Consider the following 72089-nt stretch of genomic DNA (forward strand, 5'->3'; position numbering starts at 1 on the left):
TAATGGAAAATGAAGAAAATGTGGGAAACAATCAGGGAAACATCTATGTGGGCATAAGGTAGGTATTGTAAACTTATTCATAAGAAATTTAGACATAAACACAAAAGAATATTCTATAGTATCATACAATTAGCAAAAATATAAAGAATGATGAGACAAATCCTATTCATCATCTTCCTTTACCCTCAACTTTCTCCTTGTATCTATACCATTTCAGTAAATGGCATTACCCAGAAGTACAAGCCAAGAACTGGGATATAATCCTTTAATCTATTTTTCAAACTTGATTTTTTTCCTCCCAAACACTGATCCAGTGCCACCTTTGCCATCTCTACCACCTCTGTTTTAGGTTCTGGCTTTCATTTTCTCTGGTCTGCACTACCAGACTGCTTCCAGTTCATTCTCTTCAAACCATGCTTAGCTTGTGTGTGATCTGAGGGTAACTTTGATTAAGTCATTAAGCTGCTTAATGTCCTTTGATCACTCCCTACTGCCCCAAAATACAAACCCTTTAACAAGGCCTTTTCTCTGATCTCCTGCTCAGTTTTTCCAGCTTCCAGTTCCCCAAAAGCTGCTGCTGCAGTCACACCAGAATACTTTCTGTTTCCTACACATAACAAGCAATTTTTACCCCATTTTTGCATTTGTGCATATGACTGTCTTGGAAACTTCCCCATAATTACACAAAACTTTCTGCTCACCCCATGAATCTGCAGTAAAACATCACTTTCTCTGTGAGGTTTCCCTGCCCTCCTGCTTGGCAGAGTCAAGGAATTATTTCTTTTACTTTCTCAATACTTTGTGCAAACCTCTACTAGAGAACTTTTATAATTATATATGTGTACATCTATTGAGGACAAATAAATTCACTGGTACCTTTTGCATCTAGCAGAGGGCTTAACTCCAAGTGCTCAATATTTAATGTAGACTAAGATTTAATTATTTTTAAAATAGTTCAATGCCACTGTTGTTTCTTTAGTGGAGCTATTCAGGTCAGACTGCAGAGTGTTTTTTATTTATTTTTATAGGTGCTATGTTAGGTTTTGTCTTCCAAGTTAAATTTGTTTTGTTTAAAATTTTTGCTATGTTCTGAGAAAATATTTTTTAAAATCTTTGTTATAACAGCTTGGCATCACCAGCATGCCATGGATGTCCACGTCCCTCAAATAGCGAATCAAAATATTTCACAGGACAGGGTCAAGACCTTGAGGCCTATCAGCTAAGTTATATTCCAAAATGGGTTCACACCAATTTTTATCTCTTGGGCAAAACCATCTACTTTTTGGGGTGATAAACTCAGGGGTACTCAACCAATGAACCACATCCCCAGCCCTATTTTGTATTTTATTTAGAGACAGGGTCTCACTGAGTTGCTTAATGCCTCATTTTTGCTGTGGCTGGCTGTGAATTCAAGATCCCCCTGCCTCACCCTCCCGAGCTGCTGGGATTACAGGTGTGTACCACCAAGTCCGACCAAAACCATCTACTTTTTATATCAGCAAACTTAAATCCTTTTAGAACAGGTTGGGTATAAAAAATACAATTATATGTACTATCACCTGAAACATATCTCTTTAATGTGCAAAAAGAATTTCATGAAAGAGTTTGCCAAGTGCCTTAATGAAATGCAGATAAACCATAAACACTGAGATCTAATGTGGCCTTTTTGGTCATCCCCATCTCCCCCGTGGTTATAATTAATTACTCTGTGCTATTCATTGTAGCATTTTGAAATACCTTTATCACAATGGCTTAATATCATAATTATATTCACAAATGTGTCTTTTCTTGCAACACTCCTTGGAAACACAAATCATAATTATATCCATGTTACATTGCCTAATACTTGATAACTAATGACAAATGCTTGTAGGATTACTAATTAACTTTTTTGTTTTTTGGTGCTGGGATTGAAACCAGGGATGGTTAACCACTGAACCACTTCTCAGTCCTTTTTATTTCTTCATTTTGAGACAGGGTCTCTTTAAGTTGCTTAGGGCCTCACTAAATTGCTGAAGCTGCCTGGAATTTGCCATCCTCCTATATTAGCCTCCTGAGTTGCTGGGATTACAGGCTTGTGCCACTATGCCTGGCTCAACAGTTATTTTAATGACATTTCTTAATTGGTCTACCTATTTTTGCTATTTGTAAAAATAATTATGATACAAAAACTATTGTTACAAGGTATTTTAAAATGCAATGATGAACAGGACAGAGTAATTAATTATACCCATGTGGCGGGTGGGGAAGATCAAAAAGTCCTCTGGAGGAAACTGACATTAGATCTCCATGTTGATATGATTTATGTACATTTCACTAAGGCATTTGGTGAATTCTTTCATGAGATTGTTGTTGCTACATTAAAATGTCTTAAAATGTTAATTAGGTTTCTTGTCATGAAATTCTTAGTGAATTCATGATGGGTTAAAGTAATCACTAATTTTTAAGTGTTTATTAAAAAAAGATCTTTTAAACAATGTTTTAAGTTATTGTCTGGTAGGAAAGATGGAAATAAATGTAGAATTGTATGACACTATGCAAACTTAAATTTTTATTGTCATAATTATTATTTTTTGATGTTTCTATAGTTCAGAAAAATTCTAAAGCCTTCTGAAAAAGTGATGTTGGATAAATATGAAACAATGTAATAAAGTGTAGCATAGACCTATGACAGCTGAAACTGGAGAAAAACTACAAGCACAACAGGGTTTAAGAATTTTTTAAGGTCAGACAATAAGATGAATCTAGTTAGACATTGGTCAACATATTATAAAAGGCTTAGAAGAAAAAAAAAGTTCTCAGATCAAAGATCCAGAAAGTATCAGAATATCACTGTCACTGTAAAATCAACTAATAAAGTTGAGGGAACTTTCATATGACTAATAGTGGTTTTCTGACTTTCCAAGCAGAAAGTGATATTTTACAGGGAATGGTAATTTTTAAATTCAATGAGGATTTGGACTTAAGGAAGAGGCAGGGGCTCAGAACTTCATTTGCCTGACTTGCTTTACTTCTTTGCCATGAAATAGCCCCTCATGCATCTCCTGAAGGCCTGAGGGTTGCAAAAAACACGCTGTGAAACCTGATTCAGGACTTTGCATCTGCCTCCTTTCCATAGAGTTTAATAATGTATTTTCCATCCTATTTGTCTTGATATCTCTTTAATCTTACCTTTCATATTTTCTTCTTTTGAATTATCTTTTCCTCTCTCTTCCATATCTTTCATAGTTCTCTACTGTTTCTAATTTTCTTTGTTTTTCCCCTACTGAGAGGTGAAGTTACTGGGAAGATTTTGAAGAACTGACTTTTCTCTAACTGCATGAATGTAGTTATGGTTGTAAGAACGTTCTCAGTGTAGCACAATTCAGGTACTGTTCTACCTAAGTTCTTGTGCAGCAGAATTTTTGATAATCGTGGTTTAACTGTAGTCATCAGACAGGGAGAAAGAATGCTAGGGAAGGGGAAAGTTATTGGGTAACAGTTGAGGTTACCCAGTCAGCTACATCTCTGTTCAGAGTGTTCCCTTCTAGGCACAATATCTGGAGATTCTGTGTTTTGTTTCAATAAAGAAGAACAGATAATTTATTTAAGAGAACTCTTTGAAACTACTGCATAAACAATCATTTGAGACCACACAACTATAATGGCAAGGACTCTGGTGTCATGAGCTCACAGTTAAAGTTCTGGACGTTAGTTTTTTAATCTGTGAGACACTTTACTGAAATAACCTTTTTAAAATTATGGTTTTCTCAATTGTAAAATGTTAGTTATAATAAATGCCCTCCCTAACTGATAGGGTGATTTATGAGAGTGAAATGAGGTAATATATATGTACTCACTCAAATATATATTACTCACTCAAAGTGAGTAATCTAGAGCATAGTGTGTGTGTGTGGTGTGTGTGTGTATGCATATATATATACACACACACACATTGGTTCTATCCTTCCCCAGTTTCCCTGGTTTGTTAAGTCTTATAAGACTCCATGTCCTTTTCATGAAGCCTCTGATGACTTCCCATGTCTCTCAGAAATGTGTCAGAGAGAATATACTTTTGTGGTGAGCCATTCTCTTTACAAGAGGTATCAAGTCTATGCCCCTTTACTCACCTCCTGCAGGTGACATCTATGTAAATTCCAGAGAAGTCCTGGTCTGTGTCAGTCCCTCTAAAGCAGCCTTGGAAAATTTCTGAATGAGTGACTCCAGGGGAGTCCTAAATTATGGCTTTTCTGTGCAAGCCATTCCAGAGAAGTCCTTGACTGTGTCTTTGTCAGTCATTTCAGAGACCCTCTGGGTTTGGCCCGCCTCAGTCTGCATTGCTGTGGATTCTGAGTAGTGTCTTTGTCATATTCTCCAAAAAACTTTGTCACAGGGCTGTGCCAGTCGCCCCAGGTAAATCCTATGCTGTGACTGGGTTAGTCCTATAAAGAAGCTTTGAGTTGTACAGTGTTTGTCACTCCAGAGATGATCTGGGTTGGGCCCGCATCAACCACTCTAGAGGATTCCAGCCTGGGTCTCAGGACTATTTCATTCCCTGCTGTTTACTATAGGGAAGTGATTCCCCCAATGTTTCTCCTTCCTCAGGTGAAGTCATAGATTTAATTTCTGACAGTGTGAGTTTTGGAGAATTCCCAGGAGTCCAAAAATTCATGAAGATTCTGCATTCCTATAATTGGAGGAATTATTTCTTTATTTCAGCTCCAACTTTTCCTGTACATGTGAGGTCACAAGAGCAGAGGGACAAAACTCAGTGGTCTGTTCACCATCCAGGGTGTGGACTCCAGAGAGACTAAAGGAACCTGCTGACATTCTTTTATATATCCCCTCAATTTTGATCCTCACTGACTGTTTCTCAAGAGTGTTTTTGACCTGAACTCAGGAGTTTTCAGGCATAAGGAAGACAATCAATTAATCATTGTTTAAACCAAATGGAAAATATTAACAAAAACAATAATCAGTTGAGGAGGTTACTAACTCTAGGTTAAGACAAGGAAAGAAAGTGATTGTAGAGTGAAACAGACATTATTACCTCATGTACATGTATGACAGCATGAACGATGTGATCCTGCAATATGTATAATCAGAAAAATGAAAGATTACACTCCATTTATGTATGATCTATCAAAGTGTATAAATACATTCTACTGTCTTGTACAACTTATTAGAATAAATAAAATTTTAAAAAATGAAAAAAAAGAAAATCTGAGTCACAAGGTTATGATCTGAACCCTTTTGGAACAGGAATTGAAGTCAAGAGAGTAAGGTATGGTCAGTGTTTGGGATACAATTTCCTCCAGAAGATTATAGGCTCAAGTGGTTCATTATAGGCTCAAGTGGATATCTGAACATTTCTCACAATGCTTTTGAAATAGTTGTTTGCATGTTTCTTACTGAAAGCAGTAACTGCATCTGACTTATTCATTTTTACTTGCTTGTTATCTAGCACAGTGTCTAAACACATTTGCTTTAAAATTTCCACAAGTCATAGTCAACATAATTTTTGTCTCACTCCCATTTAAAAAGTCTGCTATAGTTTGTTATGATTAAAATGGCACTTTCAAATTATGCTTTGTTCTACAAAATACTCCTAGCATTTGCAGGAGAAGCAATTGTAACATAGATTCCAATGGCAAAAAAATGCATGAGAATCACTTTGAATGTTTTTTGCTTATTCAAAAAAAAATTCATTGGGTGCCTAACAAGTACCAGGCACTATTGCCTAATGGAATATAAAATTTAAAAAGAAAAACAAACATCAAAGAATCATAATAAAATTTAAAATTACTGCTGCAATGAATATGTAACTTGAAGACAAGAGTGTAGCTATAAAAATTCAGTGCTATTATCCTTTTTTCTAGACATGTATTTGGACATGAGGGACCTAGGTAATAATGTTATTATGAGTAGCGACCTCAAAGCTTCAGACTTGTATTTAGATGAACAGGACAGAAGCCTTTAAGAGGTAAATTAACGAGTTGTTTTCTGAGTCCTAGAAATCTCAAAGGGGGCTACTATTTAAGTAGGAGATGAAGAACTATCACTGCCCTATATAATGATGTGTCATTCTTGAGTCTATTGTGAAAAACAAAGATGCTTTGAAGATGATGTATTCACTATGTTAGATTGCATCGTTTCTGGTGATTAATGCATATTCTTGAGGGAGGGCTTGAATATTTGTGTTCAAGTCAAATTACTCATGAAAGGATCTGGAGAAAAATCTGAGGATGGAATCTTAGAAAGGGGTATCATTTGCTTTGTGCAGTTTTTGGTCCTTGGAAAGTGGTACGGACTCCCATGACAACCTATGGGCTACCCCTCTGGTTCAGACTGTCACATTCATCTGCGTCATCTTAGTACCAAACACTATTATTCTAATTAAAGCACTGCTGATATTTTCATTATTTGATTATTATGCATGTTAAATATCTACTGTGGCAAACTTCAGCCTCACTGAGCTGTCTGCCTGGTCAGTCTCTGTCGTCTCCTTAGGTACCAATTGTTTCTGGTACTACTCTGGTTTCAAAGATGCATATATTTTGAGTCTGACCCTAACTGTTACTCTATTTCATCATAATATTTTTAGTGTAAAGATCTGTAAAACATAAAGTATTCAGGATTGTTTATGTTATTTTAAAATAGAAACACTTGTGCAGGTCTCACTTTTAAAGTACTCTAGTGGACAATGAATGTGAAAATATATACATAAAAGTAAACAAAATTTAAATTTTCTATTGATAAACTTAGAATTGATGCACATAGGAGAGAGTAATTCATGCTGTGGGGAGAGTGAATGAGTCTTGGTCATTGGCTGATCCTGTGGTATAGGCAAAAGCCAAGCTTAGGAAACATCCTTTGCCAAAAGATAAGGATGTGAACAGCCTTGGTACTCTGCTCTGCTGCTAATAGTTATCAGATGTTCCAGTACAGTGGGTTTTCTGGGCAAAGCAGGATGGTGGCAGGATGTTCTGAACACTATCACAGCAGGTAGTTACAGAAATGTTTCTAGTTCTGTAACATTTTAGTGCACAAAGAATTCTCTTGAAAACTCACAAGCCTTGAACAATTTACAATGCCTCTATAGTCAAACTTTCTGATTATGAGACCCTATAAAATAAACTGTGGAGCTAGTTCTGGGTTACTGTTCCTCCATCGAAGAGCAGTGCCCCACCTGACCTAAGCTTTGCTTACAAAGGTCTCTGTGTTTTTCTTTGTCTCTGTGGTTTTCTCCAGTTGCCCCTACTTGAGATCCTTTTTTGGTTGAGGCTCAATTACAGGTGAACTTAAAAAAGAAGAATCAGATGAGGAGATGCTTCTGAAAGACGTGAGTATACAATTTTGAGATCCTGACCAAAGAAGAGGTCACTGTGTAGAATAGCAAAATTTTGAGGTGACAAAAGAAGGTACTATCAGTAGCTGGGTGTAAAACATGGGAAATTCAGGTTCTCAAGAGAGGACCTTTTATGTGCAAATGCTTAGAGTAGTGCTTAAAGCTCAAGGTTGTCCCATTAAAAGTCATCAACTCGCTGAATTTTTAAATTTTGTCAATGAAACTTGCCCCTGGTTCCTAGAGGAGGGCATTTTAAATTTAGATTCTTGGGAGAAGGTAGGAAAGCAGCTGTGTGCTCGCTATACTAGTGAGGGTCCAGATAAAATTCCCATACCAACTTTTACCTTGTGGTCATTAATTAGGGACTGTTTAAATCCCACCCGAAAGGAATTAAGATTACCCTCTTCTACCCTGGCAACAGATCTGAAACAAATGTTGGATGGGTGTCAGACTCTAAAGTCTTGTCTGCCCTCTGCACCACCTCCTCCTCCACTGGTTGTGGTGGTAAGCTCAGGTAATAAATCATTGCCCTTGCAATACGAACAAGAATTAAAATTCAAGGTGAATCGAGATCAACGTCAGTGGGCAAAGAGAGATGTTTCTGATAGTAACAAAGGAATGACTAAACACTTTGCTTCTTTGACTTTAACTGGGCCTCCAGTGCCCTCTACTTTGGTTGCCAAATCAAGAATGTCAACTGTTTCCTGGCCGCTGGCTTTGTCCCCACTCCAGTTGAGCTTACGAGAGGCTAGACAGGCTGGGGAAGATATTTCAGGCTTTCGAATTTTTCCTGTAATAGAAAGGGCTAATTCCAATAATCCTGGCCGAATGTTACATATGTGTGAGCCTATTCCTTTTAAGACCTTAAAAGATCTACAAACAGCTTCTAGCACATATGGACCAACTTCCCCATTTGTCATTAGCTTGCTTGATACTATCTCTAATGAAGCCCTGACTCCCAATGATTGGCAGGTTCTGGCTAAGGCATGTTTGAGTCCTGGAGATTACCTAATGTGGAAGTCAGACTGGGTGGAAGCCAGTGGTGAACAGGCAGTTCGAAATCAGACACATGGGGTAAACATTACTACAGAGATGTTAACAGGGACTGGAGCCTTTCAGGATTTACAAAATCAGCTAAGTTATACACTACGAGCTTATCAGCAAATAAATATATGTGCAAGAAAAGCGTGGAGGGGTTTGCCAACAAAAGGAGAAAAAACAACAGATATCAGTAAAATTAGACAAGGACCAGATGAGCTTTATGCTGATTTTGTGGCTCGCTTGTGTCAGGCTACAAGTGGAATTATTGCGGATCCTGATGCTGGAAATATTTTGGTAAAACAATTGGCATTTGAAAATGCAAATAAGACTTGCCAAGATGCATTGCGCCCTTATCGAAAGAAGGGTACTGTGAGTGACTTTATTCATATATGTGCAGACATTGGGCCATCATATATTCCAGGGGTGGCTTTTGCCACAGCATTAAAAGAGGTTTTTCATCCAGACAAGCAAAAAGATAAGCTCAAGGGACTTCCTTTCCATGGTGGCAAGTCTGGGCATTATGCCAAAAATTATAAATATTGCTCTGTTCCTGTAAAGGTTAGTGGGAGTCAGGGCTCTCCACGACCACTAGAGATATGCCCTCAATGCCAGCGGGGTAATCATTGGGTAAATGAATGTAAATCATGCACAGACATACATGGACATCCTTTAATCCCTCTGCAGGGAAACTGCCCACTGGGCCCACCCCAGCCCCGACAGACAGGGGGGAAGCTGTCACTTACCCCACCACAGCTGTATAGGCCACGGCAACCTGCAAACCCACAATCAGGGACCTCTACCATGCTAACTTTCAGAAGCACGGGATTGGACCTCTGTCCCACCTCCAGATTTGTACTGACCCCAGAGATGGGCCCCCAGGCTATTCCTACAGGAGTTTATGGTCCCCTGCCACAAGGTGTTATAGGACTTATTTTGGGAAGAAGTAGTCTAACCATGAAAGGTTTCCAAGTGTTACCAGGAGTCATAGATCCTGACTATGAAGGAGAAATTAAGGTCATGACACAAACAATTAATACTGTTGTTCAAATTCTTCCCAAGACTAGGATAGCACAAATGGTTCTTTTGCCTTATGGACTGACTGGTAAAATTCTTTCTTTTGAACCTAGAAAAGAAAGAGGTTTTGGCTCCTCTGATCAGGTGTACTGGTCACATATGATTAAACAGGGGCATCCAGAACTTGAATTAAAATTAAATGGAAAATCTTTTCAAGGTGTGATAGAGACTGGGGCTGATGTCTCTGTTATTGCCCTGAGGCATTGGCCAAAGTCTTGGTCCCTGAAGATGGCCTCCGCAGACTTACAAGGTGTTGGTCAGGTTTCCCTGCCCCAACAAAGTGCTCAGCAACTTCGATGGGAGGATCCTAAAGGTAATACTGGATTGGTTAAGCCTTATGTCCTGGATCATCTTCCTGTTAATCTCTGGGGAAGAGATGTACTAACTGAGGTGGGTGTTTTATTATTCAGTCCCAACTCAGTGGTCACCTCTCAAATGTTAAACCCAGGTTTGAACCCTACTAAAGAATTAGGTAAAATGCAACAAGGTAGACTGCTTCCAATTCCTGCCTCTCACCAACAGGGGCAAATACAACTAGGCCATAATGATTCCTTACCTTTTCACTAGGGGCTTTCATCATCAATCCCACCCAAAAAACAGCAGCCCAGATCATTTGGCTTTCTGATGATCCTTTTTTGGGTCAATCAATGGTCCCTAACAGGAGAGAAGCTTCAAGCAACTAAACTATTAGTAAAAAAACAGCTTCAGGCTGGTCATATTAAATTTACTTTTAGTTCTTAGAATACTCCTATTTTGTGATTAAGAAAAAAATCTGGAAGTTGGAGACTACTGTAGGACCTTAGGGCAGTCAGCAATACTATGGGGGCTATGGGCCCTCTAGAGCCTGGACTGCCATCCCCTACTGCGATTCCTTTGTCCTATCACTTATTTGCACCCCAGGGATCATAAATGCTTTACATTTAGTGTCCCTACAAGTAAATTTTAAAGAGACAGTAAAATGTTATTGCTGGAAAGTGTTGCCACAGGGAATGGCTAACAGCTCTACTTTATGCCAACACTTTGTAGATCAAGCTGTCTCCTCATTTGTATAAAATATCCCAATGCATATGTTACCCATTACATGGATGACATCTGAATTACTGATGCAGAATTGTTAGTGCTCCAGGAAGTCTTTATGACTTGCATACTTCTCTTATTGCACATGGGTTATGTATAGCTCCAGAAAAGGTTCAAAAGTTTTCTCCCTTTCAATATCTTAGAAGTTTAATTGAAGGGCACATGGTTCATCCCCAGCAGCTGTGAATTAGGAGAGACACTTCACATATTCTCAATGACTTCCAAAAACTCCTACGTGACATTACTTTTTTATGGTCTTCTTTTAAAAATTAACTACATCAGACCCAGGACCTTTGTTCAATATCCTCAGAGGAGATCCCTCTCTGTCTTCTCCCCAGCAACTTACTCCTGAAGCTAAAGACTGGAGCTGACTCAGGTTGAGTCTATTCTTCAAGTGGCCCAACTTACTAGGGTTGACCTAAATAATCTATTCAGGTACCAATTTTTCCTACAACTCATACCCCTATGGGAATCCTTTTGAAAAATCCAGGAATTATAGAATGGCTTAACCTGCCACATCCAAATTTTTAAACCCTTTTCATGATGTAGTCACTCAACTAATTGCAGAAGCTCCATATCAAGTGCATAGAACCTTCTCTTACTGTAGTCTCTTTTACTACTGCACAACAAAATTGGCTTTGGCAGTATTCCACAATTTGGCAGATCATACTTGCTAATTTTTCTGGCAAATAGATAGCCATTATCCTGTTAATAAAATTTTACAGTTTGCTTTCATGACCACTTTTGTTTTCCCTAAAATTGTTTCCACTAAACCAATTTCCCAGGCTCTAACACTTTTTACTGATGGATCCAGCTCAGGGAGGGCTGGAATTTATAACAAAAAAGAGTCTAAGGTTTTTCAGAAAAAAAGTTTTCTTCTGCATAGCATGCTGTAATATGAGCCATAGTTTTTGCCCTGCAACAATTAAAAAAAAATTGTTCAATTAGTTATACGTGACAGTAGAATGCATTTTGGCACATCATATATAGATGGAGTACAATTTTTCATTCTTCTGGTTGTATGTGATGTAGAGTTACACAGGAAATGTAATTGTATATGCACATAGGGTAATAATGTACAAATTGTTCTATTATAATTCCTACCCACATACTTCCTCCCTTCCTTCACTCCCATCTGTCTAATCCAAAGTACCACTATTCTTCCCAAGCCACCCCCCTCTTATTGTGAATTAGCATCTGAGTATCAGAGAAAACATTCGGCCTTTGTTTTTTTGGGATTGACTTATTTCACTTAGCATGATATTCTCCAGTTCCATCCATTTACAAGCAAATGCCATAATTTCATTTTTCTTTAAGGTTGAGTAATATTCCACTGTGTATGTATACTACATTTTCTTTATCCATTAATCTTTTGAAGAGCACCTAGTTTGTTTTCCCAGTTTGGCTATTGTGAATTGAACTGCTATAAACATTGATGTAGCTACATCACTATTGTATGCTTATTTTAAGTCCTTTAGGCATAAACCACTAATGGTGCTCAAATGGTGGTTCCATTCCAGGTTTTCCAAGGAATCTCCATATTGCTTTCCTTAATGGTTCCCTTGAAATAACTTTCATTAAAATCTGTTAATATTTATAGTGATAGTGCTTATGCAATGGGTACACCCCTGGTGACGATTGAAACAGCCCCCACTGTAAGGCCAAGGGGCAAAAGGACAATCAGTGTAGGTAAGAAATGATTGGGTTGGGTTGGCAAGATGGAAGCTGATTTAAGAGAATGGAATATTAATACCTCCCCCTCCTCCACCTGTTGCCAAGGTTACCTGCCTCCAGGGTATTGTTCCTCCCTATATGGAGTGAATGAGCAGACAGACCCTCTGTGGCTCCCTTATTGCCTGCACCTTGGGTGGCTTCATTCCCACCCTTGGATCACTCTATCTTTTGGGTCACATAGGCAGGATGGGAGGAGAGAGCATGAGAACAAAGGAAATCTAAAATGTATAAAAGGGCAGGACATTTCCACCTCCAGCTCTGGGGCCCCAATCTTTTGGAGAAATCTGTGTTCTATCCTTTAAATAAAACTTGCTTTGTACGCTTGCCTTGGCATTTTTCGGATGTTCAACACTGGGGAGATGGGACCTGGCCCTGATTCTCATCAGGGGTATCATCTCTGGAGTTCCCACTGAGATTGTCACCAAGGTAAGCTCCTTCACACGCATCCCACATCTTTTCAAGGTGTGCCTTTCTCTTCTTTCTGGAAAACAATAATGGACACCTCTCTGCTAATTAAAAGCAGTTTAGTGCAAGTCACCATTCTACAAGACTCAGGTAACTGGATTCATGGCCTAGGTGGATCTTAGTCACCTGTCCAGCAGGTCAGGCATGTTTGGTTCTGCCAAAGGCATTTCTCACTACATGTCCAAGCTCAGAATGCTTCTGGCATGAGAACACAATGTCTCTAATCCCAGTCTGCCTTTGGATGCATGGAGACAGACAAAGGGTTGGAACAACTGTGAGATTGTGACGGGGGGAGGGGCACTCCCTCGTGAACCTCAAAGGTTTCTTCTCCTGAGTCCTCTCCTGATGGCTTTTTTGGGGTATCCTGTGGTAACTGGCGATTAAGTGGCACTGGTGAAAGCCTCAATAACAGGCCTCGGGATGAGCCATACTGCACTCTCCTGTGCTAGCTCCTCCTGACTACCCACCTCCCCTCGCCAATCAGACACCAGCCATTGAAATAGGGACATTTTACATGGAGTGATTTGAAAGGAAATGCCTGGGTTCATGTAGTAAGCCTTTGTAGGGATTCTTTCCATTGTTGCTTCTGTGCTCCAATGTGCTCCACAAGTTTGTTTGGCTGCAAAAGAGAGGCAGTTGCAATTCACCCCTTCAATAAACTCCTCCGAGAAAAGGGTGTTAAGCATCTAATGACACTAGATGTTTTCTTACCCTCTGGAGATTCCTTTAGCCCAGAGAACAGAGAAATGTTCCCCATCACAGACTTTTTTTTCTGTGGGTCATCACATGTGGAAGTTTATGATGGCAGGAGAAGGTCAGGCATGCCTCTAAGTCTGAATTCTCCTGGGTCTTTGGCATGGAGGGAACCAAGGTCCTAGCATTCTGCCAATTCAGCCAGCGATAGAATTGGCAGAACCATGAGGTGAGAAACAGATGTGCTGGACCATCAGAAGTTAATGGGAGATGTCCCTAGTGATGGGTAGTTTTCTCTGGCTTGGGCTTCTGAGGTCTTTCTTTTTTCTTATTCAGAGGGGAGATTTGTTCTCAACAGTTATGTCAGGTTCACCATTAGCCTGCATACTGAAAAATTGGGATAAGCTTGACCCACAGATGCTCAAGAAAAAGCATTTCATTTTCTTCTGCTGCCAGGGTGGGAAATGACCGAGTCATCTTTGGAAAAAAGAAATCTCATAATCATCTGCATCCAACCTGGCTTGTTTACCAACTGGGAGTAATGACTTCTTCCAGATCATTGTCCCTCTAAGGCTTGCATTTGAAATGTAAATTGCAGAGGCCTATAGGACTTGCTAGGCTTGCAGAGAACTGATTTGGAAATGAAGGGAAAACAGTGTCACTTTTAAATTCAAGCTGCTTGTGTGATTTGGATGGCTGGCTATCTTAGCACCCTGCTTTCTTAACAATTTTTTCCCGAAATACTACTGCACAGGGAGGGATGATGGAATTATCTCATATATACAAGTCTTCTTTACCTTGAGAATCTTTACCTGAGGCTGTCAGGACTCTTAAACTTTTCAGATATCTAAACTGACTCTAATCTGAGCCAAAAAGTGCATTCTGATCTGATAAAGATGTTCTGCATGCTTCTTTACTAGGGTAATTATGGCTGTGTCCTGGTTTCTTTTCTTCTTCTTTTTTTAATTCTATTTTTGAGCTCATGGGTTTACGGTGAATTCACGTTTGATCCAGTGTGCCTAAATTAATATATTTTTTCTGATCGGTCTTATTTTATCTAGTAATAGAGGTTTCTACACTCTGTCTTTATTCAGAGGCCAATTTTTCAAGGGTTAGCTCTCAAGTATATTGAGAAAAATCTCCTTTTACAAAATCCTAAGAAGGACATAGACATGGTGATGTTGGGAATAAATCTGATAGCCATCAAGGACAAGTGGCCACCTGAACCTTTGATTTCAGTGTCCAACATGGCTGTCAGACTTTGCACCTAGCATTTCCAACTGTACAGACCTGCCCTATATTTAAGTCATAATGTAAATGTCTGATAGACTCTATTTAAATTTCTAACAGGTCAAAGCTAATAGAGTCTTTAATAAACATCTATAGCATTGCCTCCTACTTGTGGAGATCTACCTACAAACAGATACGAGATCTCTGATTCTGTCTGTCTTATGTGTGTGTGCCGCCTGTGTATTGTACTGTTGTGTCTTACATATGTGCTTGTGTCCATATCATGTCCATGGTGTCAAAATTGGCATATAGATAAATGAGTACTCATAAATAAAATTTAAATGAGAAATGGATCCTTTTGGTTCACGTGACTTAAAAAGTTCAATTTAAATTACGCAAACGGATGAGAATAAAGATGTCTTTAAAATTACTAACTTGCAAGTTTTTCAATCTGGTCAGACATTTTAGAGTGTTGGTTTCTTTCTATAAACTGTCTAGACTGTAATATCCATTGTTTCTAGGTTTCTTCTTCAACAAGGAAGAGATGACTCATACTGTTAACTACACTTGGCTGATATCTTGGTTTGTATAGTTAAAAATGAGTAAATTAGATTTAACATCGATGGGATTAATCTTCATAAATGCATCTGTTAGAGGAGACATCAGATTAATTTACAAAATTAAAGTGCTAAGACATCAACTGCTAAATACAAAATTAAGTAGTCTTAACCTCTTAAATTCCATAAGGTAATATATTTAAACACTATATGTGTTTTCATAAATTGGCAAATGAAAAAGATTTGAGATTGCATTATTTCTGAATCTTCACTAAAAGAAGTTTGGTAAGAGTTAAGATTCTAACAGTTGTAATTTACACACAAATAGTAAAAGAGGTTTCAGTTGGGTTTCAATTAAAGTACTATAAAAACAAAAATATTTCATCTTATTAAAATGTAGTAATTTGTCTACAAAAATTTTATAAGGGTTATTTCAGAATGCGAATTTTTAAAAAGGGACCAAAAAGGGACCAACACCTAGAAAAGAGATATAAGAATGTTCTAGGTATGGAACTATATTTTAGTATGGAAAGAAGAAGGAAAAAAGTTTTGGATGAAAAAGTCTTTTGTGTGGTAACATAAAAAGTTATAGAAATGTCTAAGTGAGTTACTAAAGGTTTATGGAGGGAAAATTTCAAAAAGTTTGTGTAACTAAGTTGGTTATATATAAGCACAATCAGCTAAAGTTATTTAACATTTTTCCTAAGATCAAATATTAATGTAATGATATAAACCAAAGTTTAATCCTCTATGGGTTGAGGTAACAAAGATTTTTTTAAGCATTAATCTGCTCTTATCAAGATAATTTCTTGTGTCTGTTAAGTTTTATTATTTAGAGGAACTAGTCTTAAAGGAATTAGGTTTTTCACAACTCTGGTTAAATGCAACTGTTATTTTAGAGTATTGCACTATATTACTGAGTCTAAATTTTTCTTTAGAAGCTAAACTTGATTAATAAAAGAACATCAGTGTAATTGTGATGCTATTACTGGCTTTGTGGTATAACAAAAGTATTCATATCTTCCAAGTATACAAGTCTTTAAAGTATAAGGTTTAGAAGAACATTTTATCAAACTGGTGTTCTTCAAACTAAAGTTTAAAGTAAAGGTTTGTAATTATAAAAATTATGTTTCTTTGTTCATGGATATTATATGAACTAATTTTTTTTTTACTCTTGTTAATTTCATTTTATATTTTCCTTGTAAACTTTGTAACTATTGTTTGTTAGTGACTTATAGAAGTACAACTTCTAATATAACAGTGAATTAATTTAAGATAATAGGTTATCATCTATAGGACAAACAGGATGTAAGGCTGACTTCCAGTACTAATATTGACCTCAATTACATAGAAGGAGCAAAGTAACTGTAAAGTTATAGACATTAAAGGTAAAACCAAGTACTCTTATTTTAAGACTATTGAAACTGGTTTGCTGGATGTCTAAGACCAAAGCTTACTGACTAAAGTTAAGGAAGTAAAAGGGACAAGAAAAATGCTAATATTTGGCTCTTGCCCTCTGAGTCAGCTTAAACCCAGGGAACAAGGGAACTTCTCCAAGGGCTTTGCAACTCTGGGCCACATGACCTCCCGATCAGGGGGATCACTGAGACCCTGGAGAACAGAAAGCCAACCAATGTGCATGCTGCAAAGAGAAGGGTCATTGGACAGGGAGATGTCCCTGATGCTTCCAAGGAAGCCACATGGTCAAGGAGACCCTGACCCATCCTGGCAGATGGCACTGAAGGAGCTAAGAGGCTGCTCTCAGGTTCCCAAGAATGACCCCCTGTGGGTACTCAGCTGACACTTAACAATAGATAGAAACAAGGTCAATTTGATCAACTTGGTCTTAAACACCTAGCAAAACAAGTTTATACCCAAACAGAATCATACTTGGACATTTAAAAGGAAGGACAATTGTTCCTTTAATGTATATTTGTGTTAAGATGTATATTTGTGTTAGCCCCACCAAGAGCAAGTAAGACTGGAGGTTACAAAAAGGGATTCTTAGGAGTGCCTGATAACTATCAAAGGGGACTATAAGAGTCACAAGTTTTTTAATCAACAGCCAAGTTAAAGCCTACAAATCTTCCTAACCTCCTACACAGGTAGACTTGATCTGTGTTGGCTATATGATTATCTAGCCCTAAGTAACAGAAAAAAAGGGATCTCTACTAAACACAGAGGTTATGCCAATAAAGAGCTATTTACAAAAATCAGATGACATTAGATATCTTAAATACATCTTATGGGAACATCTGTGACATTATTAAAACTAAGTATTATGTTTACATTTCTGACAACTCTGGCAATTATGTTAAAGATTTATATTCCCAAATAGAGGCCATGTCCTCACCAGCCTTATTATGGGAACAACTTTTTAGTTCTTGCACTTTCTGGTGAGAGATTACTGGTTTCTATCATCATCATTATATTCAGTGACATGTCCCAGATGCTATGACATTTATTTTGTATTAATCTCATTCCAGTACTCAATCTTCTTGTTTCTCTCATAGAAGCACCCATCTCCCAGATGACTTTACAACCTGTTGTTTCCAAACAAGACTTTTACCATGGACCCCTCAACTGACCCACAACATTCCTAAAAGGGAAACCCAAACTGCTTGCCCCACATCGCCCATTCCCAGCTTGAAGCAGCCAGAGTGGTCATCACCCATTTTCCCTTTCAGCAGTAAGGGTTTCCTTCTTAGGGGTTTGGGAGATTGAGGCTGGAGGGGCTGAAGGACAGTCAGTGTAGGTAATGAATGATGGGGTTGGGTCAGGAAGATGGAAGCTGATTCAAGGGGAATGTACCTCCAGAGCAGTCCCTGCTCCTCCACCTGTTGCCAAGGTTACCTGCCTCCAGGGAATTTTTCCTCCCTATAAGGAGTGAATGAGCAGATAGACCCTGGGTAACTCCCTTCCTCTCTGTGCCCCTGAGTGGCTTCATTCCCACCCTTGGATCACTCCACCCTTTTGGTCACATAGGCAGGATGGGAGGAGAAAGCATGAGAACAAAGGATATCTAAAATGTAGAAATGGGGCAGGACACCTCCACTTCCTTGGACACCCATCTCTGGGCCCCCTTCTTTTGGGGAAGTTTGTCTTCTATCCTTTAAATAAAACTTGCTTTGTATGCTTGCCGTGGCATTTTTTGGATATTCGATCTTCAACACTGGGGAGATGGGACTTGGTCCTGACTCTCATCACTGGTATCAACTAGACATACAAACTCTGAGGAATTATTTCAGCTTATTTTTGCCGGGGGGGTTGTTCTGGTATCAAATCCAGGCATACTCAACCACTGAGCCACATCCCCAGCCCTATTTTGTATTTTATTTAAAAACAGGGTCTCACTGAATTGCTTAGGGCCTCACTTTTGCTGAGGCTGGCTTTGAACTTGTGATCCTCCTGTTTCAGCCTCCTGAGCCACTGGGGTGACGGGCTTTTTAAATCTTTACAAAACACTGTCCAACAGTGATATTACCCATTTTTTTTGGTCACATTCAATGCTCATTCAGGTCTTCTAGGACCCTTATTAGAACAATGTTTATAGATCACCTTGTTATATCAGTACACTGTGTATCACCTTATTCCTTAGCCCAAAATGCTTCCAGTTTATGCAAAGAATTTCAGCTTAATAGGGAACAGGCTCAGACCATAGTCAAACAATACTCCCAGTGTGTTATTCACCTCCCAGTCTTATCAACTGGGGTAAATCCTTGAGGACTTAAACCATATCACATTTGGCATATGGATGTTACTCATGTATAGGAGTTTGAAAGACAATGGTGGGTTCATATGTCTATTGACACCTATTCTCTTTCTCTCTCTCTCTCTCTCTCTCTCTCTCTCTCTCTCTCCCTCTCTCTCTCTCTCTCTCTCTCTTTTTTGCTATAGCACAAATTGGAGAAAGTGCTAAACATGTAATTAATCATTGCCTGGCCGCTTTTGCAGTCATGAGCAAACCCTGAAAATTCAAAACTGATAATGGTCTGGCTTATGCCAGCTTTTCTTTTCAAAACCTTTGTGCTGCTTATCATATTATTCATAAGAAAAAATTCCATACAATGCTCAAGGACAAGCAATAGTGGATTGTGCCAATAAAATGTTAAAGATTCAACTTCAAAAACCAAAAGGGGGAAGATAGGTATTTTCCATCTCCACAGAATCAATTACATCATGCTCTTTTTATTTAAAAAAAATTTTTTTTTAAACAAACAACCAAAGGAAGGCACACTAAGTACAGATCCCTCAACTTGGGGCCAGATCAAGAAACCTATGAATGCATGTGGTTGAGAGTCATGGGCCCTCTATAACACCAGCGACCATGTTTGCTGGCCATTGTAAGTTGCTAGGTATGTACGGTGACAGGAGAAAGATTCTGGATATATTTCCCAGCCCCTCCTGTAGTTAATCCTGCTTTCTGGGCAGGAGGGTCTATTCCAGTGTTTACAAATCACTCTGCTAAGGTGGTGGGTTAATCTGACTGTCATATTATTTTATTTCATTACTTTAACTATACTTATTCTGGGTGTAGTGCTGAGGCCCCTATTTATTTGTCAACAAACTGGGTGCTTACAAGTGTCCCAGGTATATAAGATGTCCTATGGTGGACTCATGTTGCCACCATTTCTGGTTCTTGGAATTTGAAAAAATATATACAAACCGTTACTAAAATAGGGTTTCTTAATCCCAGTGATGAGAACTCTGTCAGACACCCTCTGCTTCCTTATTGCCCTAATTCCACCTCCTTAGAATTATGGATTTTCCCCCCCAATGGCTAGATTGTGCTTAGCTCCTGTAAGACATAACATTTCCCAGGCTGAGTCATATGCCCTGGACTGGTCTTATAGATTTGATTCTGCACATCCTCATAATGAATTCATGACTCCTGGAGGGTTTGTTAGTAAAATCTTGACCACAAGTTCAGGAAACATTCAGAAATATTTATGGCTTCTAGCTGCTGCTTTGGATTATTTTTTCTTATTGGAAAAATTATTTTTCTTATTGTTTATAGACTGCATTTTGATTCATTGTATACAAATGGGGTACATCATTTAGTTTCTATGGTTGTACATTCCTGTAATCATACATGTACATAGGTTAATTATGTATGTCTCATTCCACCACTTTTCATACCCTCCTCCCTCTCATTTCCTTCTGCATAATCTAAAGTTCCTCCATTCTTCTCTCACCCCCACCCTCTCACCACCATTATATATCATCATCTACTTATCAGGAAAAATATTTGGCTTTTGGTTTTTTGGAATTGGCTTATTTCACTTAGCATGATATTCTCTAGTTCCATTCATTTATTTGTAAATGCCACAATATTACTCTTCTTTATGGCTGAATAACATTTCATTGTGTATATATACCACAGTTTCTTTAACTATTCATCTGTTGAAGGATATCTAGGTTGATTCCACAATCTAGCTATTGTGAATTGAACTGCTATGATTTCTTTAACTTCAGTAGTCAATCCCTAACAGATGTAATGAGTGCTCATACCGCTAGCCCATGTTATGATTTATAGGTGTGTGTTCAGTTTCCTTATGTATTGTTAACAGGAAATTCTAAAATCACAGAAATGGACAGTGACCAATATTTTGTACAGTGTACTAATTGTACTCTCACTAACTGTATGACTAGACATAATAAAGATGAAGATATTTTGGTTTTATAACAACCTTCCTTTCTTATGCTTCCCACTAGCATTACAGGTGACTGGTATCAAGGTAAAGGGCTGAAAGTTCTTCAGGACTTTCATAATCAGTTGACTCAGTCACACTGTGCTGCAGGACTTATAGTCTTTGGTATTGTTACCCTAATTACTGTAATTACTTCTGCAACCACTGCCTCTGTCACCTTGTTGAGAGGCATCCAAACAGCCCATTTTGTTAATGCTCTGGCACAAAATACTTCAAGAGCCTTTTGAGATCAGGAGGCTATTGATAATAAAACTAAGTTAAATGCTTTAGAAGCTACTGTAATGAGCTTACTGATCAGATACAAAGTCTTAAGGTCAGACAAAAATTACAAAGTCATGTTGCTTATCAATTTATTTGTGTAATACCTGTTCAAAATAATAGTTTCCAATAGGATTGGAAAAAGATAAAAATGCATCTATTAGAAGTTTGGAATTATAACACTGTTAGTTTAGATATCTTGCAACTGTATCATTACATCCAAGTCATGCAGAGAAGTAAGATTCCCATGTTATCTCCTGCTAGTTTTGCAGAAAAGTTGTTAGATGATCCATCTTGTTTTAATCCTTGGAATATGCTAAAACATACTACATGGTATCTCATAGGGTTTGTTTTCTTACTCTTAATTTTGTATTGTTTTCTTGCAGTCACCTACAAGTTCATCAGACCGCATTTTAGCACCTCCAAATAGACATGCATTAGTTGTAGTTAAAAAATAAAAAAGGGTGGAGATGTGGAGAGTGAATGAACCTGGGTTGTTAGCTGATCCTGTGGTATAGGCACCAAACCTGGGAGGCAAAAGCCAAGACTGGGAAACGTTCCTTGCCAAAAGGTGAGGATGTGAATAGCCTTGATATTTGGCTCTCCTGCTAATAGTCATCAGATGTTCCAGTATAGTGGGTTTTCTGGGCATAGCAGGATAGTTGCAGGATTTTCCTAACAGGGTTACAGCAGGATAGTTACAGAAATGTTTCTAGCTCTGTAACATTTTAGTGCACAAAGAATACTCTTGAAAACTCACAAACCTTGAACAATTTACAATGCCCCTATAGTTAAACTTTCTGATTGTGAGACCCTATAAAATAAGCTTGCAGAGTTAGTACTGGAGATCCTTTGTTGTTGCTAAGTAGGTTGTGGCAATGCTGTCTGAGAAATCACAGTGGGACACTGAAAGATGAGATGATTTTGGCTAAAATAAAGGTGAAAAGAATCTTTCAAGAAGCAAAAATAGAACATCAAAACATCATTAATGCTAATTATAATAACTATGAACCTAGAAGTTTGAATGAAAGGCATAACTTTTCTCTGATTTACTTACCTATATTTTCCTTATTCTTCAAAATTTATTTTATTCAAATTAAAATTTCATTGAATTTTTTATAAATTAAATAAGGAAAATTCCAAGTGTTTCATGACAAATGCTATTGATGAGGCTACCAGAAAACAAGTACACTCATAAATTGCTGGTGGGAATTTAAAACGGTGCATCACTTTGGAATGAAATTTGCCAATATATAATATCAAAAGTGCATTTACCTTTTGCTCAAAATTTTAAATTTTTATATTTACATCTGTAACATGAACAAACAGTACTATAAAAATGCATATGCATGAAGCTATTCTTTGTAGCATGGTCTGTAATAGTAAATGATTGGTCAAATAAATTATGGCATGTCTATAAAATAGAGTAATAGGAGGTTGAAAAAGGGTGAGAACTATTTTTGTGGTTAAAGAATACCTATGCTGGAGTTAGGATCTATTTTAGCTTTGATGAAAGCAACACCATAACTGAAATTAATGATGTTACTTTAACAAAGTATAAGAACCTAAATATGGGATAGACAACTTATGCAGTTCAGTTCATTATTCCTGGAAAAAATGTAGTGAGGAAAGAAATGATTTTTGAGATTATAAAGACATATACAAGAGGGTTATGGGTCCACTTTTCTCTACCCATATTGTATACTAATAAGCTGAAAAGAGCTAACAGAACTTCAAGGGCATGAGAACTGAAGTAAAGTAGCAAGGAGAGTTTTGTACTGAGAGGAATCATAGGACTTTTCATATGGTAAATAGATGGTCAGGTTTAGCTAAAGAAAAACAAAATGGCAAGATGATTTGTGATAGGGTTTGTTTTCTTTTTCTATGTATGTGCCCATATTTTAAAGTTACTAGTACTTTCATACTGTCCACAATGAATGTTACACAGAAACATGAATATCTGAAAATACTTTGCCACAGAAATGTTGAAAGGCCAACACACCAATAAGGAAAAAGAAAAAGTTGACAATGGGCAGGCAGAGAAGCTTTTGCAGGTAGTGGTAATAGATTTAAACTACTTCTGTGTTCCTTTCTCTTTACGGAGCTATCCAAAGGTCATTTAAGAAATAGAGTTTCATCCCAATGGAGATGTAAAAAGAGGCAGAGAGGAAACTCAAATATGAGACTCATTGTGCTCCATTCGATGAACTTTAGTTTTACCTCTCAATGTCTATAGGATGTGGTTTCTGAGAGCTAGGGCTTTGTGGAAGGTCCTGCTGAGGGCATTCTTCACCTCGTTATTTCTGAGGCTATAGATGATTGGGTTCAACACAGGAGTCACAACAGTATAGGACAATGATAACAATTTCTTGCTCTCAGGAGAATTGCTTGACTTGGGCCGGAAATAGGTGAGGCTTAAAGATACATAGAACAGGGAGACAACAAGGAGGTGGGAGGAGCAGGTAGAGAAGGCTTTGTGCTTCCCTTTAGCTGATGGAATCTGGAGGATGGCAGCGGCAATGCGAGTGTAGGAACACAAGATCAGCAGGCAGGGAATCATGACTACCAGAATGGTCCCCACGATGGCGTAGATCTCAAACCGTGTTGTGTCTGCACAGACCAGCCTCAGCACAGGTGGGCTATCACAGAAGAAGTGGTTCACCTTGTTGGTGGCACAGAATGGAAAACTGAAGAGCCACGTGGTCTGCACGGTAGCCACAGGAAACCCTGGAAACCAGGAGGCAGCAGCCAGCTTGGCACGTGTCCTTTGGTTCATGAGGACTGGGTAATGCAAGGGACTGCAGATGGCTACATAGCGATCATATGCCATGGTGGCCAGGAGGAAGCATTCGGCCACCCCAAAGAAGAAGAAGAAATACATCTGAGCGGCACAGCCAGTGAAGGAGATGGTTGTGTCCCGGGCAATGAGGGTCCCCAGCATTTTGGGCACAATGACTAGGTTGAAGCCAATCTCCAGGAAGGACAAGTTTCTGAGGAAGAAGTACATGGGACTGTGCAGCATGGGGTCAGCCAAGGTCACCAGAATGATGAGGCTGTTTCCCATCAGAGTGACCAGGTAGATGGTTAGGAATGTCAGGAAGAGCAATGACTGTATTTCGGTAGGTAGGGAAGAGAAGCTCATGAGGACAAACTCACTTACTCTTGTCCAGTTTTCAGCAGCCATAGGTGTAGGTATAAATCTCCAATGTGGTCAGGAAGAGAGATTTTTTTGATTGGAAGGGTCAGATTCTGTATTTGTTTTTCAAATTCCTCCTTAGTTTCAGGGAAAGAAGCAAGATCAGGTTCTGCTGGAAAAGGAAGGGCATTTTGCTGTCTAAGAATAAAAACACAAGGAAGAATACCATGCCTAAGCTTGAGAAGGGACTAGTTAGCTTCTGAAGGAGTTGATATGTTCCTATTTGCACATTAAGATATTTAGGAAGGCCATGCAATGTCAGACTCATGAATCTTTGAAGGATACTCCAAGGAATACATTTTGGAAGACAGTGGTGTTCCTTAAAACATCTAAACTTCTGAGAAATATGTTCAATGTTCATGATCTCATTAAAGTACACATAAATATGAATTTGTCAAATTTCTAGAAATGTAATTATAATGCAAAATAAGGCAAATAATTCTCCCTTGCCCTGGTAGAATTTGAGATGTGAGTGAGGAGCTAGCATGTATTGACAACAGATTACATGCATATCTTTTCCTGTTACAACTCTATTCTCCACATGAGATCGTGGATCTCAGAGAAGTTAAGGAACAACAAGTAAAAGGCTGATATATTTTTTTAAATAATCAAAAATAAAACTCCAGTGACATGACCCAGCCCAGGCTTACTGCTCATAGTCTCCAGCGCTCTTCAGACCCAGCCAGTGGTCTAGTGCCTGCACCCCATGTGAGCTAGTGCCTATGCTGTGACTGACCGTCTACCAACAAATGGGGTCATCTCTGCCCACTCTCATGGATTATTACTCACCTGGAGGTCACCATTCCTAGTGGGGCAGCTCGCCTCTTGGGACACTGCATTATCAAGTACCTCTCAAACAGCAGGCTACTGAAGACCAGGAGGTTTGAATAGTACAGTATAGTTTTATTGTAGAATTTTTTTATTATTAGTATTATTACTATTATTCCTACTTTTCTTTTTTTTTATTTTTCTCACTATATTTTCCTCTTATCTATTTATTTCCTTTCTCCCTTTTCTCATGCTAACAACCAACTTCTTTTGATTTCACTATCACTATTCCTATGATGTAGTACCTCTACATAGTACCTCACTTTTTATCTCATTAACATCCCTCATCCTTCGTCCCCATCCTCTTTGTCCACCATTAGTGGACCTTATTGTAAACCTATTGTTTATGCTGTAGATAATATTCAAACTCATCATCTCTGTTTATTAAGACAAAATGGTTAATATCTTAATAGGGACTGTTTGGGTTAAGGATGCATATTATTTGTATTGTGTGCTGCTAATATTGATCTCCCACTTTAAGGTGAGGCATTGGAAACCTGTGGGGGACACTATAAGCCTATATGGGGTAAACTGCAATACCTAGGATTCGCATTGCTAGAGGGTATTATACAAGAACAACATGAAAAAACAAGGGAAGAAAGTGTCCCAAACAAACCTAGATGTTATGTCAGTGGAATCCAATGATAGCATGGTAGAGTAAATGTCAGAAAAACAGTTCAGAACATAGTTAAAATGATCCGAGAAGCAAAGGATGAGATAAGAGAGCAAAAGCAGGCAATGAATGATCACTCCGATAAACAGTTAAAAGAGCAAATGCAGGAAGCAAAAGATCATGTCAATAAAGAGATAGAGATTCTCAAAGAAAAACAAACAGAAATCCTTGAAATTAAGGAAACAATAAAACAAATAAAAAACTCAATAGAAAGCATAACCAACAAACTAGATCACATGGAAGACAGAACATCACCAAAAAAGACAAAATATTTATCCTGAAAACAAAGTTGACCAAACAGAAAAGATGGTAAGAAATCATGAATGGAACCTCCAAGAATTATGGAATATCATGAAAAGACCAAATTTAAGAATTTGGGATTGAGGAACGCACAGAGATACAAACCAAAGGAATGAATAATCTATTCAATAAAATAATGACAAAATTCCCCAAATCTGAAGAATGAAATGGAAAATCAAATACAAGAAACTTCCAGGACACCAAATGTACAAAATTACAACAGATCCACACCAAGGCACATTATAATGAAAACACCTAACATACAAAATATAGAGTTTTAAAGACGGTGAGAGAAAAGCATCAGATTACATATAGGGGGAAACTGATACAGATATCAGCAGATTTCTCAGACCAGACCCCAAAAACTAGAAGGACCTTGAAAAACTTATTTCAAGCTCTGGAAGAAAATGGATGCCAACCAAGAATCTTATACCTATCAAAAATTACTCTCAGATTTGACAACAAAATAAAATCCTTCCATAATAAACAAAAGTTAAAAGAATTTACAAATAGAAAACCTGCTCTACAGAACATTCTCAGCAAAATATTCCACCAGGAGGAAATGAAAAACAACAATGTAATCAGCAAAGGGAGGAACTACCCTAAAGGAAAAGTCAATTAAAGGAGAAACCAAGTCAATTTAAAAACTAAAAATAAGCCAAAATGACTGAGAATACAAGTCATATCTTAATAATAACCCTGAATGTTAATGGCCTAAACTCATCAATCAAAAGACATAGACTGGAAGATTGGATTAAAAAGAAAGACCCAACAATATGCTGCCTTCAAGAGACTCATCTCAGAAAAAGATACCCACAGACTAAAAGTGAAAGGATGGGAAAAAACATACCATGCACACAGATTTAGTAAAGAAGTGGGGGTTTTCATCCTCATGTAAGATAAAGCAGACTTCAAGTCAAAGTTAGTCAGAAGGGATAAAGAAGGGCATTTCATACTGCTTAAGGGAAGCATACATAAGCAAGACACAACATCATAAGTATTTATGCCCTAAACAATGGCACATCCATGTATGTCAAACAAACACTTTTCAATTCCACGAACCAAAAAGACCACAGCACAATAACACTAGGTGACTTTAACACGACTCTCTCACCATTGGATAGATCTTCCAAACAAAAATTGAACAAAGAAACGATAGAACTCAATAGCACAAGCAATAATTTAGACTTAACAGGCGTATATAGAATATTCCGTCCATCAACAAGTGAATACACTTTCTTCTCAGCAGTTCATAGATCCTTCTCTAAAATAGACCATATATTATGCCACAAAGTTACTCTTAGCAAAAACAAAAAATAGATGTACTACTTTGTGTTCTATCAGATCATAATGGGAAAAAATTAGAAATCAATTATAAAATAAAAAACAGAAACTACTCCAACACCTGGAGACTAAATAATATGCTATTGAATGATGCACAGATAGCAGAAGACATCAGGGAGGAGATAAAATTTCTTAGAGGTAAATGAGAGCAATGATACAACATATCAAATATTTGGGATGCTATGAAATCAGTACTAAGAGGAAAATTCATTGCATGGAGCACATTCAATAAAAGAAGAAAAAGTCAACAAATAAATGATCTCACATTACAACTCAAAGCCCTAGAAAAAGAAGAACAGATCAACACCAAAAGTAGTAGAAGACAGGAAATAATTAAAATCAGAGCTGAAATCAATGAAATTAAAACAAAAGAAACAATTGAAAAATTGACAAACAAAAAGTTGGTTCTTTGAAAAAATAAACAAAATTGATAAACACTTAACCACAATAATGAAGACAAGAAGAGAGAAAACTCAAATTACTAAAATTTTTGATGAAAAAGGAAATATCACGATAGACCCTATTGAAATACAAAACATAATTAGAAACTATTTTCAAAATCTATACTCCAACAAAATAGAAATCTCAAAGATATCGACAGGTTTCTAGAGACATATGATCCACCCAAGAGGGCATACAGAATTTAAGCAGATCAATTTTAAGAAATGAAATAGAAGAAGCCATCAACTTAGAAAACTTGGAATGGAACCACCATTTGACCCAGCTATCCCACTTCTTGGCCTCTACTCAAAGGATTTAAAATCAGCCTACTACAGTGACACAGCCAAATCAATGTTTACAGCAGCTCAATTCACAATAGCTAAATGCCCTTCAGTAGATGAATGGATAAAGAAACTGTGGTATATATGCATAATGGAATATTATTCAACCATAAAGAAGAATAGAATTATGGCATTTACAGGTAAATGGATGTAGTTAGAGAATATAATACTAAGTGAAATGTGCCAACTGCAAAAAACCAAAGGCCAAGTGATTTCTCTGATAAGTGGATGATGATACATAACGGGGGCTGAGGATGCAAGAATGGAGGAAGGATGAATTGTATAGAGGAAAATGAGGGGTGGGGAGGGAGCTGGGGGAAGGAAAGATATTAGAATGAGACAAACATCATTACCCTATGAATATGTATGATTATACAAATGGTGTGACTCTACATCATGTACAACCAGAGAAATGAATTTTGTACCCCATTTGTGTACAATGAATTAAAAAAAAACATTTATTTTAAATGTGGATAGTTTCATAAGTCATCAAAATTATTTATAATAGTTGACTGACTTAAATATTATAAATGCATTAATTATAAATTATAAATGTAATTAAAAGTATTTGTGGATTCAACCAGCTTCTTCAAAAGATTTAGAACATATTAAATGAAAAGAGAATTAGGTCCTGTGAGAAAGAAAATCATGAAAGTTCCATAACCAAGGGGTTAGAGAGAAACACAAATCAACAGGAACAGAATGTTCATCCCCTGGCCTCTGCCCTATGTGTCCTCCATGTGCAACAAATTCCTTGAGAGCAACTCAAAATGACCTTGTTAAATGGCAGATCTTGACTCCAACCCACATCTGTTGAATTCCAAGTATCATTTAATTTCTACTACACTATGTTTTGTTTTGTTGAATTCTTGTACCTTGATCTGAGGACTAAATGCTTGAGGTCTAGGGAAATAAATGGGAATTTCTGAAAAATCACAGTGAAGAACAGAGGAAAAGAAAATTAAGAGGACCAACATCATGAACACCAAGGTATTCAGGAGGTAACCTAGACTCAACTGAGTCTTAATTTTGTATTTTCTTTTCAAATTTTTAGTTGAGTATCAAGAGTTTCTTCTTATTATCTTGGTAATCTAGAATAACAAATTCTAATGGAGAAATAGTGGAATAAAGTTGGAAAATGAAATCGAGAGTCTAGGATGAATGAAAAAGGAATTAGGGTGAGGGAACTATCATAAGAAACACTCAAAGTTTAATAATTAAAATAAAAAACATTATCAGGAACAGTAGAAAACAGAAGTAACAAGGATCTGGTCAGTGTTTTGGATATTTTACATCAATATGCTGTTTTTTTGGTTTTTGTTTTTTTTTTTTTTTTTGGTGCTGGGGATTGAACTCAGGGGCCACATCCCCAGCCCTATTTTGTATTTTATGTAGAGACAGGGTCTCACTGAGTTACCACCTGACTGTTGCTGAGGTTGACTTTGAACCTTTGAACTTGCAATTGTCTTATTTCAGACTCCTGAGCCTCTGGGATTAAAGGCGTGGACCACACCTCTGGCTTCATCAATATGCTTTCCTTACATGTGAAAGAATTTGGACTTTACTCTCTAGGTAACAACATTAAGCCCAGATATTCAAAACAGTGGAATGACATTTTCAAATATGCCATGTAGAAAGGTCACTTTGGCATGGTTTTGAGACTAGGTGGTAGAGGTAGAAGTAGAGAGGGATAAAAAGTTACCTGGGATCAATAGGTAAAATGCACATCATTGCTATTAGTGTTCATAATAATCTATTTTCAAGCAGCACACAATCTTAACAAAGAAAGGCTAAATATTAGTCAGTGAATAATTTGTATTTCAGGTTATATTTAAAATTCCAAACCATTTTGAACCTTTGAAGGACATAATGTCTACTGTTTTGTTCCTATCTTCATAAACACTAAATATGATTTAAAAAATAATAAAAGGATCACTGATGCAGTAGAGACTCTCAACTAGAAACTCTTTTACTAACATTTAAAGACACATTAGCCCTCTGTCTTTCAGATTAAGTACACAGCAGTCATGTGACATAAGAAGACACAACACTTCACATTAATGAGAAAAATCCAAGGCATCAGAGCAGTTGCTTTCCTTTTCAAGAGTCTGGAAGAAACTGGAGAGACATCAAATTGTCTCTATTACTTACTTTTAACAAACCCCATAAAATGTTAAATATTGAATAAGTAGCCTTGAAAATCAATCTTAAACCCAAAAAAGACCACCAAAGTGGGAAACCATGATTACTGAATTAAAAGGCCGTGGATCACAGTGATAAAAACAAAACAAAACAAAACAAAACAAAACAAAACAAAACTGAATTAGCAGATTATGGTGCAAGTTTGAGAAATCATAGCAAATTAAGAAAAGATTGAAATTATGAGAACAATGAAGTAAAATAAAGGAAATGAAAAAAATCCACCTAATAGTCACTCCTAAATAATCGAACAAAGAAGGGCAAGAAAACAATATTTGAAGAAGTACCAGGGGAAGAAAAAACATCTCTAAGGGAAGACCTGACTTGTTGAACTGAGAGGATCCCTAAGTAAAAAAACAACCAACTTTAAAATATTCATAAAACACATGCTTTTATGTTAATGGGTTTTTAATAATGAAAACTTCCATAAAGTAACCAGATTGGAAAAATGATTAAAACATCACAAAGCAAATAAAAAAATACCTCTATAAATCACAACTGAGCCAAAAAAAAAGATAAGAAAAAAAAAGAAAGAAAAGAAAAAGGTTCACCATCATTCCTTTTTAAGAAAAAAAAAATAAGAAAGAAAAGAAAAAGGTTCACCATCATTCCTTTTTAAGAAAAAAAAAAAAAAAGAAAAGAAAGAGGTTCACCATCATTCCTTTTTAAGAAAAAGCATGTATGCACATCAAGATCACAATGATACATCAATATACATATATTAGAATGGGTTAAAGAAAATAGCAACAGCCTTAAGTGCTGTGAAGATTTGAGTAACTGGATCATTCATACATTGCTGTTAAAAGTGTATATGGTTACAATCACTCTAGAAAACACTTTAGCAATTCTTTAAAAAAATAAGCATGAAACTATCACACAACCCAGAAATTGGACTACTCAATGCTTATCCCAGAAAAAGACTTATTTTTAAATAAAATCATGAATGTTCATATCTGTTGCATTCATAAGAGCTCCAAAATAGTAACAATCCAGGTGTCCATCAATGGGTGCATGACTGATGGAACATATTGTGATGTTTTTATATCTTACTATACTTAACAGCAATGAAAAATGAGAAACTATTGATACCATCCAACAACATAAATACATTTCTAGAAAATTATAGAGTGGAAAAACCCACACGTTATAGTATTTATTTGAATAACATTCTTGTAATGACAAAATGAGAGAAATGGAAGACAGATTAGTTGATGACAGTGGTTAAGAGGATGGTGGGGATGGGAGGAAAGTGAGTATACGGCTATGAGGGTCCAAACGAAGGAATTTTCAAAGTGATAGAATATTCTATATCTTGGTCATATTATTGTCAGTATCCTTTTAAATTTATTATTATTTTTATTTATTTATTTTTTAAATATATTTTTTAGTTGCAGATGGACACAATATTTTATTTTATTTATTTATTTTATGTGGTGCTGAGGATTGAACCCAGTGCCTCAAACATGCTAGGCAAGCACTCTACCACTGAGCCACAACCCCAGCCCATATTGTCAGTATCTTGATTGTGATATTATACTGTAGTTTTTCAACTTGTTACCTTTGAGTAAAAAGTTAAAAAAAAGAGAAAATAAAACTGAAAATCATTTCTTTAAAGTGAAGGTGATGTTTTAACAAGAAGTGGCACAATGAGATTTTCCAAATAATTCTTTGATATGTAAGGGCAACTGAATGTTTGGGAATATTTTCATCATTATACCATTTTGCATACAGAAATTATTATTAATTTCATAACCCTCCCATATTTATTTATGGAAAAATGGTGAAGTGTATTTTCTAATGATTTTTAAAAATTTGTAAAAATGTAGAGTTGTAATAAGCTCCGAATAATTTTTTAAAGGCAATAATAATAAAGGCATATTAACAGGCAATGTCTTCTGATTAATTATGAGAGAAATATCTTAGGCGAAATGGAAATTTACACAAAGTCTTTGTATATTTGTTGGTCAGAATGATAACATCCTGACAATATTTAGTAAGCATAGTCAATATTAATCTTCCACTTGTATCTCTATATATTTAGTTTCTTTATAACAATCAAAATCAAGTATTGATTATTCTTATCCTTAAAATTTTATTATAATTTTGAACATGTATAGGAATATACTGTACTTAGGAACAGATCTTCAAGTTAATCTTTATAAAGTGCTAGATCAAAATTTTAAATAATGAAGCATTTTCAATTATATTCCTCTGATAAATTATTAATGTCAATTCTTTTGTCTCAGTTATTTGCGAGGGCAAATGTTTTATTCTCCTCATAATAAAATAAACATAATTAAAATGTTTTATTACATATTAATGTACTTTTTAAAAATTACTACTAGTGTTATATATTTTATAACACACATAATATTATAATTTGTAATGGAAACATAAAAAAACAAATAAATCAAGAGAGCAATAGATTTCTCCTATGCAACATTAAGTAATAGGAACTAGTGGACTCATGTTTGTAGAACTTGAATTGGGTTCATTAAGGCATTTTTATTATTATCACATGAGAAAATAAAATTAATGTGGTTTCCAAATCAAGTTTGAAACAAGAAAAGCACAGAGGTGAGAAAATAATGGAATTAATAACATTAGATAATTTTTAAATTGGTTAAACTGGTAAATAAATATGAGTTAGTTTGTCCTTTAAAACAAATAACAAATAATTGTTGTCTAATTCATGAAAAAATGTAGAAAACACAAAAAATATTAAAAATATGGAAAACAATCTCAGATAAAGGACATTTTTATAAGTAGAAAATAATGCTCTGTATAGCTCTATCATAATTTAACATTTACATTAATAAATTGTAAAAATACAAAGGTAATATTTTTCTGGTAAAATAAAAGATCCAACCTTGAACTGAATATATTAAAATAAAAGTAGAAGGAATTTCTACCAAAATCATACAGGCAAAATGGCCCTGAGCCAGCACAGTTGTGAGAATGAGTTATATTCAATTTTCAATAAACAGATAGTCTTAGGGTCATTTAAACTTCTTCCAAATGAAGAGTTTATTCTGTAATTATGATAATTACAAATGCTTTAATTCAGAATTTGAAAATATAACACATGTAAAAATCTCCTTGGGTCAGTCTTCTTAATTAGTATGCATGTAAAAATCTGAAAGAAAATTTTATTTACTTATGTCAATCCAAAACTATATTTCAATAATGCATTTATGCTAAAGTAGAATTTATTTCAAAGATAAAAATGTAGTTCAAAATTGAGCAATACTCAAATTGGATTCATCCTACCAATTTAAAAAAAATCCATCTCAGTTGGTATTGAAAACATGTTATGTAACTCAATATTTATTCTGATTTTAAAAATATATCAAATAAAGTTGCAGTCACTCAGTTAAGACATTTTTCTTAAGACAACCTGAATATCTATATAGAATAATAGCCAACATTATACTGACAAGTAAAACATTAGAACTGAAGTTCTTAAGTCTGGGGGATCAGGCAATCTTTTGAGAATCCGACAACTATGGAATCTCCCTCTGAAAGTTTTATGTATCTTTATATTTATCTACACATCCATACATATATTATATTCATACATAAAAATACTCCACTTTTTTGGGGAAACTCAGATATTTTTAAGCCCCTGGTTAAACCTGCACTGGAGTTTTGTGTCACAAAAGTACTCTGGGAAATGTGGGAAACACAATAAGACAAGGAAACTAGATAAAGCACACATATTAGAAAGGAAAAGATAGGATTATCATTTTAAGAAGATAGTAATAGAAAAGCTAGTAATATTAAGAAGTTCAATGGATTGTACAGTAACAGAAGAGGTGTAGTAAACAGGCAGAATTCCTTTATTCATGAAACAAAAAAAAAACTGGTTGGAAAAATAGTTTTGCTGTATTGGTAAAATACAAAATACTTTAGAGTAAGCTTGTCAAAAATTTACATGTTCTTGAATGTGTACACTTTCATGTTAGAAGAATGTCTTGGATTGAACACAATATGCAATTGAGTTTCATATTGTGTTTATTAAAATTACTAACATTAAATATTTTAGTGTATTTCCAAAAACATTAAGAAAAGCATAGCAAGAGATATATACAAATGTTATACCATTTTATAATATAACTTCATGGTATTTGATTATCTTCTCTCATTGCAAAACATTTTATATGTCTATTTATGCTTTTTTTCTAGTGTTTTTGGGAGACAATTGACATGCAGTGAAGCTCAGAAGCAGGGTATATATAAAAGGAATTCAAGAAGCAGCTAAGGGGCAATTTGAGAGGAAAATGAATATTCCAGTCTTATCTTAAACAATATACCAAAATGTATTCAATATGAATAATGATTTCAATATAAAAATGAAAGCATAGTTGAATATGAAGAAAATTTATTTTATTTAAATACATAAATTACTTTCTAATGTTAGCTTCAGCATTGCAAATGTCTTCTTCAACTTGTACACTAAAGCAGAATCCACAAATGAAAGGATTAATTGATTTGGTCATATAAAAATTAAATAAATTTGAGGATTAAAAACTTAAAATATATAGAAATTAATGTGTAAACTACAAATGGAGTTAATACCTACATGTTAATATCAAGAGATTCTTATAAATTACTGAGAAAATTAAGTAAAGCTATAATCATTCAGTTCATAAGATCTGAAATCAAATAGCTAAAATGTGTTTTAAAAAATGTAAAGTTGTCAGAAAACAACCACAATTTTTAAAAAGGGGATTATTTTTTCTTCTAAATATAAAGGCATTATTATACCTATTTTGAGTTAAGTGAAAGAATAACTATTCAAACACTGTGGTTCCAAACAATAGGTGAATTGCACAGTATATTATCAGAGAGTCTTTGAACTAGCAATTCCCACATCTATAATTTTTGATTATGTGCAAATTTTAGCTACCAGGATGCTCCTCAGTTTCATTTATAAGAAAGCAATTGAAATGAATACATAATAAAGGACAAAAAACATATAACAATAGCAGGTTGATTAAATAAATTGTCTTATATCTGTACTCTTAAATATTATACAGTATTTTTTTTTTCTTTTCAGTACTGGGATTGAACCCAGGGGTGCTTAACCACTAAGCCACATCCCCAATCCTTTTTATTTTTTATTTTGAGACAGGGTTTCACTAAGTTGCTTTGAACCTCCCTAAGTTCCTGAGGCTGGCTTTGAACTTGTGATCAAGCCTTCCAGATCACTGATTACAGGCGTGCACCGCCACATCTGGCACTATCCAGAAATGTAAAGGTATGCTATGGAAGACTATTAAATGCTATGAGAAAAGATGCTGTATGTTTTGCTAAATTGGTAAAGTAGACTACAAAATAGTATGTCTAATGTAAGTATTTGTTGTAAAAATTTTATATATCTATATACACATGTGTGTACATATATTTTATATATACATGTATATAAATATGGCAAATATATATGTGTGTGTGTATGTATGTATGTATGTATGTATGGATATGTATACACACACACAAAACCTTTAGTTTTATTCCTTTGATAACATTTTAGTGGTGCAATTACAAGTGTTTTATATTTCTTTGTATTTTGTACTACTTGCATCAGTGGAAATCCATTGCTTTTTATTTAGAAGAAAAATTCTTGTATATTTTTAAGAATAAAATACTGAAAACACAAAGATCAGTGACAAATTTCAGAAAACGTGTAATTGTGGCAACAAATAATAAAATGAGATTTTCTACTTAATATATAATGTCATTGAAATCATAATCATATTGTGAAATAAACACAATCTACCCAAAAGAAAAATAATCGGAGGATATAAAGATTTAATTCCCTAAGAAAGGTAATAGCTAGTCAGCATATACAAAGTATTTTGCTACTGATAACAATAAAATTAAATAAACATAGAGATTATATTTTTTATCAAATTTGAAATATTTAAAAATATAATATTCACTGCACATAAGAGATAGTGTAGTAGGCAATATCTTATTTTGCTTCAGGCTGTGTAAATTAGTATAATTTCTTTGAAAATCAGTTTTTCACAATTGTTTGAAGATAAATTAAAATCCCTACATTTTGCTGGAAGAACCCCTTCTGATAAAAGAGGTACAGGCAATGATTTTATGTCTAAGTTTCCATGCTAACCATTATAGTGATAAAGTGAAAATGATCATCAATACAGATCAATACATGGTTCAATTATGAAGCAGGTATTTAACAAAATTTCCCCACATCATTAAAGTAATCTTTGATAAACATTTAATGCTGTTGTATAGTAACAGTCATATAATATATAAAAATAAAAAATATGAAGAAATACACAACACTGCTCACTGTGATACATTTCCAATTTTTAAAATTGATGCTATATAGAAAGACTGAAAGGGTACATGTGACAATTAAAAGTGATCTAATTCAAATGGTAAAAAGAGGAGATTTATTTTCTTAATTTTGTTTTTCTGGATTCCTCCATTTTCTAGAACAAGTCATGGTTGTTATATGTTAGCAATAAAAGCATCAACATGAAAATGATGATCATATAGGATGAGGCTGAGTGTTTACTATGTAACAGATTTATGCTTTGTGCCTTACATTCACTCTCTCATTTCCTTCTCACAACTCTATGATTTAAATACCATTGCTTATCCTCCCCATATTAAAAATGAATAAGCTGAAATTTAGAGTCAATATGTAATTTCATGGGTAAGAAACTTTGCAATATTTTTGAAAATTGAATTTTCAAATGATCATGTTATGTCTCAAGCGCCATCTTGAGTCCATATCACATCTTTCTCTGCCATAATGTTGAGTTTCTTATCTTTATTGAACATATCAGTTCAGTTTTATGTTTCTTGCCTTTGCACGTGACATCACTTCTGCCTTCCCACACCCTGCCTTCTACCTGTCTGACTTTTGATCCTCAAAACAGCTCTCTCATCTGATGCTTCCAGATAGGATTAACCTTCTTCTCTATTTTCCTATATCCTTTAAGATATTTTAATTATTCAGATATTGTAATATTTATCTCAATCTGTAGACAACATTGGAATGTAACTGTCTTTAAATCTCTTTATGGGAAGTAGCCCAGTGTCTGTCTAGAATAAGCTATTTATATGTGTTTTGAGAAAACTAGATGGATAAATATGTGAATTCTACAAAGTTCATTCTTAGTGGTGTTTCCATTCCTCACTGGAGTTCTTATTTTCTCAATGGCTGCCCCTCCTTTGTCAGAACTCCACTTTTATTAGAAGCCTCATTTCATGACAGATGTTGTGTGTGGTGCTGGTGAAGAGGATTTGGGAAGGAGAGGGGAGCAGAGATAAAAGGGATGGCTAGGTTTTCCTTGGGACTCCTGGAAACTGCTGGGGGGAAAGAGCTGCATCCTGTCTCTGTTCCGAGATATTGCAGAAGCCAGGGCTCCATGGCTGGCCCACAGCCACCTTGCCAGGCCCTCCAGAACTTCCCTAGGAGCATCCCTTTGCTAATCAGTTCTCTGACTGTCCCAGGAATAGGAGTCAATTCTAAGACTTCTATACCCATAGAATTTCCCCAAAGAAGTACCATGCCCAAATGTCCTCTTCCTCAGGAATGTTCCACCCAGGCAAGTCTTCCCCAAGTTAATCAGTGGAAAATCAAGACCTGAAGGAAGTGTATGTCTTATTGAGGCTGCAGAGCCTGGAAGCTTCCTCAATCAGAAAAAAAGATATGAGAGAGAACTAGGAAAAACCTGGGTAATATCAATTTTCTTATGGCCTCAGGTCTTATCTTATGATATAGACAGGGGAAACTGAGGTCCAAAAAAGAAAAGAACTGATGAGATCTTTTCAGTGTGGACATAGGAATAGAATTAGGTGTCCCACCAAAACCTGACCGAACCTTGTCCTGTTTAACAACTGAACCTCTATATGGGTTTCTGCATATTTTGGCCTTTTGTAAAGAGGCTTACCTGTACCCAACAGGGACATCTTCCTACATCAGCTCTGCCTGACATTCGTCTGAGAGCTCTATCTCTGTTTTTTTCTGGAAAAGTTAGAGGAGGAACCAGGCAAATCTTTCTCCCTGTCCTGGATGAGTCATTAAAGACTGCAGCCACAGCCAATTCACTGCGGCCTTCTGTGTCAGCTATGTGAACACGCTGTGTGGGCTGGCCCTGCTCTCTGTCCTGACTTTAGGAAAGCTATTCCCAGCTGTGCCTCTTTTGTCCTTGGGGCTAGTGGAATGGCTGGAACCTGTATTTCCCCCAGGTGTTATCAAGCTCACCTAAGCTCCTCTTCCTTCCCTTCCTCATGGGGACCTGACCTTTCTTCAATCTATTGTCCTTTGAGAACATGATAAATTTTAGAGCCAACCAGGAAAAATTTAAGAAAGGGAAACCAAACTCCAGGTAAAGGGAAGAAGCACTGTGTAGAGAAAATGTACCAGTTTGAAATCAGAGTAACCTAAATTTAATCCCAACTATGGAACTCTCTGGCGTTGGTACTCAGCAAGTTTACTAAATCTTGGAGCTTCAGTTTCCATATTGTAGACAATAAAGATAAAAATTAAAGATAATTAAAGACCTTGAATATTCCTGCCAACTTCAAAGGTATCTTAATGATGGAGATAGATTTTTTTTTACCTATACCCCAGGAATTCTAAGATGATGTTGTAAAGAGCATCCGTGCAAAGTTTATAATTTCTAATAAGAATATTAATGGAATAATTATAATTTTTGGACATTTTTATTAGTATTTAATAGGGATAAATTTGAACATAGAAAATATATTTTTGATTTTTTTTTCCTTAGCTTCTGACCTATGTTTCTAACCTAATGTCCCAAGAATTGCTCTGCTGAAGGAAACAACTATTTAAAACACTTTCTCTAATACCTCTCTGATTTCCTCAGAATTGCTTCTCCCCCATGTGATTACATGGAGGAAACTGTTACTGTGTGACCCTTTCCTTTGGTCCATTAGTCATCCACTCAGCTTGGGTCATGTGCTCACACCTAGACCAGTGTCCTCCAACCAAAGTGGATTCCAGTTTTATCTGAGGAGATACAAACTTGAGATCAAAGATGGTGGCAATTTGTCAACACTTGAACTTGGAAAGAGAAAAAAGAATCATAGCAAGAGAAGCCAATTATCAATATATGATCCAGATAACATTTTTCTGGTTGTCTGGCTCCATTTCACTTCAGACACAAAGATGCATCCCTGTTCTGCTCTTTGTCACTCAACTTTAAGACATAGAAAAGAGGAACCAAATATAACTTAGGTCTTTCTTCCTGTGGGTACATCTCAAGATCTTTCTGGGATGAAAAGTTTAATTCTGAACAATATAGAAAAATAAATTGAAATATCACCATTCAAAAAAAATTCTTATTTTATAGGGTTGATATTATGATGAAATGAAATAGCCTATATTTATAAAATCTATCACACAGATACTAGTTATTCATTCATTCAACAAACATTGTCTTCTAGATATCAGTGCTCTTCTAGGCATTAGATTATATAAGTAAAACAAACAAACAAAGAAGCAAATAGATATTGTTTCTGCACTCATCAAGCTTATATTTTAATAGAAAAGTCGATTTAAGAGCCTATGACCAAGTGGCTCTTATTAATGCAGGAGAGGAGAAAGAATAACTAAAGGTAAAAAAGTTCTTAAATACATAGATTACTATTGGAATTACTATTTTTAGTTATTTGGTCCTGTACTGAGGATTGTCAAGGATTCCATTTTTTTTAAAAAAAGGAGAAATAATTCTTAATTCTTAGTTGCTCAGGTGACTTGAGGTTATTGGACTTTTAAATAGCTATTGAATAGTACAAGAGAGAAATAAATAGTATTAAATTATTTAACTTAAGCTTTAAAAATTATAATTGCTTTTTCAATGATAGCACCATTTAAATTGCAAAACATTGTGGAAAATACCTTAATTTAATCAATAAGGACAATTAAAAATTGTGATTTTTTTCATGATATACAATGAAATGCTATATAACTGTGAACATATATTAATATTCATACTAAAAATTCAGATGAACATCCAGCATCTAGACTTGTCTTTCTAATATTAAGTTCCATAAAAGGATTTAGTACTCTTTGGAAAATGTCTAATTCTAGGACTGAAGTAGGAAATATGCAAAATGAGCATGAAGGTTATAATATATAAAGCAAATGCTAAAAACAAACAAATAAACAAAGGAAAACAACAAAAAACAGAAGAAAGCACATTATTAGATTATGTAAAAGAGACACTGAAGGCAAATGGAAGAGCTCTCAGTAGCTTAAGCTATAATAATTTGAGCAACAAATTAAGTAGAATTGGATTATAATCCAAAATATAAAATAAATACCATTTGAATACATATTGAAGTACATAAATGACTGAAGAAAGTTTAGAGATGAAATGATTGGGTGATGAAAGCCTTAATACAATCAGAGCATTAATAAACTGTTAGGGATTACCTGGGTGTTAACTGTTGGCAGGTAGGGTGGCTGGAGGAGGTGGGTCATTGGAGGGGTGCATCTTTGGGGATATATATTTTGTCATGGTGAGGGAAGTGTCTCCCTCTCACTCTCTCTCCCACCCCCCACACTGCTTCTTGGTGGAGACCTACTTTTCTCTACCATTCCTATGCTATGATGATCTGTCTCACCTCTGGTCCAGAGCAATGGAGCCAGCCATCTATGGACTGAGACCTCTGAAACCATGAAGCTCCTCTAATTATTTTTTGCAGGTCTTTGGGTCACAGCAGTGAAAAAGTCAACTAAAACACACAGTAAAGCACTTTGCACCCTGCTCTCTTGTTCTATAGCTGCTTATCTTCTTGTCGGATTTACTCAAGGATCTAGGAACTTCTGTAGGGCAGCATCTTGTCATTGTTCTATTCTCAGGATTCCTTGTTTAAATATTCAGGATGTGATAAGGAAAAGTGGGTTCAAAAAGGGAATAATTATCACTAAAAACCATTTTTTTTTCGAGATTTGAAGATTAGGATAAAAGTTTGTCTGAGAGCTTGCTGTTGCTTGACATATGCCTTGATACCTCAGTAGAGACATGTTTGACAATTGGAAAGTTGGAAAAACTCACATTTCAGTGGGAGGTCAGAGCTAGAGAAACATTTTGGGAACTGTGCACTCATTTAATCACTTATTGAGTAACTACTGTATACTAGGCACTGGACTCTGGTTCTTAGAAATACACACATGAATGATAAACTCACCTTAACTGTATCCGTTAGGCATATAAAATACAAATGCAATACATTTAATTCTTAACAATCAAGGAGGGTCAACTCTGATTTGCTTAGAGGGATCACCCAGAGTTTCATGAAAAAAAAAATGTTAGAGTTGAATCTTAAGTGAAAGGAAAGAACTAATTTGGTGTGGGGTATATAAGGTGAGGCAGGAATTATTGACAGAGGAGTTGAGCAAAGATGTAAATAATGTCTACCTTTGGTTGAAGATTTATTCTAAGTAGTTTTTATGTAAGAGTAAAAGTAATTTTTTAGCAGGGCATGGTGATACATACCAATTATCCCAGTGAATAAGGAGGTTGAGGCAGGAGGATCACAAGTTCAAAAGTAGCTTCAGTAACTTAGTGAGACCCTAAACAACTTAGGGAGACTTTGTCGCAAAATGGAAAAAATAAAAAATAAAAATAAAAAAAGGACTGGAGATGTGGCTCAGTAGTCAATCCCTAATACTGGGGAAAAAAAAAAGGGAAAAGTGTAAAAGTAACTTTTTTAGTTCTTTCAACCATCCCAAGGAAACAGTTCATCATATACGGTAATAGGTCATTCATTTTTATTTATTGGTGTCAATGTTCTTTTTTTCTGTTAGGAAATTCCTGAAGCATTTCGGCCTTTCATGTTACATATCATTTCCTTTTTCTTCTAGTTTCCTTCTAGCTTCTATCATTATATTTTAGAGAAATAATGTGTTATATAAAAAAGATAATGATATTGCGACCAGAGACACCTGAACTCAAACCTAAACTCTGACATTTATTGGTTGTTGCTCTGTCTGTTTTATACCCCTTTTACCATGAAGAGTACTTTACTAACAAATAGGTAGCTCATATTTGGCAGTAACTGCATGTTAGTTCCTTTCTTTACCCTGCTCCCTGGGAAAAGGAGGGGACCCAATAATTTACTTATGTTACAAATAGTAGCAAACATCTGTTGAGAATTCTGCAGAAGAGATCTCTAAATTGGAAAAAAAAATGCTAAAGAATAGAAACAGAAAGTTCTACAAGTGAAAGTGGTCACTAACATTATTTGATTAGTTCACATTGTTCCTCTGCTGTCATATGACAAATGGGATTTTTAATGCTCTTTGATGTAGGTTTCTTTTCTTTTCTTTTTTTTTTTTTGAAGGCCAGATCTTATTTATTTGTTACTCTTAAAAATTCTTATTTTTGACTGTAGAAGCTCTCAGAAAGGATAGCCTGTGTCTCTTGGCAATCAGTTCCTGGCCTTTTTCTTTGGCTTCTTTCATTCTCTTGGCCAAAAGTTTGGCATATTCTGCAGCCTCTTCCTTATTTTTCTTAGTACACTGTTTACAAGACGCTGAGTCTTTGGGGCTTTGGTCCTGGGTTTTTTACCTTTCTTGTCTAAGGGTTTTCTGACAACATATTGGCAGACATCATCTTCCTTAGATAGATTGAAGTTTGCGGATTCTACTAGCTCTTGTGGGTCCCAGTCTACGAGGTACAGCAGTATCCGTAAGTCCAAGAATATCCTTCTCTTCTTTTCTTATAATAACCAAGTTAAGAACGCTCAGATCGGCATCCACAGTGCAACCTTGAACAGATTTGTGCTTTCTCTCTCCAGTTTGCCTTGGTCTGTAACAGGAGTGCCCCTTACTCAGCAGCAAACTCCGCCATGGGTCCAGACACCCTGCTTCACCGGGAAACCTTGTTTGTTGGTTCCGCCACCGATTCAGACCACATAACTCTTCCATTCTTCACCCAGAGCATCAGTAGCAACTTCGGTGGCCATATGCTTCTCATAAAAAGTACGAAGTTTGTGTTTATTATCCACTTCAATGAGTATCTGGCAGCCAGTGGCTGGGAAGGAGATATTGAACTTCACTTTGGAGCAGGTTAACAGTAGGTTTCTTAATCCTCATTTTATTTTTATGTTAACCTCACAAGGTGCTATCGCACTACAGATGAGGACATAGGAGGATAGAAATTTAAAGTAATTTGTGTGAACTTATATAGCTAGTAAATAGCCAATATAGGATTTAAACTGAAGTTTTTCAACTCCACATTTTTGATGGGAATAAAGAATTCTAACTAAAAATGAATGGTATACAAGGAAAGAAAATAATACAATAATAATTGAATAATCATTTAACCATGTGGCTGGGATATGGTAAAATCTGAAGTTGCAAGGAGAGGCTAGAGCTGAACTGTAAGGGGGCTTGTTTGACATACTAGGAACATTAGTTTTATTCTGAAGATGAAGGTGAATCATAAGAGTTTTAAGCATGATAATAATAGATTGCCACATATAAATTTGAAAACAACTTGGGGAGGATGAATTGGAATGAGGAGTATACGTGTAAATCTGCAGTATGACTGGAGGCAGGGAGGCCAATGAGGAGGCTCTGGCACTAATCCTCAAGGGAGATATAAATTAATGGCAGCTTCATCTCCACAGGAGTTATTGTTTTTGAGGACCTGGGAGTGAATGGAATGTCCGATATCCTACACATGGAGGGAAGAAGAAGACCAAAGACTCCTAGGACAAGTATAATTTAAAAGGATTTGAAATATAACATAAAAAATCTGCACATGGTTAGGAAAGGGGAGTAGCACGGTTATGGAAGGCAAGAGGATGTAAAGTTTCAAGAGCACTCTTTCATCTACACAAGCATACAAGAAAATCTGAAGAATGTCTCATTTCCCCAAGACTCTCTAGCTAGAGCTGGGACGAGCCTGGGATCACTTGGCTCTGTTGTCACTTTCTCCCACTAGGCCCTGGTCCCTTGAGCTCTCTCTCTCCAGAATCAAAGTGTCTGGAAGGGACCCCAGAGGCCTAACAGTGAAAGGCTAGGGGTCTCTGCTAAGAGGAGCTCATTCTCCCTCCCTCCAATGCAACTACTCTTGGGCCTAGTTCTGTTGTCACTGACTTCTGTCCTCAGTCCCTTCCTCCCCTGGGATTGCAAACTACCCAATCCATTAATGAACAGTCACTATCTGTGACCTCATTAAAAAGTTGTTAATGAGACACTGCTGCTGAGGGAGCAGAGCTGACTGAGGCTCCCAGAGGCCTGTGCTGGGGCCTGGAGGGGGAGGGTAGGTGAACAGACAGGCTCAGGTCTGGAGAGGGGGCTAATGTCCCAGGTGGCACAGCCGCACATCCTAAAGATCTCATCTTGGGAAGGGGCCAACTTTGAAGCTCAAGTCCCTGCAGGTTTCCAGAGGCAGCTACTGTCCAGAGCTGCAGCTGTTTTCCTTTGAGCCCTCAGCTCTGCTTAATGCCTACTCTGATGACCTATTTAGATAGAAGTCTTCAATATCTGAGATTTAAGAAATGACTTTCCTTGTGCTTATTTTTTCCTTACAAGTCTTTTTATTTCTCTCTATTTCACAGATTGTGTTCTCTTGTCCCCTGATCTCTACCCAACTGCCATAGTAATGTTCCAAAATATTGATCTAATTTTTTTCTTGTCTTGAAAACCCTTATTACATAGTTCAAAAAAAAAAATGGTGTTCAAATACCTCAGCACAGATGACCTTTCAAGACGTCATTCCTACCTACCTTGTCATTCTAGTCTTCCTCCTGTTTTCTCTCCCATGTCATAATTTCTATTATTCATACCATGGTGCACACCACTGTCATCAGTATCATAATGGCGAACATTTCTATAGAAATTATTATGTCCCCTGCACAGTTTCTTAATGATTTACATGTACTATCAACCAGGTTGTGAGGCACGTGCTATGATTGTTTTCATTTTGCAAAAGGAGAAACTGAGGCACAAGAGATCCTAAGTAACTTGCCCAATGTCATAGAGCTGTTAAGCAAACAGGATCAGGGTTAAAAACCCAGGTATTTTAGAGTCATAGATCATGCACTGATCAGGTTTTGGAAAACTACAGCCTATGGGCCTAATCCAATAAGTCTATATTATCTATGAGTTAATAATTTTGTTTTACATTTTAAAATGGTTAGAAAAATCAAAAGAAAATTGCTATTTCTTGACATGTAAAAAATATATGAAATTCAAATGTCAGTACTTAGAAATAAAGTTTTATTGGAGCACAACCATACTCACTCATTTATGCATTATGACTGATTTTAATGGCTGACATTGGGCTGCTGTGACAGAGTTTGTCCATTAGTGATACTTTCTTCTGCTGCTTAAAACACTATCACAATAAAGCAGTTGTTATTTGTCAGTGTTTTGAGTTCCAATGTCTATCTCTAGTATAGCATCATGGATTCATTTTTATTATCAGTGCATACACATTATGCCAAAAATAAGAAAAAAAGTGGATTTCAAATGCCACATTTAAAGGTGCGGTGGAATTTAGATCATTTTGTAATCCAATTAGATGGCAGAATATTGTGTTTATCATACAATGATGCCTGACTATGCTAAAAGTATACAATGTACATAAATACCACCTAAACACTTGTGAAACATTTTCAACTCACAGAACACAACAGAAAAAATTTGAAATTTTAAAATGGTATATCTTACAATAGCAGGATTTCATCACAAAAATAAAAAGTGAGTTCTTTAGATATTGTGAATATAAATACCCTATCTGAGGAGCAGATGACAAAGATCTTCTCCCATTCTATGGTCTCTCTCTCTCTCTTCACTGTGTAGAGGCTTTTTAACTTGATGTCAATCCACTTATTGATTTTTGGTTTTATTCCTTGTGCTTCAGAGCTCTTGATAAGGAAGTCAATTCCTGTGCCAATATGTTGGAGTGTTGATCCTACATTTTCTTCTAGAATTTGTGGAGTTTCTGGTCTAAATCCTAGATCTTCTATCCACTTTGAGTTGACTTTTGTGCAGGGTGAGAGGTAGGGATCAAGTTTCGTTCTTCTAAAACAAATAACCCGATCAATAAATGGGCAAAAGAACTAAACAGATACTTCTCAAAAGAAGGAACATAAATGACCAACAAATACATGAAAACATGTTCTACATTTCTAGTAATTAGGAGATACAAATAAAAACTATATTGAGATTTCATCTCACTCCAGTCACAATGGCAATTATAAAGAACACAAATAATAATAAGTGTTGGTGAGGATGGTGGGGGAAAAGTACACTCATACATTGTTTGTGGGACTGCCAATTAATACATACTCTGGAAAGAGTATTAAGATTCCTCAAAAAATTAGGAATGGAACCACCATATGACCTAGGTCACACTTAGCAATATATATCCAAAGATTAGCATATTATAAGGATGCAGCCACATTAACTTTTAAAGCAGCATAATTCACAGTAGCTAAACCATGGAACCAACCTGTGTGCCCTTCGATAGATGAATGGATAAAGGAAATGTGGTACATACACACAATGGAGTATTAATCATGAAGAATAATGAAATCATGGCATATTTGGTAAATGGATGGAACTAGAGGCTAAGTGAAATAAGCCAGACACAGAAAGTCAAAGTTTGAATGTTTTCTCTGATATGTGAAAGCTAATCCAAAGGTGGGGGCAGGGGAGAAAAGGAAAGCATGGAGGATTCCATCAAAATAGAAGAAAGACCAGTGGAGTAGACTATGGGAATTGTAGGGGAATGAGGAGGGATGGGACAAGGAAAGAACAGTGGAATGAATCTGACCTAACTTTCCTACAGGCGCATATAAATATACCAGAGTGAATTTCACCATTATGTATATTCATGAGGTACTAATTAAAAAACTGTAAGTCAATAGCAGAAAGATCAGTACAGGAGAGAAGTGAACAAGGGGAGGGAGGAGGGAAGGATAAAAGGAAGTATGGTGAAATAAAATAGAGCAAATTACATTCTATGCTTTTATAATTATGTCAAAATGAATTGTTATGCTATATATGGCTAAAAAGAACCAATAAAAAATGAAAAGTGAAAAAGAGGCTACAACCACATTAAATTTCCAAGTGACTCATTGTTAGCCAAATAAGAAAAGTCTTTACCAAGGATGCACTAATGAAATCATGTTTGATTGCAAGAACCAGAAGAATGTGTTCAGAGAAAACAAAGTTGCCTAAAGCCATTAACCTTTGATCAGAACTGATTTTGAAGAATTAGAGATACTGAAAGTAGATCAGTATTCAAGTTAAAAAAAATATAAGCTATTTGAATGTTTTCTGTGATTCTTGATCAGTTGACAAATGTTGTTGTGTTTTACTTAAAGAGTTAGTGCTCTGTTGGTAGTAATAGAAGAATTAACCTCTTTATGGAATAATGTTCAGTGAAGTTGAGGAAACACTAATTCAGTGTAACTGGATGTGAAATCTGTTAACATAAATTACAACTGATGGTGTTAAAAATATAGGCAGAGCAGGAAAAGGCTTGGTTGGAAAATTTTATAAAGTTTCTGAAAATTTAAAGTATTGAGGGGCGGGCCAAGATGGCGGACCAGAGGGCGGCTGCATTTCACGTTGCTCCAGGACGCAAGATTCAAAAAAGGAGATAGTGAGAGACTTGGGACCAACTCAAAGCCACCGGGTGAGTCTCTCCTGTTGGGGAGGTGTCCCGGATGGGGCGGTAGCCCCGGAATGCAGGGAATTTGTGAAGTAGAGTTGCTCGGCGAGACGCCCCTCCCCCCGCTGGAGCGGTAAACTCGGACAACTGGGATCATCGTAGAGGACGCGGCTCAGCACAGCGCTTGGACTCGAGCAACCACTGGGGCTCCAGGCAGCTGCCTGAGGAGGAGCTGCGTGGCGAGCTGTTTAGACCCAGAACGACCGCTTCTGAACACCGGGGGGTTGCCCGGAGGAAGAGGAGAAGCCCGGCGGGTCGCTTGGTCTAGGAGTGACTGCATCAGAGCCACAGGCAGTTGCCAGAGGAGGAGCTGCGTGGTGAGCAGTTTGAACTCAGAGCGAGCGCTCCTGAACACCGGGAGGTTGCCCGGAGGAAGAGGAGGAGAGCGGCGGGTTGCTTGACCTAGGAGTGACTGCATCAGAGCCACAGGCAGTTGCCAGAGGAGGAGCTGCATGGCGAGCTGTTTGAACTCAGAACAACTGCTCCAGAACACTGGTGGTCTGCCTGGAGGAGGAGAGCGGTGGGATGCTTGGTTTAGGAGTGACTACATCAGAGCCACAGGTGGTTGCCAGAGGAGGAGGCGAGTGGTGAGTTGATTGGACTAAAAGCGACCGCTCCTGAACACCGGCGGCCTGCCTGGAGGAGGAGCGTGGTGAGTCACTTGGTCTCCGAGCCACCGCTCCTGAACACCCGGGGGGCTACCCTGAGGAGGAGGAGGAGGAACAGGGTGGGTCACTTGGACTTGGAGTGACTGCCTAGGGCTACGGGTGGTTGGCGGGAGGAGGAGACCCGAAGTGAGTTGTTTGGACTCCTAGTGACTGCGTCGGAAACCGGGCGGCTGTCCAGAGGAGGAGGTGTGTGGCGGGTCTCTGGGTCTCGGAGCTATTGTACGGGGCTCCAGGTGGTGGCTCAGAGGAGGGGCTGCATAGCCAGGCGATTGGTGCAGAGCAGGGTCCCAGGAGCTAGGTGGCTTCTTGCTGGAAGAGCCGCACAGAGACACGCCTAGGGGCGGAGCGAAGTTTCCAGGGCGGCGGGCAGATTCTCTGGGAGAGGCAGCCTAAGGAGACTCGCCTGCGAAGGGTGAGGCTCCCAGGCCCAGGACGTAGGTCCGGGCCCCTGGGATCGTTGCAGAGCAAGTCAGCCCAGCCCAGGTGGTAGTTGTAGATTGAGGGGAACCTCTAGGAGGGCAACTGACCAGCCAGACGTCCCCACCGAGTGAGTCTTCCCGGCCGGGGGAGGTTTTCCCACAGGGACGGTAAAACCAGAGACACAGGCACAAACAGGCCTTGCCTCAGCCCGCAGTCTAGTTCCCCATTGGATGACCATTGGTCAACAAGTGGAGGCAACTCTGCCCACTAGCAGGGAATATACGCCACCTGAGGGTCACCATCCCTAGAGAGGCAGCTCCTTCGTGGAGCTCTGCATTATCAACCTCCTCCGAGACTTCAGGCTACTGAAGGATAAGAGGGGATATACTAGCAATCTTCAGGGACATTATAAGTTGATAGAGGAAATCTGCAATATCTTAATGACCCACTGATTCCTGAACAATATGAGAAAACAAGGGAAGAAAATGCCCCAAACAAATCTAGATGTTACATCAAAAATATCCAACGACAGCATGGCAGAAGAAATGACAGAAAGGGAGTTCAGAATGTACATAATTAAAATGATTAGGGAAGCAAACGATGAGATGAAAGAGCAAATGCAGGCATTGAACGATCGCACCAATCGACAGTTAACAGAGCAAATTCAGGAAGCAAAAGATCATTTCAATAAAGAGTTAGAGATATTGAAAAAAAACCAAACAGAAATCCTTGAAATAAAGGAAACAATAAACCAAATTAAGAACTTCATAGAAAGCATAACCAATAGGATAGAACAGCTGGAAGACAGAACTTCAGATATTGAAGACAAAATATTTAACCTCGAAAACAAAGTTGAACAAACAGAGAAGATGGTGAGAAATCATGAACAGAATCTCCAAGAACTATGGGATATCATGGAAAGGCCAAATTTGAGAATTATTGGGATTGAGGAAGGCTTAGAGAAACAAACCAAAGGAATGAACAATCTATTTAAAGAAATAATATCAGAAAATTTCCCAAATATGAAGAATGAAATGGAAAATCAAGTCCAAGAGGCTTATAGGACTCCAAATACACAAACTTACAACAGACCCAAACCAAGGCACATTATAATGAAAATACCTAACATACAAAATAAAGACAGAATTTTAAGGCTGTGAGAGAAAAGAACCAAATTACATTCAGGGGGAAGCCAATACGGATATCAGCAGATTTTTCAATCCAGACCCTAAAAGCTAGAAGGGCCTGGAACAACATTTTTCAAGCTCTGAAAGAAAATGGATGCCAACCAAGAATCTTATACCCAGCAAAACTTACCTTCAAATTTGACGATGAAATAAAATCATTCCATGATAAACAAAAGCTAAAAGAATTTACAAAAAGAAAGCCAGCATTACAGAACATTCTCAGCAAAATATCTCATGAGGAAGAGATAAAAAACAAAGAAGCAAATCAGCAAAGGGAGGAACTATCCTAAAGGAACTGTCAAATAAAGGAGGAACCAAGATGTGTCAAAAATTTTAAATATGAACCAAATGACCGGGAATACAAATCATATCTCAGTAATAACCCTGAATGTTAATGGCCTGAATTCATCAATCAAAAGACATAGACTGGAGGATTGGATTAAAAAGAAAGATCCAACAATATGTTGCCTGCAAGAGACTCACCTCATAGAAAGAGATACCCCTAGACTAAAGGTGAAAGGATGGGGAAATCATACCATGCACATGGACTCAGCAAAAAAGCTGGAGTATCCATCCTCATTTCAGATAATGTGGACTTCAAGCCAATGTTAGTCAGAAGGGATAAAGAAGGACATTTCATACTGCTTAAGGGAAGCATAAATCAGCAAGATATAACAATCATAAACATCTATGCCCCAAACAGTGGCTCATCCATGTATGTTAAACAAATCCTTCTCAATTTTAGAAACCAAATAGACCATAACACAATAATACTAGGTGATTTTAACACGCCTCTTTCACCACTGGACAGATCTTCCAAACAAAAATTGAACAAAGAAACCATAGATCTCAATAACACAATCAATAATTTAGACTTAACAGACATTTATAGAATATACCATCCAACCAAGAGCGAATACACTTTCTTCTCAGCAGTACATGGATCCTTCTCTAAAATAGACCATATATTATGCCACAAAGCTAATGTCAGCAAATACAAGAAGATAGAGACACTACCTTGTATTCTATCAGATCATAATGGATTGAAGTTACAAATTAATGAAAGAGTAAAAAACAGAAACTACTCCAACACCTGGAGATTAAACAATATGCTACTATATGATGAATGGATAACAGAAGATATTAGGAAGGAAATTAAAAAATTCTTAGAGGTAAACGAGAACAAAGAAACATATCAAAATCTCTGGGACACTATGAAAGCAGTACTTAGAGGAAGATTTATTTCATGGAGCGCATTTAATAAAAGAAGTAAAACTCAAAAAATAAATGACCTAACACTACAGCTCAAAGCCCTAGAAAAAGAAGAACAGACCAACACCAAAAGTAGTAGAAGACAGGAAATAGTTAAATTGAGAGCTGAAATCAACGAAATTGAAACGAAAGAAACAATACAAAAAATTGACAAAATAAATAGTTGGTTCTTCGAAAAAATAAACAAAATTGATAAACCTTTAAACACACTAACAAAGAGAAGATGAGAGAAAACCGAAATCACTAAAATTCGGAATGAACAAGGAAATATCACAGCAGACACGAGTGAAATACAATACATAATTAGAAGCTATTTTGAAAATCTATACTCCAAAAAAATAGAAAATTTCAAAGACATCAACAGGTTTCTAGAGACATATGAATTGCCTAAACTGAACGAGGAGGACATACACAATTTAAATAGACCAATTTCAAGTAATGAAATAGAAGAAGTCATCAAAAGCCTTCCAACAAAGAAAAGTCCAGGACCAGATGGGATCTCAGCCGAGTTCTACAAAACTTTTAAAGAAGAGCTCATTCCTATACTTCTCAAAGTATTCCAGAAAATAGAAGAGGAGCGAACTCTCCCAAACTCATTCTCTGAAGCCAATATTACCCTGATTCCTAAACCAGACAGAGACACATCAAGGAAAGAAAATTTCAGACCAATATCCTTAATGAACATCGATGCAAAAATTCTCAACAAAATTTTAGCAAATTGCATACAAAAACATATTAAAAAGATAGTGCACCATGATCAAGTGGGTTTCATCCCAGGGATGCAAGGTTGGTTCAACATCAGGAAATCAATAAATGTAATTCACCATATCAATAGACTTAAAGTCAAGAATCACATGATTATTTTGATAGATGCAGAAAAAGCCTTTGATAAAATACAGCACCCCTTCATGCTCAAAACACTAGAAAAAATAGGGATAGTGGGAACGTTCCTTAACATTGTAAAGGCCGTCTACGCTAAGCCCATGGCTAATATTATACTAAATGGTTAAAAACTGAAAGCATTCCCTCTAAAAACTGGAACAAGGCAGGGATGCCCTCTTTCACCACTTCTATTCAATATCGTCCTTGAAACTCTAGCCAGAGCAATTAGACAGACCAAAGAAATTAAAGGGATACGGATAGGAAAAGAAGAACTCAAACTATCCCTATTTGCTGATGATATGATTTTATACTTAGAGGAACCAGGAAATTACACCAGAAAACTTTTAGATCTCATAAGTGAATTCAGTAAAGTAGCGGGATATAAGATCAATGCACATAAATCTAAGGCATTTTTATACATAAACAATGAATCTTCAGAAAGAGAAATCAGGAAAACTACCCCATTCACAATAGCTTCGAAAAAAATAAAGTATTTGGGAATCAATCTCACAAAAGAGGTGAAAGACCTCTACAATGAGAACTAGAGAACACTAAAGAAAGAAATTAAAGAAAACCTTAGAAGATGGAAAGCTCTCCCATGTTCTTGCATAGGCAGAATTAATATTGTCAAAATGGCCATACTACCAAAAGTGCTATACAGATTCAATGCAATTCCAATTAAAATCCCAATGATGTACCTTACAGAAATAGAGCAAGCAATTATGAAATTCATCTGGAAGAATAAAAAACCCAGAATAGCTAAAGCAATCCTTGGCAGAAAGAGTGAAGCAGGGGGTATCGCAATACCAGATCTTCAACTCTACTACAAAGCAATAGTAACAAAAACGGCATGGTATTGGTACCAAAATAGAAAGGTGGATCAATGGTACAGATTAGAGGACATGGACACAAACCCAAATAAATACAATTTTCTCATACTAGACAAAGGGGCCAAAAATATGCAATGGAGAAAAGATAGCCTCTTCAACAAATGGTGCTGGGAAAATTGGAAATCCATATGCAACAGAATGAAACTAAACCCATATCTCTCACCATGCACGAAACTAAACTCAAAATGGATTAAGAATCTCGGAATCAGACCAGAGACCTTGCATCTTATAGAAGAAAAAGTAGATCCAGAGCTTCAACATGTCGGCTTAGGACCAGACTTCCTCAACAGGACTCCCATAGCACAAGAAATAAAAGCAAGAATTAATAACTGGGATAGATTCAAACTAAAAAGCTTTCTCTCAGCAAAGGAAACTATCAGCAATGTGAAGAAAGAGCCTACAGAGTGGGAGAAAATCTTTGCCAATCATACTTCAGATAGAGCGCTAATCTCCAGAATCTATAAAGAACTCAAAAAACTCTACACCAAGAATGTAAATAATCCAATTGACAAATGGTCTAAGGAAATGAATAGACACTTCACAGAAGAAGATCTACAAGCAATCAACAAACATATGGAAAAATGTTCAACATCTCTAGTAATAAGAGAAATGCAAATCAAAACCACCCTAAGATTCCATCTCACCCCAATTAGAATGGCGATTATCAAGAATACAAGCAACAACAGGTGTTGGCGAGGATGTGGGGAGAAAGGTACACTCTTACATTGCTGGTGGGGCTGCAAATTAGTGCAGCCACTCTGGAAAGCAGTGTGGAGATTCCTTAGAAAACTTGGAATGGAACCACCATTTGACCCAGCTATCCCACTCCTCGGCCTATACCCAAAGGACTTAAAATCAGCATATTACAGAGATACAGCCACATCAATGTTCATAGCTGCTCAGTTCACAATAGCCAGATTGTGGAACCAACCTAGATGTCCTTCAATTGATGAATGGATAAAGAAAATGTGGTATATATATACAATGGAATATTACTCAGCCATAAAGAATGATAAAATTATGGCATTTGCAGGCAAATGGATGAAACTGGAGAATATCATGCTAAGTGAGATAAACCAATCTCAAAAAACCAAAGGAAGAATGATATCGCTAATAAGTGGATGATGACACATAATGGGGGGTGGAAAGGGTTAGTGTTGGGGTTGGAGTTGGGTTTAGGGAGGGGGGCAGGAATGGAGGAAGGAAGGACTGTATAGATGGAGGGGAGGGGTGGGAGGGGAGGGGGGGAAGGGAAAAAATGGCAGAATGAATCAAACAACATTACCCTATGTAAATTTATGATTACACAAATGGTATGCCTTTACTCTATGTACAGAGAAACAACATGTATCCCATTTGTTTACAATTAAAAAACACACACACACACACACAAAAAAAATTTATAGTATTGAAAGCCTATGGTTATTCACTATTATTTGTCATTGTATACTTAGAGGAGAATATTTGAATTTCTCATTTGATATTGAAGTGTTGATAGTGAATGTCATATGTGCATGTAACTATTAGTTCTGTCAATTTTGCCAAAAATATATGCTGTAAATCATAAATTGCCCTACCCCAAGACAATCTGATAGCTTAGCAATGGTAGTTTCATTGCAATATTTTGAGTACAGGGTCAAAACTGAAATTTTTCTGAGTAAGAACTGTCCTCTATTATTATCACTGAAGAGTAAAATGACTTTGGGAATAAACTTTGGAAACAGACTTGATATTGTTTGTTGATGAATTCAACCAAAAATTATAAGGCCAAACCATACTTATGTGTGAATCATATTCAGTGGTAAGATCATTAGAATGGCATCTAACATTTGAATATCTAGCAGTTAATACACTTCCCTCACTGTCAAAGTTAATAATGCAAAAAGGAGATTTCCCTTCTTACACATTTTTTTAGCAAATACATAGTCTGAGCTCAAACTAGAATTCCATCAGTGTTTTGTAGATCTTGATGCAATAGCAAAATTTTCCATATTTCAATACACATTTCACTAAGAAACTGAGAAGCATTCATTGAGTCTTCTATTGAAAATGATTAATCTGCAGTGTAATTTCATGCTAACACATTTAACAGAATGTAAAAATGTCTTCCAAATAGTGAATAACACTCAATTAAAATCATATTTAGTATGTTCAGTATATGCAATATTTGGAAACATGTATAATCCTGAAAGACATGTTCAGAAATGATATACATAAAAATCTCATTACAGATCAACATTAGTAGATGAACACTATAATCAATTTTGATGAAAGAGAACAGTTTGAACCTCAATTAAGTGAAATATTATTCCCTTAAAATGAATCACATTCTTGTTAGTAGATCTGTATTAAAAAGTGCACTCAATTTATTAGTAGTATGCTTTAAATTTCATCAATAAAGATTTTGAAAAATTGTTTTCTTTTTTGTCATATGATCAAAAATTTTCTTATTTTTTCTTTTTGGCCCATAATGCGAATGGGATGCATACCTGACACATTGTAGTAGTTTGAAATCTTCAAAATCTCTTTCCACACATAATCCAAAACCTCTCCCCAATTCCATCTTACTCTGTTGCACTGCTATTACTTGTCACCCCTACACATACATCATTACCCAGGATCTTAATTATATGTTTCTATTTCCGTCTCAACACGGGGTTGCATGCTTTATGTCTGCTTTAGGGCTTTAACCATGTCTCTAGTTATCTATTTTGGTGGGTTTAACATAGTGACATTCGTATAAGACACAAAACTGGCCTCTCAGACAAACTGGAAACAATTTTGAATCTCTTTCCCTGCCCTGGCCCCACCATAGCATATGATCTTCCTTCATCCTTCCCCATCTTGATAGAGGGGCCTTTATCAACTTGGTTGTTAATGATAGAACTGAGTGTGGAATCCTTCATACCTCCTTCTCCTCAATTGTCATATGCAATCTATTCCACCAAATCTTACCACATTTATATTCCAAATGTATTCAGAATCTGAACTCTCATCTCCATTGCCACCATCCTAAACTAGTTTGCTTATTTCCACTCTTGCAACTTAAAATACATTCTCTACCTAGTAGTCACCACCTTTTTAAAAATATCACCCTCTTAATTAAAATATTTCAATGGCTACCCATTGCATGCAGGTTAAACTACAAGATTCTTATCATGATAAAAAATAGTTCCTGTCTGATCTGCCTACCTATCAAAACATTTTTTTCCCCTCACTTTCCCATATTCACAACATTTTGACTAAATGGGCTTTCTTCAACTTCTATGATGCACCAAGTCTTCTTCACCAGGAACTTCTGTGATCTTCCTCAGTCCGGAGTGCCAGACCTCTACTTCTTATCTTTGTTGCAGAAATTAGCTTAAATATCATCACCCAAAGAACTTTTAAAATATACTTTGTTATTATTGGTTTTGGCATTCCTTTTTTTCTCTCCATGGCAATTTTTGCAATGTTTACTTTTATATGTATGATGTCATTCATTTAAATATTGCCCAGTACATCCACATAACTGTAAAATTTCCCACAAGCTAATTTTCTAAATAATTGCCTGCTTCTTTTTCCTTATTATTTATAAAGTTTGAACAATGCAGTTGGAAGAATTGCAATTATTCTACCATCTTTCAAAGATTCTTCTGAATTGTAGTCTATAATTTTTAAATTGAGTCTTCATGGTAACAAGTACAGTATTGTTAAATTTATTGGAAACATTAAAAATCCTTAAAACTTTCAATGTTTTAGTGTTGCTGATGTTTCATAGGCATAGTCTTTGAATATTGTGACTATACATAAGAACATATTGGCAATTTTTCAAGATGGCAGACTAGAGGGTGACTGCATCTCCTGTTGCTCCAGAACTCAGGATTCAAGAAGGGGAGGTATTAAGAGGCTTGGACCAACTCAGAGATGCTGGGTGAGTTGCTCCCACTGGGTGAAGCTTGGCCAGGGCAGCAGGCTGGGACAGTGGGCAGCTTCTCGGAGCAGGGCAGGGTGGCGAGAGACTTTCCTGAGCAGCCTGGCTCCATCCGGTGGCAGACCCGGTCCACAGCCAGCTACTCAGAGCAGACCCACCTAGTGAGAAGTTTTCCAAGCAAACCCATCCCCCAGTCCCACACCCAGCAGTGGGCCAGGGGCAGCTTTCTTCAGAAGCACTGCATTATCAAGTTCCTCCAAGACTTCAGGCTACTGAAGGCTAGGAGGTGATATACTGGAAATCTACAGGGACACTATAAGCCAAAGAGGAAATCTGCAATATCTCAGAGTCCCACTGATACCTGACCAATATGAGAAAACAAGGGAAGAAAATGTCCCAAACAAACGTAGATGCTATATCAATAAAAACCAATGACAGCATGGCAGAAGAAATGTCAGAAAGGGAGCTCAGAATGTACATAATTAAAACAATCAGGGAAGCAAAAGAGGAGATGAAAGAGCAAATGCAGGCATTGAAGGATGAGATGAAAGAGCAAATGCAGGCATTGAATGATCGCACCAATCAACAGTTAAAAGAGCAAACATGGGAAGCATTTCAATAAAGAGTTAGAGATACTGAAAAAAAAACCAAACAGAAATTCTTGAAATGAAGGAAACAATAAACCAAATTAAAAAGTCCATAGAAAGCATAACCAATAGGACAGAACACCTGGAAGACAGAACCTCAGACATTGAAGACAAAATATTTAACCTTGAAAACAAAGGTGACCAAACAGAGAAGATGGTAAGAAATCATGAACAGAATCTACAAGAATTATGGGATATCATGAAAAGGCCAAATTTAAGAATTAATGGGATTGAGGAAGGCACAGAGAAACCAAAAGAATGAACAATCTATTCAATGAAATAATATCAGAAAATATCCCAAATCTAAAGAATGAAATGGAAAATCAAGTCCAAGAGGCTTATAGAACTCCAAATGTACAAAATTACAGCAGACCTACACCAAGGCACATTATAATGAAAATACCTAACATACAAAATAAAGGCAGAATTTTAAAGACTGCGAGAGAAAAGAATCAAATTACTTTCAGGGGGAAACCAATAAGGATATAAGTAGATTTTTCAATCCAGACCCTAAAAGCTGGAAGGGCCTGGAACAACATTTATCAAGCCCTGAAAGAAAACGGATGCCAACCAAGAATCTTATATCCAGCAAACCTTACCGTTCAGATTTGATGACGAAATAAAATCCTTCCATGATCAACAAAAACTAAAAGAATTTACAAAAAGAAAGCCGGCATTACAAAACATTCTCAGCAAAATATTCCATGAGGAAGAGATGAAAAACAATGATGCAAATCAGCAAAGGGAGGAACTATCCTAAAGGAATAGCCAAATAAAGGAGAAAGCAACTAATGTCAAAAAACAAAAAAGAGCCAAACGACTGGAAATAGAAATCATGTCTCAATAATAACCCTGAATGTTAATGACCTTAACTCATCAATCAAAAACATAGACTGGCATATTGGATTAAAAAGAAAAATCCAACAATATGCTACCTGCAAGAGATTCATCTCATAGAAAGAGATACCCATAGAATAAAGGTGAAAGAATGGGAAAAAACATATCATGCACATGGAACAGCAAAAAAGCCAGAGTATCCATCCTCATTTCAGATAATGTGGAATTCAAGCCAAAACTAGAAGGGATAAAGAAGGACATTACATACTGCTTAAGGGAAGCATAAATCAGCAAGACATAACAATCGTAAATATCTATGCCCAAACATTGGCTCATCCATGTGCGTCAAACAAATCCTTCTCAATTTCAGAAATAAAACAGACCACAATACAATAATACTAGGCGATTTTAACACACCTCTCTCACCACTGGACAGATCTTCCAAACAAAAATTGAATAAAGAAACCATAGATCTCAATCACACAATCAATAATTTAGACTTAACCGACATATATAGAATATGCCATCCAATAAAGAGCATATATACCTTCTTCTCAGCAGCACATGGATCCTTCTCTAAAATAGACCATATTTTATGCCATAAAGCTAATATTAGAAAATACAAGAAGATAGAGATACTACCTTGTATTCCATCAGATCATAATAGATTGAAATTAGAAATAAATGATAGAATAAAAAACAGAAACTACTCCAACACCTGAAGATTAAATAATATGCTATTATATGATGAATGGGTAACAGAAGACATCAGGAGGGAAATAAAAAAAATTCTTAGAAGTAAACGAGAACAAAGACACATCATATCAAAATCTCTGGGACACTATGAAAGCAGTACTTAGAGGAAGATTTATTTCATGGGGCGCATTCAACAAAAGAAGTAGAAATCAACAAACAAACGACTTAACACTACAGCTCAAAGCCCTAGAAAAAGAACAGACCAAAAGTAATAGAAGACAGGAAATAGTTAAAATCAGAGCTGAAATCAATGAAATTGAAACAAAAGAAACAATAGAAAAAATTAACAAAGAGTTGGTTCTTTGAAAAAATAAACAAAATTGATAAACCCTTAGCCACACTAACAAAGAGAAGGAGAGAGAAAACTCAAATTACTAAAATTCAGAATGAACAAGGAAATACCACAACAGACATGAGTGAAATACAAAATACAATTAGAAGCTATTTTGAAAATCTATACTCCAACAAATTAGAAAATCTTGAAGACATCAACAGGTTTCTAGAGACATATGAATTACCTAAACGGAACCAGGAGGACATACACAACCTAAATAGATAAATTTCAAGTAATGAAATAGAAGAAGTCATCAAAAGCCTACCAACAAAGAAAAGTCTGGGACCAGATGGGTTCTCAGTCAAGTTCTACAAAATCTTTAAAGAAGAGCTCATTCCAATACTTGTCAAAGTATTCCATGAAATAGAAGAGGAGGGAACCCTCCCAAACTCATTCTATGAAGCCAATAACACCCTGATACCTAAACCAGACAGAGACACATCGAGGAAAGAAAATTTCAGACCAATATCTTTAATGAACATTGATACAAAAATTCTCAACAAAATCTTAACAAATCACATACAAAAATATATTAAAAAGATAGTGCACCACAATCAAGTGGGTTTTATCCCAGGGATGCAAGTTTGGTTCAACATTCGGAAATCAATAAACGTAATTCATCATATCAACAGACTTAAAGTCAAGAATCACATGATTATTTTGATAGATGCAGAAAAAGCATTTGATAAAATACAGCACCCCTTCATGCTCAAAACACTAGAAAAAATCGGGATAGTGGGAACATTCCTTAATATTGTAAAGGCCATCTATGCTAAGCCCATGGCCAATATCATTCTAAATGGTGAAAAACTGAAAGCATTCCCCCTAAAAACTGGAACAAGGCAGGGATGCCCTCTTTCACCGCTTCTATTCAACATCGTCCTTGAGACTCTAGCCAGAGCAATCAGACAAATCAAAGAAATTAAAGGGATACGAATAGGAAAAGAAGAACTCAAACTATCCCTATTTGCTGATGACACGATTATACATTTAGAGCAATCGAGAAATTCCACCAGGAAACTTTTAGAACTCATAAATGAATTCAGTAAAGTAGCAGGATATAAGATCAATGCTCATAAATCCAATGCATTTTTGTGCATAAGTGATGAATCTTCAGAAAGAGAAATTAGAAAAACTACTCCATTCACAATAGCATTGAAAAAAATAAAATACTTGGGAATCAATCTAACGAAAGAAGTGAAAGACCTCTACAATGAGAACTAGAGAACACTAAAGAAAGAAATTAAAGAAACCTTAGAAGATGGAAAGCTCTCCCATGTTCTTGCATAGGCAGAATTAATATTGTCAAAATGGCCATACTACCAAAAGTGCTATACAGATTCAATGCAATTCCAATTAAAATCCCAATGATGTACCTTACAGAAATAGAGCAAACAATCATGAAATTCATCTGGAAGAATAAGAAACCCAGAATAGCTAAGGCAATCCTTAGCAGGAAGAGTGAAGCAGGGGGTATTGTAATACCAGAACTTCAACTCTACTACAAAGCAGTAGTAACAAAAACGGCATGGTATTGGTACCAAAATAGACAGGTAGATCAATGGTACAGAATAGAGGACATGGACACAAACCCAAATAAATACAATTTTCTCATACTAGACAAAGGTGCCAAAAACATGCAATGGAGAAAAGATAGCCTCTTCAACAAATGGTGCTGGGAAAATTGGAAATCCATATGCAACAGAATGAAACTAAACCCCTATCTCTCACCCTGCACAAGACTCAACTGAAAATGGATCAAGGACCTTGGAAGCAGACCAGAGATCCTTCATCTTATAGAAGAAAAAGTAGGTCCAAAACTTCAACATGTTGGCCCAGGATCAGACTGCCTTAACAGGACTCCCATAGCACAAGAAATAAAAGCAAGAATCAACAACTGGGATAGATTCAAACTAAAAAGCTTTCTCTCAGCAAAGGAAACTATCAGCAATGCGAAGGAGAGCCTACAGAGTGGGAGAAAATTTTTGCCACTCATACTTCAGATAGAGTACTAATTTCCAGAATATATAAAGAACTCAAAAAACTTTACACCAAGAATACAAAAAATCCAATCAACAAATGGGCTAAGGAAATGAACAGACACTTCACTGAATAAGATCTACAAGTAATCAACAGATATATGAAAAAATGTTCAACTTCTCTAGTAATAAGAGAAATGCAAATCAAAACTACTCTAAGATTCCATCTCACTCCAATTAGAGTGGTGATTATCAAGAATACAAGCAGCAATAGGTGTTGGAGAGGATGTGGGGAAAAAGGTACACTCATACATTGCTGGTGGGGTTGCAAATTAGTGCAGCCACTCTGGAAAGCAGTATGGAGATTCCTCAGAAAGCTTGGAATGGAACCACCATTTGACCCAGCTATCCTACTCCTTGGCCTATACCCAAAGGACTTAAAATCAGCATCAGGACAAAGATGCAGCCACATCAATGTTCATAGCTGCTCAATTCATGATAGCCAGATTGTGGAACCAACCTAGATATCCTTCAATTGATGAATGGATAAAGAAACTGTGGTATATTTATACAATGGAATATTACTCAGCTATAACGAATAATAAAATTATGGCATTTGCAGGCAAATGAATGAAATCAGAGAATATCATGCTAAGTGAGATAAGCCAATCTCAAAAATCCAAAGGATGAATGATCTCACTGATAAGTGGATGATGACACATAATGGGGGAAAGGGGGCAAGAATGGAGGTAGGAGGGACTGTATAGAGGGAAAAGAGGGGCGGTAGGGGTGGGGGGGAGGGAAAAAATAACAGAATGAATCAAACATTACCCTATGTAAATGTATGATTACACAAATTGTATGCCTTTACTCCATGTAGAAACAGAGAAACAACATGTATCCCATTTGTTTACAATAAAAATAAATTAAAAAAAGAACATATTAATGTTTCCAATTGGTATGGAAAATAAATAATTATTAATTAAATGGAACTGAAGCAAATGGGCAAGTAATTGAAAAAAATAATACTTCAGATTTCACACCAGAGAAATTCAAGACTCTGAAAGATTTAAACATAAAACAATAATGTAAGTACTGATAGAAATAATGAAATAATATTTTTGTGGATTCCAAAATAGTCCCTATATCTGAAGGATAAAGTAATACCATAAGCAATGACAAGAAAGAATGAACAAAAAGGTAAAAATATGTTCATTTCAAAATATTTATCTTCTTATTATATATGTAAAGATTTCAATTAAGCACTATTAAAGATATATCATCTGATAGAACTATGCACACAGGATATAGATGTAGTAAATGAAAATAAATACAATTTTTTAAGAAAGGAAGGTAAGATAAAGTAAAGTTAAAACTTTAGGTAGATAACTTTTTCAGCTATCTAACTGGCAAATATCTGAGGATTTGATGGCAAATACTTTTCAACAGAAATGAGACATAACCATCATTCATAGGACTGTAAGTTGGTGCAGCCTTTCTGTAATATGTCATCTTTTTTTTGAATTTATTGTCATGAGTAACAAGGTAAGTGTGTATGGTTTATCCACTCCATTCACCATTATACTTGAGATAATTCATAGTAAATGAAGACATGAAGAAGGTAGAAAATGCATGGTAATTTTAAGGGAAAAATAAGGCTATATTGGCACATAACACGATTATGCAGAAAATTCTGAAGATCCTATTTAAAAAGACAATGGAATTAATAAGTGAATTTAGTAAGATCATAGGCTACAAGGCTTAGTTGCAGAATCTACTGTATTTCTGTATACAGTTGGACTTGTGTAGTTGTGCATTCTGCATCCATGGATTCAACCGAAAGCACATAGAAAATAACTCAGGAAAAAATTATATCTGTATTGACAATGCACAGACTATTTTTCTTGTCATTATTTCCTATCAAGACATTATAACAACTAATTATGTGGCATTTACGTTGTACCAGGTATTATAAATAATCAGATTATAGTAAATTGAAAGCTTTGTAGATTTTATACAATCTTGTACCATCTTATATAGGGGATTTGACCATCTGAGAATTTTGGTATTCATAGTGGCATTGTGGGCTCAATCAAGGATACTGAGTGGCAACTGTACTAGCTTTGAATAGTCAGTTCCACATGCACTTAAAATATAATTACGGTATCTGCTGTTGTTGCATGGTGTCCTATATTAATGTCATTTTGGGTGAATTTATTCTTAGTGTTCCTGAAATCTTTTTTAAGCTTATTAATATATTTTACTTGTCCTACTGGTTAATGAGAAATGATTTAGAAATCTTCCCATTATACTTAAGTCTTTGTCTATTTTCCCCTTCAGTTCTATTAGTTTTTACTCTGTATTTTGAAATTCTCTTATTAGGTGCATATACATTTGATTGGTGATAGCTATTTGATGAATTAACCTCTTTACCTCTAAAAGTTGTAGATGTTCATTCCTGGAAATACTTACAAGTACAGTGCTTGGCTCATAACAAATGTGCATGTATAAGAAAAAATAAATGGACTCAGACACTTTCATATCAGTGTACTAACTCACACAATAACAATCTTAAAGTACAAAAGTGTTCATTGCATTATTATTTATACTGAACTCACCACAAAAAAGCAACTGAATTATAGAAAATAGGAGCATATATAAATTAAATTATGGCACATATGTTGAGATATTTTACATATTATTTAATATTTAAATATTATATATTAATTAATATATAATATAATATATGATATATAAATATTATTCTTAGAAATAGTTACAAAAGCATGAGATGTAATTAGTGATTGGGGCAAGAGTTTTATTATACTCATTACCCAACTTAATTGTCACAATTCTATGTGAAAATTATAGTGGTTATCTCCATTTTTAGATGGGAAAGCTACTTTAGAGTCTTAATTTGTTGGGTGCCCAAACTTGCAACCTTAGTTATGATATTAAGTGATAAGAAGTGTAAAAATGTATATATGCTATGACTACAACTATCAGAGATAATTAAAATTAAGTACAGTAAAGTGTTATCATTATCTGTAATAAGAATTTGGTTATTGTCTTCTTTTTTCTACTTTTCAGATTTTTCCCCAAATTGTTTGAGAGAATTTGTTGATAACATAATGAAAATAATCTCATTATATAATTATATCAGAGACAAATCATTCAGAATAAAAATATTCTCATGATAATCCTTGACAAATAGTCAGGAAATTTCTTCCCTTAATTCTTTTGCTATAAAACTACACCTTTAATTTTTTTTGAAAATAAAGTTCATTTTAGAAAGCTCTTTATTGCGTTTTTAATTTACAGTTAAGTTATAAAATGGGAGAAAATTATATTTGGTGTCAGAATATCAACTTCAAATCCCACCTCTACTATTGCTGATGGTGTGGTCTTTGGGTTATCTGAATCTGTTTCAGTTTTTAAAAATCAGAATAATAAGTATGTATGTTAATAGGATTAGGTCAGCATTAATTTAAATAAGGTATGAGGTAGTTGAGGACGAAAAGGGAAACAGGGAAAATTGTATGTACAATCTATGTATTTATGTCTAAAGAAAGTGAGGGGACTTGAAGCAGTGTACAGTTGGATCCTGGGACTTCAATACTTATTTTTGGGAGATTCTAAATTGAGTCAGAGTTGGTTCATACCTTAGTATGGGTCTTGCTTAGGTTATAACAACCTTGTGTATTGAGAAAATGGGGTGAGATCAATTCCTGAGTAGTATGTGGTGGTCTATCCTATTTCTAGTCCTTGAGTGAAGAGTGCTGGTTTTCACATATTTCCATCACAGGTATTTAAAGTATGCAGACTCATAGTCCAGTTACTACAGAAGTTGAAGAATTGACAAAACGTTTTCTCCATGGTGTTTGGCATAGATGACTTAAAAAGTAATGATTTATTAAAAATCATTCTCAATTAATTTTACCCATTGATTCTACCTCTAACCTTTAATGACAATCCTGAGAGGTCTATATTTTCTTCTCTGTTTCCTCTTAGTCTTTCAAGACAGCAATACCATAAATTCTCTGCTTAAAACAAAATATGACTCATTTCTTTACCTGAATTATTATAGTCTCCAGTTCTAGATTAACTTTCTGTAAGACTGTGTAGTTTTCCAGTTTGCCAATATACACCTCAAGTTGAAGATTTTCCAAATGTGACCTAATCACTATAGCAAGGTGTGAAGCTATTTGTTAATTAATCCTTAAAAGTCGAGTTATATTTCTACCAATGCAGTTTAAAATTGTATTAATTTTATGCTCCTCAAATCTTTATCACACAAACAAATGCCCACTCAGTTCTCCCCCATTTGACTGTTATAAAATGTTCTCTTATCCTGAATTTGAATTAATTACTCAATTAATTGTTATATACTACATGGTACTTAAGAAGAATGTAGCAATAACAGTCAAGCACCCAAAATTTAATTTCAACTATATAAAACCAAATGGCTTAGAACCTTGCTTTCCAATATCTATAAAATGCATTTGCTCTTGAAATTAACTCATCTGAGCCTCTTGTTTTTGATAAAATTATTAACTTGTGATGGTAATAACTGTGCCTTATGGTCTTTTGTATTTTCACATTGACAATGCACAGAATTTTAAAATTTAAAGGTATTAAATAAAATAAAATAAAATAAAATAAAATAGTTAAAAGGCCCAATACTAGAATCTGCTAACCTCCACAGCAAATCTTGAAGAAAACAGCACTACAATAGAAATTATGTTACTGAAATTTTGAAATTACTTTGACAAGGGTTAAGAACCTGCAAATGGAATTGACAGAAATCATGTTTGCCCTTGGAAGAGTAGCCTAAGGAGGGAGTTGATTAAGATTATTAGGATTATAAAAGAATACATATAGGAATTAGTGATGCCCTTTCTTTTCTCCATGCTAAGCATTAACAAACTTAAGAGCCAATATTGTTTCAGAGATATGTAAAATGACATGGAAGAGCAAGAAGAATTATGTACTAGAAGGACATAGTATAATTTTTCCTTTTCCTGTGGAAGTCAGACCAGTCCAAAGCAAGATAAAAGGTCAAGATGATGTTAATGATGATGATTTGCTTTTTGCTGTCTTTCCTCATTTATGTCCCCAAGTTCACACAATAAACAGTTTCAAACTGTCCACAAAGTATGTGTAGTTTGTGCCCATTAACAAAAGAAATACCTTCAATGCATTGGTCACTGAAGTGTCAAAACACCAGTTGCACCAATAAGAAAGCAACATGAGAAGAGGTTCAAGATGGCGGACTAGAGGGCGGCTGCATTTCATGTTGCTCCAGGACTCAAGATTCAAAAGAGGAGATAGTGACTTGGGACCAACTCAAAGCCGCTGGGTGAGTTTCTCCCATAGGGGAGGCGTCCCGGATGGGGCAGTAGCCCCGGAACGCAGAGAACTTTGTGAAGTAGAGTGACTCGGCGAGAGGCCCCTCCCCCGCCGGAGCGGTAAAAATGGACAGCGAAGCGTAGTGAAAATATGGCGGATTGAAGTTTCCAGGACTGTGGGCAGCTTCTCTAACCTAAGGAGACTCATCTACGAAGGGTGAGACTCCCAAGCCCAGGAGGGAGGTCCCGGCCCCTGGGAACGTTGCCTGAGAAGGCTGCCCTGCCCAGGCGGCAAGACACACCTCCCCCCGCTGGAGCAGTGAACTCGGAAAGCGGGGAACTTTGCAAAGGAGGTTGCACGACACACCGCTTGGTTTTGAAGCGATCTGCCAGGGCTCCAGCGGCTGCCAGAGAAAGAGTGGGGCGCCGAGTTGTTTGGATCCAGCAACCACCTGAACAACGGGGAGGGGCTGTCCTGAGGAGGTGGAGGTACGCAGTGAGTGGCTTGGTCTCCAAGCGCCCACACAGAGCACCGGGTGGCTGCCTGGAGGAAGAGACGAGCGACGGGTCACTGGGGCTTGGAGCATATGTACGAGGCTCCAAGTGACTGGTCAGAGGGCAGGTCGCATAGCCAGGCGATTAGGTGCATAGCATGGTCCGGTCCAGGGACCTAGGCACCTTTTCTTGAATGAACTACACAGAGACAAGCTGAGGGGCGAAGTGAAGGTTCCAGGACTGCGGGCAGCTTCTCTAAGAAGGGACAACCTAAGGAGACTCATCTACGAAGGGTGAGGCTCCCAGGCCCAGGAGGTAGGTCTGGGTCCCTGGGAAGGCTGCCCTGCCCAGGCAGCAAGACACACCTCCCCCCGCTGGAACAGTGAACTCGGAAAGTTGGGAACTTTGCAGAGGAGGCCGAGAAGCACACCGCTTGGTTTTTTGGTTTTTTGGAGCAATCTGCCAGGGCTCCGGGGGCTGCCAGAGAAAGAGTTGGGCGGCGAGCTATTTGGATTCAGCAACCGCCTGAACAACGGGGAGGGGGCTGTCCTGAGGAGGTGGAGGTGCGCAGTGAGTGGCTTGGTCTCCAAGCGCCCATACAGAACACCGGGTGGGCTGCCTGGAGGAAAGACAAGTGACGGGACACTGGGGCTTGGAGCATATGTACGAGGCTCCAAGTGACTGCTCAGAGGAGGTGTCGCATAGCCAGGTGATTAGGTGCAAAGCACGGTCCGAGCCGGGGAGCTAATCACCTTATCTTGAAAGAGCTACACAGAGACCAGCTGAGGGGTGGAGCGAGGGTTCCAGGACTGCGGGCAGCTTCTCTGAGGAAGGGCCACCTAAGGAGACTCGTCTGCGAAGGGCAGGGCTCCCAAGCCCAGGAGGTAGGTCCAGGCCACTGGAAACGTTGCCTGGGAAGGCTGCCCTGCCCAGGTGGTAGTTGTGGACAGAGGGGAACCTCTAGGAGGGGAACGGACTAGCGAGACCTCCACACCAGGTGGGTCTTCCCCGCCGAGTGAGTTTTTCCCACAAAGACAGTAAAACCAGAGACACAGGCCCAAACAGGCATTGCCTCAGCCCGCAGTCTAGTTCCCTTTTGGATGACCATTGGTCAACAAGTAGAGGCACCTCTGCCCTCTAGCAGGGAATATACCCCACCTGAAGACCACCACCCCTAGAGAGGCAGCTACCTAGGGAAACACCGAAGTATCAACTTCCTCTAAGACTTCAGGCTACTGAAGGATAAGAGGGGATACACTAGCAATCTTCAGGGACATTATAAGTCAATAGAGGAAATCTGCAACATCTCTGCAGTCCACTGACACCTGAATGACATGAGAAAACAAGGGAAGAAAATGCCCCAAACAAATCTGGATGTTATATCAATAAAATCCAATGACAGCATGGCAGAAGAAATGTCAGAAAGGGAGTTCAGAATGTACATAATCAACATGATAAGGGAAGCAAACGATGAAATGAAAGAGCAAATGCAGGCATTGAATGAATGCACCAATAGACAGTTAAAAGAGCAAACACAGGAAGCAAAAGACCATTTCAATAAAGAGTTAGAGATATTGAAAAAAAAAACAAACAGAAATCCTTGAAATGAAGGAAACAATAAACCAAATTAAGAACTCCATAGAAAGCACAACCAATAGGATAGAACACCTGGAAGACAGAACCTCAGATATTGAAGACAAAATATTTAACCTCGAAAACAAAGTCGAACAAACAGAGAAGATGGTAAGAAATCATGAACAGAATCTCCAAGAACTATGGGATATCATGAAAAGGCCAAATTTGAGAATTATTGGGATTGAGGAAGGCTTAGAGAAACAAACCAAAGGAATGAACAACCTATTCAATGAGATAATTTCAGAAAATTTCCGAAAACTGAAGAACGAAATGGAAAATCAAGTTCAAGAGGCTTATAGGACTCCAAATACACAAAATTACAACAGACCCACACCAAGGCACATTATAATGAAAATACCTAACATACAAAATAAAGACAGAATCTTAAAGGCTGTGAGAGAAAAGAACCAAATTACATTCAGGGGGAAGCCAATATGGATATCAGCAGATTTTTCAATCCAGACCTTAAAAGCTAGAAGGGCCTGGAATAACATTTTTCAAGCCCTAAAAGAAAATAGATGCCAACCAAGAATCTTATACCCAGCAAAACTTACCTTCAGATTTGACAACGAAATAAAATCCTTCCATAATAAACAAAAGTTAAAAGAATATACAAAAAGAAAGTCAGCATAACAGAACATTCTCAGCAAAATATTCCATGAAGAAAATATGAAAAACAAAGAAGCAAATCAGCAAAGGGAGGAGATATCCTAAAGGAACTCTCAAATAAAGAGGAACCAAGTCATGTCAAAAATAAGCAAATAAATGAATAAAATGAGTCAAATGACCGGGAATACAAATCATATCTCAATAATAACCCTGAATATTAACGGCCTGAATTCATCAATCAAAAGACATAGACTGGCAGATTGGATAAAAAAGAAAGATCCAACAATATGTTTCCTGCAAGAGACTCATCTCTTAGAAAGAGATACCCAAAGACTAAAGGTGAAAGGATGGGAAAAAACTTACCATGCACATGGACCCAGCAAAAAAGCTGGGGTATCCATCCTCATTTCAGATAAAGTGGACTTCAAGCCAAAGTTAATCAGAAGGGATAAAGAAGGACATTTCATAATGCTTAAGGGAACCATAAATTAGCAAGACATAGCAATCATAAATATCTATGCCCCAAACAGTGGCTCACCCATGTATGTCAAACAAATCCTTCTCAATCTCAGAAACCAAATAGACCACAATACAATAATACTAGGTGATTTTAACACGCCTCTCTCACCACTGGACAGATCTTCCAAACAAAAATTGAACAAAGAAACCATAGATCTCAATAACACAATCAATAATTTAGACTTAACAGACATTTATAGAATATACCATCCAACGAAGAGTGAATACACTTTCTTCTCAGCAGCACATGGATCCTTCTCTAAAATAGACCATATATTATGCCACAAAGCTAATGTTACCAAATACAAGAAGATAGAGACACTTCCTTGTATTTTATCAGACCATAATGGATTGAAACTAGAAATAAATGAAAGAGCAAAAAACAGAAATTATTCCAACACCTGGAGATTAAACAATATGCTATTATATGAGGAATGGATAACAGAAGATATTAGGAAGAATATTAAAAAATTCTTAGAGGTAAACGAGAACAAAGAAACATCGTATCAAAATCTTTGGGACACTATGAAAGCGGTACTTAGAGGAAGATTTATTTCATGGAGCGCATTTAATAAAAGAAGTAAAACTCAAAAAATAAATGACCTAACACTACAGCTCAAAGCCCTAGAAAAAGAAGAACAGACCAACACCAAAAGTAGTAGAAGACAGGAAATAGTTAAACTCAGAGCTGAAATGAACGAAATTGAAATGAAAGAAACAATACAAAAAATTGACAAAATAAATAGTTTGTTCTTCGAAAAAATAAACAAAATTGATAAACCTTTAGCTACACTAACAAAGAGAAGACGAGAGAAAACCCAAATCACCAAAATTCGGAATGAACAAGGAAATATCACAACAGACACGATTGAAATACAAAACATAATTAGAAGCTATTTTGAAAATCTATATTCCAACAAAATAGAAAATTTCGAAGATATCAACAAGTTTCTGGAGACCTATGAATTGCCTAAACTAAACGAGAAGGACATACACAATTTAAATAGACCAATTTCAAGTAATGAAATAGAAGAAGTCATCAAAAGCCTACCAACAAAGAAAAGTCCAGGACCTGATGGTTTCTCAGCCGAGTTCTACAAAACCTTTAAAGAAGAGCTCATTCCAATACTTTTCAAAGTATTCCATGAAAGAGAAGAGGAGGGAACCCTCCCAAACTCATTCTACGAAGCCAATATCACCCTGATACCTAAACCAGACAGAGACACATCAAGGAAAGAAAATTTCAGACCAATTTCCTTAATGAACATCGACGCAAAAATTCTCAACAAAATTTTAGCAAATCGCATACAAAAATGTATTAAAAAGATAGTGCATCATGATCAAGTGGGTTTCATCCCAGGGATGCAAGGTTGGTTCAACATCAGGAAATCAATAAATGTAATTCACCATATCAACAGACTTAAAGTCAAGAATCACATGATTATTTCAACAGATAGAGAAAAAGCATTTGATAAAATACAGCACCCCTTCATGCTCAAAA

General features: G+C 36.6%; 1 protein-coding gene across 1 annotated transcript; it reads right to left on the minus strand.

Annotated features, from left to right (window-relative positions):
- Nucleotides 1-23397: 23397 nt before the first annotated feature.
- LOC124959995 (olfactory receptor 10A5) lies at nucleotides 23398-24351 on the minus strand. The gene has a single exon (XM_047518512.1). It carries the CDS (start codon nucleotides 24349-24351, stop codon nucleotides 23398-23400), a length of 954 nt encoding a protein of 317 aa, XP_047374468.1.
- Between the last annotated feature and the right edge of the window lie 47738 nt (nucleotides 24352-72089).

This window comes from Sciurus carolinensis, chromosome 11 (assembly GCF_902686445.1).
Source record: "Sciurus carolinensis chromosome 11, mSciCar1.2, whole genome shotgun sequence".
Taxonomy (NCBI): Eukaryota; Metazoa; Chordata; class Mammalia; order Rodentia; family Sciuridae; genus Sciurus; species Sciurus carolinensis.

Bases quoted from the DNA above. Each gene is read 5' to 3' on its own strand.
- LOC124959995 (XM_047518512.1), bottom strand. From the start codon at position 24,351: ATGGCTGCTGAAAACTGGACAAGAGTAAGTGAGTTTGTCCTCATGAGC.